The sequence below is a fragment of the Bidens hawaiensis genome, unplaced genomic scaffold, assembly GCF_021521415.1.
Source record: "Bidens hawaiensis isolate Kalapana, Puna unplaced genomic scaffold, B.hawaiensis_p1.1 tig00030794_1, whole genome shotgun sequence".
NCBI classification, from domain to species: domain Eukaryota; kingdom Viridiplantae; phylum Streptophyta; class Magnoliopsida; order Asterales; family Asteraceae; genus Bidens; species Bidens hawaiensis.
Genome location: NW_027495149.1, coordinates 77041 through 148091, shown reverse-complemented (window position 1 = coordinate 148091; position 71051 = coordinate 77041). Strand labels below are relative to the sequence as shown.

The following is a 71051-nucleotide window of genomic DNA, read 5'->3' as shown; positions in this document are numbered from 1 at the left end:
GGGATATTCCTTAAAATATGAGTTAATTTTCTTTGTGTCCTCAGTTTCTCCTTCCAATATCCCACTGTAAATTTTTATTGAAAAATGTAGTTATATTCGAGATCAAGTATATTTCTTAGTGTCGTAATTATATACCGACTCGAATCGACTTTTAGAACCAACCAAACAACATAGGTAACAATGTCATTATTATCAGGCCCGGTATTTATTTTTATGATTTTTGATTGATGTAAAAACACGTGTTAATATTCTTAGTGTCACATTTATTTTCTTTTTATTAACTTTTTAAATGTGAGGGGCAGAAGGGATGAAATATATTATCATTTCCATGGTTTATGATGGCCAAAAGAATAGAATAGGAAGATAGATAAAAGCCTAATATGACACTATGTGAAGAAAAGAAAAAAGAAAAAGAAAAATTTAAATATGGAAGGGAGGTGACTATATGAATCATAGTATTATATTTCTTACATATAGTATAACTAGAAAATTTACTCGCGCGCGTTGCGCGCATCAATACATCTATATATGACGTCATCTCTTCTTCTCTTAAATTCATCTCTTACTCCCTTAAATTCACAGTATCTTACTATATCCGGTTTACGGCCATTGTGGCAGGTTGTTTCAACATAAATGACCTTATAAGACCAAAAATAAATAAACAGATAAATGTAATCAGTGTATAAGAAACCATTAACAAACTTGTTAGAAGATTTACATCAATAACTTCCACCAATGATCAAGACCATGATATAAAAATCACAGAAAATAATCTAGAATCACAATATTTAATTAGACATTTAGACAGATTACTTTGTCATCTTTCAACTGCAAAAGCATTGCAAATTTGCAACTCTTCTCTCCTTAACTCACTATTTTAGTAATGTATAATGCCATCCACTTTTGAAATTATTGGTTGGAAACTTGCTGAAACTCATACATAGTTATAAACCCACTTCTATCTTTATCAGTATATCTAAAGGCTGCAAGCAAAACTTTTATCTCAAACTTGTTCATGCGCAAAGTTACTGCATTCAATAACCAAACAAGAACAAAACAGAGGTCAGCGGGTCAACGATAAAGTAAACAAAATAATAATAAACAAAGAACTATATTTAATCGAAAGTGCCATAAGAACTTAAATCAAGTATTGATCTTACTAAAGAATCAAAATGATGAATCACCCCTCAATTAATCAATTCAACACAGTAGTAGGGTGTGGCTGAATTAAGCCTCCATCTTGTTGATTTCAACACCTTCATATCCATCGTTTGAATCAATTTGGCTTCAAAACAGTATTCTTAAATCAAAATCCGAGTTAATTTTTCAAATCAATGTTTATGTCTTTTAACATTGTAAAAGGAAAACCTTGATCATCTTTCTTAGCTTTGCAACTCCATCCCATAATCATTCGGGTTCCATGGTTCTAGCTTGTGTAGATGTTCAACTTCATCAAATACGGTTATAGTAATATCAATTCTAGATAATAGCAAGCATATTTTTTGTGTCCGAAATGTCGATGTCAACAACGGGTTCTACGAATACGTCCTCCATCCAGCCTCCTACAATAGAATTTACTTAATCAAAATCAATATAATCCAAGTTAGGTTTATGAATTATGAACAAAAAATGAAGAAAGATCAATGCCATAAGATCTTTTTTTGTTATGTTGTTTCTAGTGACATAGGCATAGTTTAATCCTCCTCGTCTTCAAATATCTCAAAACTCTCATCTTAGTTGATTGCTTAAACTCCAAAACATCCTTATTTTAATTAAATGTTTCAAACCTCCCTCTAATTATCCATAAAGTTATGGAAAGTTTTCTTTATACCTTTGAAATCCACTAAACAGAGGAAACTAATCATCAAGGCTTAGGAGAACAATGGATTGATAACCTAATTTCCACATGTTTAATCGTATATGATGTGTGAATCTACTGTTGGCGCATATATTCAATTTCTAGGGTTTCGCATCAATCGATCATGATTACAACAGTCGGCTTCAGAATCGAACAATCATATAAAGAGTAAACTTACTTTTGTTGTTAATCTTCACACTTCAACCTCTGGCGTACTCGATTTAGGTGAAAGAAGAAGAATTAAGGAAAACATGAGAGGTTGGTCGATAGAGGCGGTGGCTGTTGGAAAGTGACAAACATGAGTTATGACGTGTAACAAACCAGAAGCATTAAGAGCTTGTATGCCAACCTCAAAAAGTTGCACATCAAATGAATAGTGGCCTAATGTGAGTAAACGGCCGGTTATCTTTTAATATATATATATATATAATGATACTACCGTTCAACCGGTTAATTTATAACATAAATTAAAAGGTTTTATATAATATAAATAAATAAACGTGTTAGTTAGTAAGTGTGTTGATATATATTTATTTTTATAAGTCAACTGAAATTACAAATAGAGTTAAAACTTGTTACGCTTTTTTAGCTGACGTTACTGCAGGTTGTGCCAATGGATTGCAATATGAAGTACACGTGTAAGTCACTAATTGGTCAGAATCACGTGGAATGACACTTTAATCCCCACAAAATCCTGTACATAATTATTATTATCCCCCACGACGTACGAGGTTCAAACAAACAGACAGACAACAATACGATGTTGAAGCTAGTCTTGTCAGCTATGGATGTGGTCGCATGGAGAATACACTATGTTCATACTACACTTTGTCTTTGCTTGTCAACTCCTTCTCGTTTCTGCCCAAGGTACGTCATGACCGTTTCTGCCCAAGGTACGTCATGACCGATTGAAACTTATTAGGTTAATGTAGTAAGTATTATGGGGAACGATAATTTGATTTCTAGATTTGCTGATTTTAACACTTTACCCAATGAAATTCAGTTTTCGCGTTCGGTAAGGAATTGAGCTTGTTCATGTCCGTTCATTAATTTTGTGACGGACACAAAAGAATGTAACCGGACACTAACGAACACAAATGAACATGTATTAATTTGTAAATAATAATCACTAAATCAACCAAAAATCCGGAAGTAGCACATCATAATAAACAAAAAAGCTTAACATTATTATATCAAAATAGTAATAGTAAAATAAATAAATAAATAAAAATAGTAATAGTAAAATTCTAATAGATAAACATGTATGTGTAAACAAACGTAACCAGACGGACGTAAACGAACACATTACCGGACGTTCACGAACACAGCGATCTATGTTCGTGTTCGCTCATTAAGCTTACCGAACAAAATTCTTTGTTCATGTTCGTTCATTTATTAAGCAGACGAACATAAACGAACTTCCCGCCGAACAGTTACGTTCTGTTTGTTTATAGCCCTAAGTGTAATAGAATGCATTTCAGCCGATTAAAGGTTTAAATCACGTTTATGAAGTAAAACTACCGACGCAATCAGGGCGGTCCTAGCCCCTTTAATTTTTATTATTTAAAAAACATTTCTTCATTGGAGGCGGTTAGGTTTTAGGTGTTTTTCTAGTATTATACGTATTATACGTATGTAAAAATCCCGATCACACCATGAAAAAAAATCATGGGTTCGCCACTGGAGGCGGTTAAGTTTTAGGTGTTTTTCTAGTCTTAACTTGAGTTAACAACTTAATATTGAAAAATTATTATTTAGCTTTTGTCTGAAACTGCATTCTTTTGTATGTTTATGGTCATACAGATGGAAAATCCAGTGATACTGCTGAATTGTTTGAAAGAGTATCACATAGTATAAAGGTTAAACGTTATAGCGAAGCAATCAATGATCTAAATGCCGCCATAGAAGCCGACCCCTCACTTTCAGAAGCACATTGGCGCCGTGCTTCTGTTCTTCGCGAGCTGTGCAGGTTCTGTTTTAACTTTTCAGTTAGTTATTTAGTAGTTCAGATAGTTCCTGATTAGAAACTTATATGATTCAGGCGGTTTTTGGCTAATGTAGATATGAGGAAGCTGAGAGTAGTTACAAAAAGTTTCTTGAATTGAAACCGGGAAACTCGGTTGTTGAAAACGAGCTTTCTCAATTGCATCAAGCACAAAGTGGTTTAGATACAGCTAGCAGCCTCTTTGATTCGGGCGATTATATAAAAGCTTTGGATTATATAGATAAAGTGGTTCTTGTTTTTTCTCCTGCATGCTCACAGGTACCATATGTCACATTATAACTATTTATATTTTGTATGTTTCTAACTATTTATATGTTGTATGCTATGTTTGACTTGCAGGCTAAGATACTAAAAGTGAGGTTATTAATAGCTGCTAAGGATTATGCGGAGGCGACATCAGAAGCGGGATTCATAATTAAAGAAGATGAGGATAATTTAGATGCATTGCTGCTTCGCGGGCGTGCTTATTATTATTATTTAGCTGAGCATGATGTTGCTACTAGGCATTACCAGAAAGGGCTTCGCCTCGATCCAGAACACGGTGAATTGAAGAAAGCATATTTTGCATTGAAGAATTAACTCAAAAAGACAAAACTTGTAAACCCAACTACCGATTGAATTTTGTATGTCTCCTAGTCTTTGACTTTTTTGTCTAGAAGTTAAACTTTGACTTTTGTTGCAGGCGGAAGATAATGCAAAGAAGGGGAAACTGCGTGTTGCAGTGGAAGATTACAAGTCTGCACTTGCTTTAGACCCCGGTCACGTGGCACATAATATGTATCTTCATCTTGGGTTATGTAAGCTTTTGGTTAAGCTTGGTCGAGGAAAAGATGCTATAAATACTTGCACAGAAGTTCTCACCATCGATGAAGAACATACCGAAGCTTTAGTTCAGGTTTGTTAATGTCACACACATAATCATAATATTAAAAAGTTAAGTTTGAATGTTTATTTAACTTATTTGAATCCATTATTCTCAGAGAGGTGAGGCCAAATTATTGACTGAAGATTGGGAAGGAGCAGTTGCAGATATTAAATCAGCTGCAGAAAAATCTCCTCGGGTTTGTTTAAAGTTTAAACTCGGTTATATCATTAATGGCAGTTGTATATATATGTGTTTGTAATTACTGAAATGACAATTTTTAAAGGATATGAGCATTCGGGAGTCACTTATGAAGGTGGAGAAAGCTTTGAAAATAAGTCAACGGAAAGATTGGTATAAGATTTTAGGTGTGTCGAAGACTTCAACGATATCTGAGATAAAACGAGCTTATAAAAAGCTAGCTTTGCAATGGCACCCGGATAAAAATGTGGATAACAGAGAAGAAGCAGAAAATAAATTCAGAGAGATAGCTGCTGCATATGAGGTTCTTTTTTTACCCTTTTGACTTTTAAGTCAAACTGATGATATTTGTTGACCGTTGACCCGATTACTGTTGATTGCAGATTCTTGGAGACGATGACAAGCGTGTACGATATGATCATGGTGAAGACATTGAAGGGGGCATGAATATGGGTGGTGGTGGATTTAACCCTTTTGGCGCAGGTGGTTTTGGTGGTGGTGGTGGTTTTACATTTCATTTTGAAGATGGTTTTCCGGGCGGTGGATTTGGCAGTTTTCCAGGCGGCGGATTTGGTGGTTTTCACATGTAAATTATGCGCTCTATACCACACATTGATCAGGAAATTAAACTTTCGATTACTTAAGTTAAAGTCATGATATGATTCCTTGTTTCATTTCATAAAACATGTGAAATTCACAAGGCATTTTTGTTGACAGTATACAAAATCATGTGGCTTGAATCAGATGAATCATATTAAATTAGAATATGTTATCTAATGTGTTATGGGAGTCCATGAATATGATCTTTAACATTCAAGAAAAGACCAAATTGCCCTCCTCTCGGTGCAAAATAACAAACTCCATTGGACCAAAACTCAAGATTTCATTAGCATAAACCATTAACAGGATTCTATACAATCTTAGTTTTGGTTGTAACTCGTAACTAAGCAACCATGGCTACAAGAGTTTTAACAAATAAACCACACAAAGCCCATTATGGTCTGGATTGTTGACTCGGCTCTTGAGTTTGACCTCCTTGCAGGTCAGATTCACCTTGGGGTCTATGACCGGTTTCTGTAAGTTGATGTGGCTGAACTACCTCTATTGAACCACCTTGTTGTCGAGCCTCTGTGGACTCTTGCCGTTCCATTTCTGGGGTCCCACCATGTCGGTTTCGCCAATTGTCCCTCAATTTCAAAATTTCGTAAATAATCGAAGTGAAGCACATTGCACCACCGAAGCCAGCAAATGTAGCAAGCAAAACTGATAGCACCCCAGTCACATTAAGCTGTAAAATTTTCACGCAGACTCTCGGTTTTCAGTGAGTTTGACTTCAAAAGTCAAACGTGGACTATTACACACACCATTTGACATATTTCAAGATAAAATTCACATCAAATTTTTAATCGTTTACCTTTGAATTGAAAATATGCGCGAACCCAACCACTAGAGCGAACTGAACGGTTGCATAAATCCATGCATATCGTCTCTTCACTGAACATAAAATTGAAGAAAAATGGTCAAATCTATAATTGGTAGAATAAATCAATAATAACGCTATCAAAATTGGGATGAAAAGATACCCATCGTTGTTGATGTCATTGATGCAAGAAGACCCAATATGCAAGAAAAAGGCAAAGATATTGCAATTGCACCAGAACCCATTTTACCCACCTGTCACACACATACAAACAACATAAGTGATGTTGCAAAACTTTAAAAAGATTTAAAGTTTTAACATTCTTGACATACCAAAAGTTGCTCCAAGAAACAAAAGTATGCGAGCATGCTAACGATCACAAGAACGGGTACATCCTGCCATACCCTGATCACGAAAACAACCATAATAAATAATATCAAGTCTGCAAGAATAAAATGTGTTTCCTGTTAAACATGTTACCTGTATCTCGGACCGTCTAAATGATGCATAGCTCCATTTCTTCGGCTTTGAGACCTCTGAATTCTTAAAAGAGTAACCGGCAAATTCTTGACTTCTTGCTTGCAAACCTCACAAGTTTTGTTACCTTTAACGCTAAACCACTTTATAGCACATTCTTGGTGGGCCAGGGCTAACTCTCCTTTACAATCACACTCCAATTTAAGTGCATCATCAGCACCTTCCCTTAGTTCAACCATACATATTCTGCACACAGCTTCTTCTTCTGCAATATCCTCACCTTCTTTATGATCATTTCCGTCGGTTTCGGTTGTGTTAAAAACGTTAATTGTGGGAAGACTTCCTTGTGCAACTTTTGGAGTAGTTGGAATTATCCTAAACATACCACCTAACGTCTCTATTTGATTCATGTTTACGTCTTTAATCAAATCAGGAACGGAATGTGAACGATACATGGGCCGTTGGATCCAACCTTTCTGTAACAAATTAATATTATTAAAACTTAAAACATGTAACTAACTTATTATTAGCTAAGAAAAGTTGAAGAAAGTGATGTACTTACTTCAATGGTGTTTCTTCCATGCACCGACTCGGGATTCGAATGAGCGATAGGAGTAACCGGTAACGATGATGTTCTTTTTGATTTGGATGAAAATAGCTTTGTAAAAGATAATGTCCTAGACATTTTTGCATTCCTTTTAATATCAGATGGTGAGCCACCAAGTGCCAAGATTGCAGCCTTTTCGATCTCTGCATTTCGGTTTTTAAACTTGAAACTTAATCTAGGAATTAGGCTTTTGATGGATGGTTTGCCTCTGGTCGATAAGGGACTTGATGATGATTCATTAAATTTGGGATAAACATATGTCGGGCTAGGTAAAGGCGAAAAATTTACTCGTTTCGGAGTCTGTTGTGGTGTTAACGGCGTGTTTAGCCTATCAAACGTTCTTTCTGGTATCTCTAACACCAGGTGTTGTGGCTTTGAGTGTTGACTGGTTGTGTTGACTTCGGTTATTTCGGCTGTTGTGGTAACTTCGCTTATTTCACTCGTTTCTCCATCCTGAATATATATCAATAATCAGATGAATGTGGAATATGAAAACCGAAAAGTATTGTGTTTGACTGTCAAAAGTCAACTGCATAAGCTTGTTTCTTGACAAAAAATTCTTGACTTTTAACTATTAAAATTATGATCTTTTTGGTGTTTCCAGAAAAAAACAAGTAAATTTCTTATCACAAAACTTATAATCAAAAGTTTTGTACTCAAATTCATGATTATAAGTTTTGTACTCAAATTCATATGCCTAATTTATCATGTAACATGATCAAGAACACAAAGTAGGTATATTTGTTTAGCATGACTCTAGAAATGAAGAATAAAGTTCAATAACAAAAAGATGCTGCCTTTAAAGATTACCTTTTGATAAATCCTAAAACAACAAAAACCCAAATTTCAAGAAACATAAAACTTGCAACAACACAAATTTTCTTGATCATAAACCAATCTTTTTTCTAAAAAATAAAATCTTTATCATATACAACCCAAAAATTAAAATCAATCACATATTATATTCCATTTCTAGGGTAATTCTGAAAAAAGTTAAGAAAAAAAAATCTCAGATCATACAATTCAATCATTAACCTGTTTTCACTCCATAATTTACATATAAAGGTACAATCTTTTTGAGTCAAAATTATAAATTTCAGAAGAAAACAAGATTGTATCAATTATCATAATTCATAATTACTCTGTGTGTGTGTGTGTGTGTGTGTGTTTTAATATTAAAAGATACCTTGTAAACCAGGGAAGCTGGAAGATCCACAGAGATGTTATCAACAGCTTCTTTATCAGTATTGGCTTTCTCCATGGATGATGAATATTATTAAGAGCTTCAATATGTAAATGTTATATATAATATGTATATGTATAACAGTAATAATAATAATACATGAAATGGAAACCCTGTTAAACCCCCCACAATAATATTAATTAAGAAATAGAGAGAGATGACAGTGACAATGAGAGTGGTGGTTGGATGGATAATACAGTAATACACCACACCACCTTAAAATTACTCTTTTAACAGTTTTGTTTTTGCTTTTATTGTGTTTGTTTTATACATCAAGACCACTTCTCATTTTATTATTTTAACTTTTTTTTAAATATTGTTTTGTTGCATATATGTTAAATACAACCTTTTATTAAGTTGACTTTATATGTTTTATACTTTAACTTGTTCTTTGGCGAAAGGCAAAAGATAATAAATTGTAGGTGGGAAAAAGGGGTAGCATATTTGTATGCCTTTTGGTTTAAAATAACATACAAGTATTAATCATTAATTAAACAATGTTTAATTAGCAAAGTAATATTATTCCTACAACTGAAAATAGACAGTTATTATAAAAGAAAATTGTATCTAAATTGAAGTAACATGCTATAAAAGTCTCAAGTGGAGAAACGTGTTGTGTGACGGGTTTGTCATGTAGCCTATCATTTTCTTGAATTTAATGTTTGTAAATAGTTTTATTGTTATTATTACAAATATTAGAAAAAAGGGACAAATATGCACACAGTCCTCACATGTGCATAAAGAGATTGTGACTTGTGACACATAAATACATACACTATTAAACACATGTAAACTCGACACACACAACACTTCATACACTCACTCCACCAACCACTTTACCCCATCATTACTATTGTTGACACACTTCTTTATTTTTGTTACGTTTCTGTTTTTAATTTGAGATTTTTTTCTAGTTATAAATTGTTTATACGTCTTTGTTGGACTTCTTTACAAATTTAAGTTGTGTGTGATTCAATATGTATGAATTTACGGGTGTGTGCGGTTTGATTTATAGGTTTGTGTGATTGTTAGGTTTTCTACTGAGGTATATTATATGTGTTTTCTATACAGATATGTATGTTTTTCAATGACACTTAAATTTTGTTGGTGTTATTTTATAGTGGTGGTATCACTGCTGCAATGGTAGAACATTTTATGGCTGTTATTGATGATCACTTAAATATCATTGCACTTGTTGCAATCATTTTACGTGATCAAAATACTTTCGTGAGTCGTGGGGTAATCGTCTGCAACTTTAATATGGACCTTCCAGGGTTTGAGATGATCTTAAAGTAAGAATACAAATCATATGAATAATACATTAACTTAAAAAATGGACCACTTTCGATTTTAATCATATAATCATGTTATCGATGTTAGTGATTTGTGTTTTTATCATTGAACTTGTGGACTCCAATGTTTCGGACAATGATATGCTTTTAATAAGTGCAATTTGACATAAGAATTTTAGTGCACCACTTACATTAACATAACTAACCAATATATTTAAAAAAAACTATTCAAATATATTCTACATATACGTTACGCTTTACGGGGTATTTACTGAATACATATAAATAAACTTGCAGCCAACAGAAAGCTAATATAAAATGAGTAGTTTACTTATTAAATCAAAACCATAATTGACTTTTTACTAAATTAACTATTTAAGCATCACTTATTCAATTTGTGTGTTTATTATTATTTTAATGAAAAAAAAATAAGTTTGTGTGGTATTCGACTATTCGTATTAGTGACGCCAAGTTATCTGTTTTATTAGGCGACTTATCTACATTAAGAAAATACTAAATGTAAATATAACACATTAAAGTATCTCCAACAATAACGTCCTCAGTTGGCCAAAATATTTGTTTAGGAAATTAATTTAAGTGTGTAAAATAATAATTGAAGATAAATTAATGAAATCGTGTAGAAAGTGATTTAAAGACTTCTACTTATTTCACTTTTATATTTGTTTTTGAAGAAACGTGGATCTACTCACTGGTAGCAGATCTACTTTCCTCGGGTGTGATTATACTATTTCACCGATGGTTCTTCTGGATCAGTGTTCTTCCACCTACAAAATGAACAGCGCCGTTACTTACCCCTCAGAAAGGGACAGAGGGGTCCTCTTTGGGGTAACCCTCCGGCGTGAGAATAAGTATGGTGCAGGAGAAGATAATAATGTGTGAGTAAGGGAATTGGGAGAGTATTGCTTAATAGCTGAATACTGTATGTTACTCTGTATGATTGTGTGATTGAATATGCTTCAATGTGAATCAATGTGTCTGTAACTGTCAATGATTGAGTATCAATGTGTCCATCAAAGTGGAGTTGATGCTGTATTTATAGTGCTAGGGTTTCCACTGATTAGGCTCAACCTCGTTGGCCTCCTCCAATCGCACTGCGCCACGTGTCCTCTGGGACACCTGGCGCTTTCTCGTTGGTTGTAATCACGTGGTAGCACATGTGTCATGCTGAGTTGTCGACCTTTCATTTGGCAGCTGTCAACATCAGCATATTCTTATTCCTTAAAAAGATGCCTTCTGGAAGGTTGTCTGACGTGCACAATCAAGGTTGCCCTAATCCTGATTTGGATAAGGACGAGGTCGATTATGTGCATGTGTGATATGCGCCCATCCTGAGGATGCGCGAGGTCTTCTCTTTATTCTCACGCGCAGATATTTCATGCGCAGATGTGATATGCACGAGCATGTGATATGCGCCGCGCGCTGGTGCGCCGCGCGCATATGTGATGCGCGAGCATATGTGTGCCTGGGCAGATGTGATATGCACGAGCATGTGATATGCGCCGCGCGCATATGTGATGCGCGAGCATATGTGTGCCTGGGCATATGATGCCTGAGCATGTTTTGTATGCGCCATGCGCATAGGTTTTGGCTTTGTGCCTTCATAATGTGTTTATCTTGTGGGTTGACCCGCCTTGCTCGGTGTTGAGGCGGGTACATACCTCTTCAAGCCCCCCCAGTCTAATGTGTGTCTTATCTCGCGCGAGCGCGGTAAGATAGATATTAGACTTACTGATTTGGTCTTTTAAAGGGGTTTTGTCGTTTTCTTGGTTGTTTTCATGGTTGCGCGAAGTTCTATCCATTTGGTTGAAACGAATCGTCCATGTACGTGACGGTTGCTGACGTGGGTCAGTGATGGAGACGTGTCAGACATTTCGTGTGCTCGAGGTGCTACAGTTGCCTTTCGTGTCCCCTCACAAGCTGTCAGGGACACGTGTCGCGCTCGTGTTGGCCAAGACCTGCGAGTGGGGGCGCGTGAAGTCTGGCACCCGCCGTAATTTTCTTTTCGTGTCCTCTCACACAGTTGTCAGGGACACGTGTCGCGCTCGCGTTGGCTATTACCTGCAAGTGGGGGCGCGTGAAGTCCGTTCAGCACCCAAATTTCTCTCTCCTCGGCCTATAAAAGCCAGCCCTTGGAGTTCTTTATCCTTCATCTTCTTGTTTTCTCTTCTGATTTTTTCTTTCTTTGTCTTCTGAAATATCTGTTGTTCAGAAGTTTCCGTTGTTAGATTTGACAGTTGTATGTCTGATAGCTCGGACTCGTCGAACCTGTCGATCACTTCAATCGTCTCCCGAAAACGCCGCGTTAAATCCGTAGTGATGTCGACGTTGAAGAAGAAAGGCAAGGGGAAGAAGGTTGCTGAGGGCTCATCGGAGGAGGTAAGGAGGACCAAGGTGGTGAGGAGGTGGAATGAAATCCCCTGCAAATTGAGGCAGGCTGATCTTGACAGCCTTATCGCCTCTCAGGGCTTTCCCACCCTGTTTGGCTGGATGTTGCCTGAGGCCGGGCAATCGGCGGCGGACCCGCCTGCCGGTTATATATCCTTATATAGCCATTTTTTCACCCACTGCAACCTTCGTCTCCCGATTACAAGGTTTGTGGGTGCACTGCTGCAGTTCTATGGGATTCATATATCCCAAGTCCATCCTTTTGGACTCGTGCGCATGACTCACTTTGAGTTCATGTGCAAATCCCAGCGCGAGGAGCCTACCCCTCGGCGCTTTCAGTATTTTTATAAGGCCAAGATCCAAGACAATTGGTTCTCTTTTATTCCTCGCAGTCAGAAGGTGAAGTGCTCCACTGTTTCATTCAAGAGCCTTCATGACTGGTCTGAGAGGTTCTTCTACATTAGGGCCGGTGTAATCCCCATCCGCATGACGATGCGCGCAATCGATTCTGCGCCCGCGGATGCGGATGTTATTAAGAACCCAACTGGCGCCTGGGTTAAGAAGCTGACCGATGAACCATCCCCCGCGAAGAAAATTTGCGAGGAGGCGCTGGTGGGGGTCGGCATGAGTAAGCTATGGGCCGACAGCGCGCTTGAGCCCGTTATCCAAGTCGACGGGTTGTGTAAGTTTATTTCATTGCTTTATTTGTTTTTCTGCGCGAACATAATTCTTTTTCTGATATCAGTTGACTTGTTTTTGCGCAGTCACCAAGGATTATATCCACGCCGCTTATGATGATCAAGTGGAGGGTGGCTCCGTCGCGCTTGGCGCTGGGGAGGTTGGTTTCCCAGATCGCTTCGATGACATGTTCATCCCAGTGGATCTGGAATTTGACTTTGATGGCGACGCGCCTGGTAAGCCTTCACACTTATGTTTATTCCTTGAGAATACCAAATTTTGCTAACACTTGTGTTGCATGTATTGTAGATGCGATGGAGAACTACGAGCTGGAGCTCGCGGAGGAGGATGAGGAAGAGGAGGCGCCCCTACTAAAGCGCAAAGCTAAGGGGAAATCAGGCGCAGGGGGCAGTAAAAGACAAAAGAAAGATGACACCCCTGTCGCTCATCCCCATGCTCAAAAGAAGGGACCTAAGGAAACCCAGGTGTTTACCACCATGGGTTCTTTAGCTTCCCTGCCTGTGAAAGTGGGCAGACCTCCTGTCCACTTGAGGTATGGTAGCGTCACCTCCTCCGTTCGCGCGGCTGAAGAGAGAAGCAGTGCCGCGCCTGCGACAGGTATACTTTGTTTATCTTCATCTGATTGAATTATTATTAAACCTTTGCTCCTTTGAATGTTTGCAGGACCGGCGACGGTTGCAGATCAGCCGCAGGCGCCACAAGGTGCTGAGGCTGCGTCGGGGTCTGCTTCGAAGTCCCCCGTTCTACCCTCTGAGAAGGGTAGAATGAACTTTATGGCGATGTTCGCCGCGCGAACAGAATTGCGCCAAGGTATGTTTTGCACATTTGTCTTCTGAATTTTTTCTTTTGGATCCAGTCATAAACCAATTTTCCTTGTTGATTTGTTCATAGGAGTTGTAGCTGGCGTACAAGTTGCCGGTGACACTCCTGGCGCCATTGGCGGCGCCGCTGGTTCTGGTCCTGCTCCTGCTAGTGCTGATTCTCCCCTTATTGGGGTTACAAAGGAGCAGGAAGCCGTATTGCGCGCCGAACTTGGGGCGTCGAGACCTCCCTCGCCTCCTCCTACGCGCAGCCCTCTCCGCGAGGCTGGTTTGGAGCCCCCCAGGTCGCAGGAGAAGAGGCCTATTGAAGAAGATGAGGAGGATGAGGGGGCTCAAGCTGAGGGCTCCTTGGGAGGCCGCACCAGCCCTGCGATGCCACAAGTCTTCGCAGTGCATACTTCTGGTGGGGCTGGCGCTGACTTTTCTGCTTCATCCCCGCAGGTATGTTTTAATTTGTTGCTCCGCTGGGCGTACCTCCATATAAGTATGTTTATGACTTAGAACATTTCTTGTGTTTTGCAGGAAGGTGACCACGTTTACCGCCCGAGATGGAATATTAATGAAGACAGTTCCTTCCAATCCATGGGCGTATGCGAGGACTTCTGGGCTCATGCCGTGCCTCCTACTGAAAGGAGGTATCAGGAGGAGCGCACCCGCGCTGACTTGCTTAATGATCACATTTTCGCTGGGTCAGCTTTCTTTGCTGCCTCCCAAGAGGTTCATCGTGATTATATTAAAGTACGCGATGCTCTTGTGGAAGCCCAGCGAGAGGCTAAGGTGGCCGCCTGGAACCTTTCTGATGCTCGCGCACGAGCTGAGAAACTCCAGGCGGAGCTCAGCGAAAACCGAGCAAGTGCCAACACCGCCTTTACTAAGCGCGGGCATGAGCTCCAAGCTGCTAGGGAGAAGCAGCAGGTTGCAGAGGCCGAAGTTGCCAAGTACGCGCGGAGAGTGCGTGTCTTGGAACAGCAGGCGGAGGCGCGTGACCAAGCTATCGTCCAGAGTATCACTGAGAAATCATCACTGGAGAGCGAGGTTGCGCGCCTGAAGAAGTATTTGGCGACTGCGCAGGCCGATAGAGATGAGGCCCTGGCGACGGCAGCGTCTAGCCAGGAAGCACTTGATGCTGCGCAGGCGGAAAAAGAAGAAATTTTGGCGGCAGCAGCGTCTGATAGAGAGGAGCTAAAAAAGACCAAGGAAACTGTGGAGTTATTAAACTCCCAAGTTCCTGCCCTCGAGACGTCTGTTGCTGGCCTCGCGCAGGATCGCCAATGGCTAGTGTCACAGGGCATGACTCGTTGCGCTTTGGCGATGAAATATTCTGCCGAGTTTCAGGCCCTTGTGATGGACTGCAATGCTGCCGCGCGCTTGGTGGGTCGAGCTGAAGGGTTTACGGATGGGTACGAATATGGTATGTTGAAGAAGAACCCATCCGAGTACCCTTACAAGAGCGAGGCGGCCTGCGCGGACATGGCCGCGGTGGGGGAGAAGTATATGAATACTCCCATCCCCATCCTTATGCAGGTACTTTGACCTTAATGAGTTTTACTTGATTAATTTTCCAAGTGTTTTGTACTCAGTACTTTTCTATTGATTTGCAGATAGCTGCGCTTGCTGACCAGCCCGACCTCGGCGCGCTAAAGAAGTTGCTTGATGATTGCGAGAGGGCTGGTGGCGATGATGGTGGCGCGGGGGATGTTGCCCCTGCCAGCGCTTCTGGCGCGGCGAATGAATCTGCTCCTGACACCGTCGTGATAGAAGACTCCAATGAGGAGGAAGAACTTGACTATGGTCAGTTAGGAGATGAAGAGGAGCAGGCTGCGCCAGATGCCGAGGGCGATGATGAGGATGATGAAGAGGCTAGTGTCAACGTGGAGACTTGAGAAGCCCTTCATGTTTTTATTTTTATTTGTAATTTGTAACTCATCATACTTGTAAATTTCAACGCTATGGAATAAAATTTGTTTTCCCTTTTTCACATCTTGCGCATTTCCCTTCATCTCTTCATGTTTGCTTGTATAGATATAAGATATGCTTGCACGTTAAAATAAGAACAAGGTTGTAAGGAAATTATTCACTTAACCATAGTCCTATTTTGTAAGTGGTTTCGCAGTATCTTGTTTATGCTGACACGCGCGATGACTTTTCACTATTCCCTTTTTTGCGCCTCGTTGTCGCGCGTTTTTATATGGAAGTATGAGTTTTAGCCATTACATGTCAGCATGTGTTACTCAGATATCCACTATGATTCCGCGCGCGACCTCGACCTGAGACCTTAACAACTATGATAGGGCATGTGCTTTGCCTTAGTTGTGTTTAAGGATTTTTATGATCAGGCTGCGCGGGATGTAAGATGGATGTTTGTGAGTGTTTTGAGCTAAGGCTCTCTGTTTTGGGCTAAGGCCCTGACGTTTTAGAGTTGAGACTCGTTAACGCGTTTGAGCTAAGGCTCGCGCATGTATGTTTTACTTCGTTTTATTTTGTTTTGAAGTCAATATAGTGTTGTCATATTGCTCCAAATTAATAAAGGAAGTGTGAAACATGTATGCAAAGGTAATAGAACAAATATTGAAAGATAGCGCGAATCATCATTCATGATGGCTTAAAAGCCTTGATTACATATTTGCACTTTTACATGAAGCATTTTCTAAGTTGTGCCGCGTTCCACGCGCGCGGTATCTTTTTTCCATTCAAATCTTTTAAAGTGTACGCGCCTTTCCCCAAATCTTCTGAAATTTGATAAGGTCCCTCCCAATTGGGGAACATTTTTCCTGGGGGTATTGCGCGGCTAGCTTCATTGTTTCGAAGGACAAAATCATTTTTCTTGAAGTGGCACTTTTTAACGCGCTGATTATAATATTTTTCCATCTTTTTCTTGTATCTGGCTTCATTGATGATAGCCGTTTCTCTGCGCCCTTCAAGCAAGTTGAGGTCCAATCTTCTTTCGCGCTCGTTATCAGTCTTGCTCATCATGAGTACCCTATGGGATGGGCATCCAATTTCTGCTGGGATCATAGCCTCTGTCCCATAGGTTAGGCTGAACGGGGATTCGCCATTGCTAGTTTTGCTTAATGTCCTGTGCGCCCACAGGACATTAGGTAACTCTTCGACCCAAGAATGGGATTCTCCCTCCAACCTTTTCTTCAGCCCATTTAACAAACTTTGATTTGCGCGTTCCACTTGTCCATTCCCCTGAGGGTGATAGACTGAAGTGAAAATTTGGTTAATGCGCAATTCTTTGAGCCAGCTGGAAATCTTCTTGTCAGTGAATTGCTTGCCATTATCGCTAACAATTTCCATGGGCAAGCCAAAACGGCATATGATGTGGCTCCAGATAAACTGCTTCATTGACTCGGCTGTTATTTTCGCTAGTGGCTTGGCTTCAACCCATTTTGTAAAATAGTCTACTGCCACAACCAAAAATTTTACTCGCCCAGGCGCCTGCGGTAGGGGACCCACAATGTCGATTGCCCATTTGTGGAAAGGCCATGCTGAGGTTACCGGAATCAAGTTGTTCTTTGGCCGCATGGTGTTTGGCGCATAGCTCTGACATGCTTTGCACTTTTGGATCTCTTTTAAAGCGTCCAAGTACATGCCTGGCCAATAGTAGCCTGCGCTCATTGCCTTGGCAACCACCATGCGCGGGCCAGCATGAATTCCACAGATTCCTTCGTGTATCTCTCTGATCACATAGTTCGCTTCCTCAGCATCCAAGCATTTCATGAGCGGCCCAAGATAAGAAACGTGGATCTACTCACTGGTAGCAGATCTACTTTCCTCGGGTGTGATTATACTATTTCACCGATGGTTCTTCTGGATCAGTGTTCTTCCACCTACAAAATGAACAGCGCCGTTACTTACCCCTCAGAAAGGGACAGAGGGGTCCTCTTTGGGGTAACCCTCCGGCGTGAGAATAAGTATGGTGCAGGAGAAGATAATAATGTGTGAGTAAGGGAATTGGGAGAGTATTGCTTAATAGCTGAATACTGTATGTTACTCTGTATGATTGTGTGATTGAATATGCTTCAATGTGAATCAATGTGTCTGTAACTGTCAATGATTGAGTATCAATGTGTCCATCAAAGTGGAGTTGATGCTGTATTTATAGTGCTAGGGTTTCCACTGATTAGGCTCAACCTCGTTGGCCTCCTCCAATCGCACTGCGCCACGTGTCCTCTGGGACACCTGGCGCTTTCTCGTTGGTTGTAATCACGTGGTAGCACATGTGTCATGCTGAGTTGTCGACCTTTCATTTGGCAGCTGTCAACATCAGCATATTCTTATTCCTTAAAAAGATGCCTTCTGGAAGGTTGTCTGACGTGCACAATCAAGGTTGCCCTAATCCTGATTTGGATAAGGACGAGGTCGATTATGTGCATGTGTGATATGCGCCCATCCTGAGGATGCGCGAGGTCTTCTCTTTATTCTCACGCGCAGATATTTCATGCGCAGATGTGATATGCACGAGCATGTGATATGCGTCGCGCGCTGGTGCGCCGCGCGCATATGTGATGCGCGAGCATATGTGTGCCTGGGCAGATGTGATATGCACGAGCATGTGATATGCGCCGCGCGCATATGTGATGCGCGAGCATATGTGTGCCTGGGCATATGATGCCTGAGCATGTTTTGTATGCGCCATGCGCATAGGTTTTGGCTTTGTGCCTTCATAATGTGTTTATCTTGTGGGTTGACCCGCCTTGCTCGGTGTTGAGGCGGGTACATACCTCTTCAGTTTTTGAGTTCTTTATTTGCCTTATCTGTTTAAAATCGTTGGTACCTTTCCGTCACCAAGCCAGCAACAAATCGTTTTAAAGTAATTTTGTAAAATTGATGAACTAAAATATTAGAACCTTTACAAAAAACAAATGTTTGGTTTGATTAATTCTTTGTTAATTTGACTTGATATTAATACCCTTGATTTGCATGTAAGTTGTTTTCCAAACTAGGCTTGTTAAGAAATAATTTGTATCTTTTTTCTTCTGAAACATAACTAAATTAACGAAGCTAAAAAGGTAGAATGATAGTTATGGGTTTCTAGTTTCTACACATCAAAATCAAATCTTCTTTTTGTTGATTTATGTTGCAATAAACAAATGATTGTTTTACTCCATTTCCATAGTGTAAAGCAATGAGTTATTGATGACATGATGAAATAACAAGTGGATGCCAATAATTCAACCATTAGTTCATTTATGTTGGAACTTGTTTACTTCATTTAAATTATTCTCAAAGTTATCTTGATTTTTTTTACTACTTCATTTTTAGTCACGCATCTTTCAATTTAGATAAATTGGATTTTATGAATCATATATATGATTTTTCCCACAATGACGATTATAAACAAAATAGAGAAATGTACAAATGAAACCAAATATAAACCACATGTACATCTATGATGATTATGCTATTGGGATTGCCCTCGGCAACGAAAGTGAATATTCGAAGTGTTATTGATCTAATTACCAGTGTGAGTTATTATTAGCCAATAGATCAACATTTGAATTGTTAAGATCCAATTTACCCTTTATATCACTATCTCTTATCACGATAGTTCTAACCATCACTCATTTCAATCAACTAGTCCCAACAATGAATTTACTCACCGGGTCCAAATTTTAAACTACTATTAAATTGTGTTGATAAACTACATATTTTTATAATATAATGCAAATAATTATTGTAATATAATAAATATCATAAGTTCATTATGAAATAATAAATTGTAAATATGTTGGAAATTAAGGAACTATGATGTTTTATATTATTAAACAAATATAATGAACTATATTCCATACCATTTCATAAAACAGAATAACACTTTAAAATATTATTTAGTTTTAAAATTAAAATATATAATATAAAAATATTTTGCTATTTTTTTTTTTTGACTAAATGGTGTAGTAGACCCAACCCACATGATTTCTTCTACAAATAATGCCATATATTTTTGTGAAGGATGTAACATGATGACATTGTTGACTGTTGAGCATCCTTCAAAATGGTCAAAATATACTTTTGATGTATGTATAGATAGCAAGTTAGCAACTACCTTTCATTACCTTTGGAAATAGAAAACCCAGTCCAAAACCATATCTTGCTAGCAACTAAATGGATTTACATTTTTTATTAGGCAATCCTAAAGGCAGCCCATGTCTTGCAAGCCCACATATTAAAGGTGCAAAAAATACTCGGTTCCAGACCCGACATGGTATACCCGACCCGAAACAAGTTCCTACCCGTACCTGACTCGCAGGTATGACCTGGTATAGAATTTCTCCCTAAAACCAAAAATACCCGGTCAAAACCCGACCCTACCCTACCCAAAACCCAAAAAAAGCCTAATCAAATACTTGAAACCGGTTCCTACCTGACCCAGTTTTGACTTTCGACCATTTTACCAATTACCTAATAAAAAAGAGAAATTTTACTTATCAAAACTTCTGTCTCAACAAAATGCAACCCAAAATGCAACCCAAAATCAATCAGTATAGTATATTGGCTTTACTATGCAAATTATATGACAAACTTAAAAACACCAATCATCTCACTTGAATTCACAAACTTGTTTCAGAATAAAAACAACATTACAATATGATACGTTCATGATTTATGACAAATATCACTCCTCTTCACCTCCATTACTCACCTTAATTTCCAAAAGCCTCTCCACAGGCTGCCTGCATATAGGACACCGGTTCGTCTGAAACCTCAACACTTTAGCACAACCACTGCACATACACTGAAACCAAACCAACTAGCTTCATCAGGACCTCATACATCGCAAAACAAGTTCAGCTATATAACATTAAAATTCAGATAAAAGCATTACCATGTGACGACACGGAAGGACTGTAGTGTCCCGGGGTTCAGATAAACAAATAACGCATTCTTTACCGGGATCATTTCCATCAAAATCACCACCATCTACCGAATTACCAATTCCATAAATCTCCTGTAATTCATATCTCATCCCATTAACCCACAAGATCTGTTTGGCCACTCTAACTTGATATTCACCTTTATCTTTCTCAAACACCGCTTGTGTTATTTGGGAGTTAGTAGATTTAGCATTTGCTGTCCCGTCTTCTGATACATAAGTTGCTTCCGCCTTTATTGCTAGAGGATACACCCCTGTTTCACTCACTTTAACCAGTTCTGATTCCTCAAATGCTGAGAAGTCTATACCAGTCCCAGATTCTTGTCGGAATTTTTGTCCCAAACCTTGTTGAAAGCTCACTGTGATCGGTGGAAGCACGTCTTCTTTTGTCGGACTCATGTTACACTCGTCCCCTTCTTTCGCAAAGAAATACAGGGTAATACTGCCAATAGAAAAAAAATAACATAAAAAACAAGACAAAATGTGTCAATTATATCCCACCTTCAGTCATTCATATTTACTTTAATATTTTTAATATATTAGGCTGCAGTATAGTGGGGAGGAGGTGCCAACCGCAGTCTACATCACATTACTACACTAGCATACAGGGGCGTCAAGACCACCACGCGGCTACCCACCAGGGTCGCCAACCCTCCATCCACCAAAGCTTTAAAGGGAGCTAAGGGAAGCAGGTTGTGGGGCCAACTCAAAACCAACCAATCACACAATTTATTAACTTTTTTTATTTTTCTTTAATTTAATATTTGGTTAAAAGTTAAAACCACTACACCCTTGTGAAAGAGTGGTTAAGTCAAAGTCCAACTACCTACGTGGCAATGACGTGGCACTTTAACATACCCTTTAGTTAAAACCACTGCACACAGTCTTATTCAAAAAGAAAAGTTCTTGCCATGTAAAGCAGTTGTCACTATAAAAAAACATGCTCAAACAAACCAACACGCACGCCCACAACAAAATCCATATTAGAGACCAAATTCTGGTAAAAAGAACAGTCTCGCACTTGATAAACCGAGCTCATACAAGCCTTAGTGCACACTGGTCACAAAACTCTTATCGGAAACCAATTTTCCGGTAAAAAGAATGGTCTCATTACTCGTGCTCATAACTACCAAGCTACAACTTAAGTTTAATAACAACTTAAGTTTAAAAATAACACATTATTTTCTTCTACCGGTCCCCTATATCTATCTATATGTATCTATTCATGTCAACAAAGCACAAACAAGTAATGGAATTTAATCAACTTATCATCTTTACGTAAACGTTGACCAAAAGTCATCAGTCAACAAGTCAAGGTATGAATTCTGGTACAACTTAGAGTCAATTCAAAGTTTCATACCCATAAGAGTAAAACTAAATACCACAACTTTCATATTATTAATTTTTATACCTGCCAGCAACAGTAGCATCATAAGTAAAGACAACCAGATATTTCCCAGGGTTTTGCTCATCAGCTTCAATCTTCAAACTCTCCTTCTTCAAATTAACATCATTCCTAATAGTAACCGCCTTCTGATGATCAACATACGGCGTCCGGTTATGCATCACGGGACCACACGGGTACCTGCCGCCGACCATCGCCTGACCAGCGGGGTCCACCGGCACACGGTGATGGTGGTCGTACGGCGCCGGTAAGGATGACGACGGAGGCGGTGGTGGGTAGTATGATCCGGGTGGGTATGGGTAGTATGGAGGATGTGGTTGTAGTTGTGGTTGATTAGGGTTAGGGTTAGGGTTTGGGTACGGTGTGGCTGCGGCGAATACGTAGCGATTGGCGTTGATTTCTGGTTGTGGGGTTTGTGGTGGTGGTGGTTGTGGGTGGTTTTGAGTGGTGCCGCGGCGGCCGTGACGTCGACGGCCGTTGGAGCTGTTGCTTCCGACGTTACCCATTATTATTAGACCGGAATTGAATCTCGATCAGGTTAATAATAATAATAATAATATTTGATGGAATGAGAAATGAATGAATTAATCAATCATGATGTGTTGAGAGATGAAGATATGTGGGTGGGTTGTATAAAGAGTGAATTGGGTGGGTGGGGTGGTCACGTAAAGAAGCTCTCCACTCTAAACACCACCTACACCATTATTATTTCTCTGTGTGCTGATTAAATTCTAACCAATCTTTTTTAGTCATCGACGAATAAAGCCCGGTTACTCAGATCAAGCGATAAAAGGTGTCTCTATACTATATGCGTCCGTGATTACAGACAGCGATGGGTAGCGCAAGCCCACCATCTCTTGTTTCTAAGAAAAAACCCGCAGCTCAAATGCACACTGCGATAAAACTTGGTTGAGATCGAATTCGAATTTGACAACTTGTAGCCTCATCTTCAATTATCATCCAATGTCAGTTGATCTAAAGCCACTGGCTTGGATAAATTAAAAAAAAATAATAATAAAATTTGTGTAGTGTTTTGATTAAAGATAATAATGAAAAGATAATGTATGTTGCTCGCTATAGTGGTGTATAAAAATATCTGAATTCAAATGTACTTTCAAATTATTTGAAAATTTGAATACAAGTTCCAATTTTTTGATAATTTTCGAGATCGGTAGGGTCCGGTACTAAGCTAATCCCTACTACTCAGTCAATGTTTCCCGTTCAAGGTTATTTTAGCGTTGCATCATCGTCTCATGATCTCACCCACTCTTCACTTTCCAAGTTTCCATTCCTTTAATCAAACCCAACCAATACTATATATCGACCAGATATGATGTGTTCAATTTCCAAGTAAAATGTAGGAAGGTTACATAAAAAATTTGACTAATCACAAACAAAATATTTAAGAAAGTAAAAGGTGGATCAGTGGATCTCCACGGGCGGTGCTGCGGTGCATGTTTGACCATCGCTTGTCTGGTTCATGACCCATATTTGTCTCTTTAACTCAGTAGAATACAACTAACGTCGTTAATTATTTGAATTAAAAAAACAAGAAAATGAAATTACAGTGCATTTGGAGGTAAAGTGAAAGATTTTGGATGAAAATGATGAAAGTAAGCAAACCATGAGGACAAACATGACATTTTCAAATAAAAAAAACGTTTTGAAACTTTATTGTTAATATGTGATGTAATCAATTAGAAAAGTACATGATAACATTCAACGAACAACCGTATTTACTGCACCACTCACGACAGTTGTACCACACCAAAAGCTAAAATATCTAGTTTTATGCTTGTCGATTAAAGTTGTCAACCAAAAGGTTTCTAACCTAATTTCATAAAGATGTGTACTTCCCTTTCTAAATTGTTGAGGGTTAACATCCCTTAATCTCACATGAATAAAAGTGTATTTTTAGGAGTAGAAGAATAGTGAATGTATGAGTTAGTCACTCTAAAGATGCTGTTAAAAAGACAATTAAAGTTGTCATTTCTATAAACAACTCTATCCCATTATTAAAAAACTCAAACTCCCAAAGTATGCTGACCAAAATGACACCCAACAAGAGCCACCATTTGTGAACAAACAAGGGGTCAAATAAACCAACATAGGATTACGAGGGGTCAAATAAACCTCTCCAACTGAAAACAACACATATATATGAGGAAACAAAGCATCAAACACATGTATGTTTAGCATTAAAACCAAACAAACATTCACTACAAACAACAACAACAATTTCATATAGCGAGAGAGAAAGTTAGCCGATTGTATAATTACATAACTGTGTTATTTATCATAGTTTGAACAATATATAGACATGCATTTACATGTTTATCATAATTTTATACTAAACTTGTATACAACGTGCTACATGTAGGGGTATGGTACTAAAACCCGGTTCTACGACCCTAAATCTATTATGTTTGGCTTATTTTATTACATGGACTAATACAATGTTATTGGGCTGAGGGGGTTTTGTGGAGGTAACCCTAATTGGGCTAGGCCCATTAGGGTACCATGATGGTGGCCATGAGACTCTCTATATAAGGAGGTCTCCACCTCCTTATTAGGGGTCATGCTCAATAAGAGCCACCACCACTTTTTGTGTCTGTGAACAAGAAATCCTCAGGATATCTTAACAGTCACCTCCACACCCCCGAAACCATTGCAGGTCTCAACATTGCAGGTCACAGGCGCAGCCGCAGAAGAAGAAGATCAAGACGTGGTTCGTTCATCTCAAAAATCCGTGGAAACATCGTCATGGATCAGGTAAGATTCATTTCGTGCTTCGACATTGGCGCCATCCGTGGGACGGCAACGAACTGCCCTTCGATCTTCATCTCGGCTGTCAGATCTCTCCCAAGAAAAATACAGATCTGGAAGTTTACAGAAAAAGGCTTCAAAGCTTGTTCTATTAAATCTCAAAAAGATCCATAGATCTAAAAAGAGGCTTCCAGATCTGGGCAAGAAGAAACGGCCTGATTCGAATGATCAGGTCTCCGGATCTGTGATGGTTTTAAATCTGCTCCGGGCTTCAGATCTGTCCAGATCTGATTTACAGATCTAGGTCTAGATTACAGACCTGGATTTTAGGTCTAAAGTTGCAGATCTGACTCTAAAATTGCAGATCCAGAAATTACCAGACTTCCGCCGCCATGTACGCACGCCCGTGGATTCTCACTCTGCAGCCGTGCATGTGCCGCCGCGGAAACCACCATCTGGGTTTTGCGCAAGAGACCTCCGCCATGCACGCGCACTCACGAGTCACCACTCTATCGCCGTGCATGCGCGCATCAGGCTACGCGCCAAACTTCAAGGTTGGGAATCTTCCTAATATCCCATATGGCTACGCACCAAGGTTGGGAACCCTAATATCCCATATGGCTACGCGCCAAACTTCAAGGTTGGGAATCCTCCTAATATCCCATATGGCTACGCTCCAAACTTCAAGGTTGGGAATCCTCCTAATATCCCATATGGCTACGCGCCAAGGTTGGGAATCCTCCTAATATCCCATATGGCCACGCGCCAAACTTCAAGGTTGGGAATCCTCATAATATCCCATATGGCTACGCGCCAAACTTCAAGGTTGGGAATCCTCATAATATCCCATATGGCTACGCGCCAAGGTTGGGAATCCTCATAATATCCCATATGGCTACGCGCCAAGGATGGGAATCCTCATAATATCCCATATGGCTACGCGCCAAACTTCAAGGTTGGGAATCCTCATAATATCCCATATGGCTACGCGCCAAACTTAAGGGTTGGGAATCCTCATACCATATGCTCACGCATCACATATGCTCACGCATATTACACATGCTTACGCATCACATGCTCACACATGTCACAGTCTACACGCACGCGCACGCGCACGCAACATCTGCGCGTGTCGCATAACACAAAACCAAAGTCTACGCGCACGCGCAGGCAACATCTGCACGTGGCGCGTGACATAAAGTAGCTCGTAAACCGCCTCACGCGCAAGCTCCACTATTATTACAGCTCATAAGACGCCTCGCGCGCAAGCCGTTATTATTCTTACAGCCCGTAAGTCGCCTCACGCGCAGGCTTTATTATTCACACAGCTCATAAGACGCCTCGCGCGCAAGCTGTTATTATTCTTACAGCCCGTAAGTCGCCTCACGCGCAGGCTTTATTATTCACACAGCTCATAAGACGCCTCGCGCGCAAGCTGTTATTATTCTTATAGCTCGTAAGACGCCTCACGCGCAAGCTTTTATACTCACAGCTCGTAAGCCGCCTCACGCGCCAGCTCAATTATTACTCTCAAAGCTCATAAGACGCCTCTCGCGCGCAAGCTTTATTACTTTCACAGCTCGTAAGTCGCCTCACGCGCCAGCTCAATTATTATTCTCAAAGCTCATAAGACGCCTCTCGCGCGCAGGCTTTATTATTCTTAGCTCGTAAGACGCCTCACGCGCAGGCTTTATTATGCTACAGCTCGTAAGACGCCCCTCGCGCGCAGGCTTTATTATTCTCAGCTCGTAAGTCGCCCCGCGCGCCAGCTTAATTATTATTCTCAAAGCTCATAAGACGCCTCTCGCGCGCAAGCTTCTATTCTCATAGCTCGTAAGGCGCCTCACGCGCAGGCTATATCTTTCTCAGCTCGTAAGACGCCTCTCGCGCGCAGGCTTTATTATTCTTAGCTCGTAAGACGCCTCACGCGCAGGCTTTATTATGCTACAGCTCGTAAGACGCCCCTCGCGCGCAGGCTTTATTATTCTCAGCTCGTAAGTCGCCCCGCGCGCCAGCTTAATTATTATTCTCAAAGCTCATAAGACGCCTCTCGCGCGCAGGCTTTACTATTCTCATAGCTCGTAAGGCGCCTCACGCGCAGGCTATATCATTCTCAGCTCGTAAGACGGCTCTCGCGCGCAGGCTTTATTATTCTTAGCTCGTAAGTCGCCTCTCGCGCGCAGGCATTATTATTCTCATAGCTCGCAAGTCGCCTCTCGCGCATGCTCTATTATTATAGCTCGTAAGCCGCCTCACGCACAGGCTTCATTATTTTTACAGCTTGTCACCATCATGGGGAAAACCTCCCAAAACTCAGACAATAAAGACAAGGCCAAAGAAAAGGGAAAAAACCGCCTCACACCTTATAAAGTCCAGCGCTCCACCTAGACGCTTGCGCGCCCAGGAGCAACACTGGACTTGGGGGGCTTGTAGGGGTATGGTACTAAAACCCGGTTCTACGACCCTAAATCTATTATGTTTGGCTTATTTTATTACATGGACTAATACAATGTTATTGGGCTGAGGGGGTTTTGTGGAGGTAACCCTAATTGGGCTAGGCCCATTAGGGTACCATGATGGTGGCCATGAGACTCTCTATATAAGGAGGTCTCCACCTCCTTATTAGGGGTCATGCTCAATAAGAGCCACCACCACTTTTTGTGTCTGTGAACAAGAAATCCTCAGGATATCTTAGCAGTCACCTCCACACCCCCGAAACCATTGCAGGTCTCAACATTGCAGGTCACAGGCGCAGCCGCAGAAGAAGAAGATCAAGACGTGGTTCGTTCATCTCGAAAATCCGTGAAAACATCGTCATGGATCAGGTAAGATTCATTTCGTGCTTCGACACTACATATAAGTATTAGTGGAGATGGTATTCTTTTAATAAAACCCAGATCAAGTTAAAAGATGGTTTAAACAAATAAGAATCTAGTTAAGTAGGAAACAGACAAAGGCAAATTCTTTCTTGTAGGTTATAAAGTAGTTAGCAAAATTTAGGAGTGGTGTTAGAAAGTATTTTATTAATTGTTTATAAACTTAGACTACCCTAAGTTAACATAAGTTATGCAACAATCATGAGAAAACTATGTAAAATATGCCCAAGATACACAATTCATGATAAGAGTTAATAATGCTACTACTCATAACTATAAACCTACTATTATCTCAAAAAACACATTGATTGATTGCATCAAATTCTTTTAAATTCATAATCCAAGCATCAAAATTAAATTAAAACTTAATTGACAACCCTACAATAAAATAGTTAACAAAAGTAGGACAATTGTTCGGAGAAACATGTACCATTGAAGTTGCTAGAAAAGATTTTTTTCCAATTTAGTTTACATTATCTAACAAAGTAAAGTGGTTTCCACTACCCAAAATGATTTGGGCCCCTTGGATGAGATAAACGAAATCTTGGTGTTGCAAACTAGGAACATTTATGGAAAAGAGAATATTTCAATCCAAAACCGTACGCAAATTATAAAATTGGTTGGACCAAATTGTTGCCCACGAATGACTTTATTCTATATAAACTAAAGTGGTCATATATGATATAATAACATTTATGAAATGACCTTTTTAATATATGTTCGTAACCGTTCTTTTATTCAAAATATGTTTTATACTTAGAAATGTTTTATATGCTACAGGAAAGGCTTCCTAGGTTATGCATGTATATAAGTTATTATGTTTATCATGTAGATTATGCATGTTTGTCCGGACATACATGGACTACGTGGATAAAAAGTATAATGATGCTTCAATAATAATATTAATAAAATATAGTTTAACTGATTTAGGGGTTGTTTAAAAAACCTAAGGCTCGGGCTTAACAAATAAATGAGCTTCTACTGAGGTTCGGGCTCGACAGATAGATAAATGATACAAGGTGAAACTTATTAGTCTATAAAAACTAGACCAAGTCTAAAACAACCTTCATTTATAAAAAGCTACTGATTCGACATTTTAAAAGGGAATATGATCTTCACACACCACATTTCTCATATACAGCTTGTATTGGGCAATACGATCGTATATGACCTGAAAAAGTTGTATTTTGTGTCATTTCAGTACACTTGTCAGTCATGCGTTGTCTACTACCCGTATAACCATATACATCCCTTTTAGGAGTGAAACATAACAAACAAGAACCAACTCCAGCCTCTCTCCACCAATAGACGTGCAAAAAAAACTCGAAACCGGAACCGGACCCGAAATAAAAACCCGGAACCGGTTGTTTATTATCCGGGTTTTTAATACCCGAACCCGTACCCAACCCTACCCTTAGGGTACGGATAGGGTATTCATTTTGGCACAAAAACCCGAACCCGAACCGGACCCGATTTGTACCCGGTAATACCCGAAAACTCAAACCGGTTCTATACCCGGAATCGGGTTTTTCCAATACCCGAAACCAGGTATTTCAAATACCCGATGTATACTCGAAGAATACCTTAAAAATACCCAAAAAATACCCCTAAAAAGTGCAAACTTTTAAAAAATTCAATCTATACCCGAAAAATATCCGGAAAAAACCCCGAGAAAACCCGTAAATAGGGTTTTTTTCAATACCCGATAATAGAGTATTCAAATACCCGGGTTTAGAATACCCGGTTCTATACTCGACCCGGACCTGACCCGATTATTTCCAATACTCGGTCATACCCGAACCCGGGGATTTAAAAAACCCGAATTGTGTACCTTTATCCACCAACACTCAAATGGGCTGTGTGCTCATTTTGTTTCTCAAAGGTTACACTGGGCCGGTCTTATATCTTTTTTTAACATTTGTATTGGGCTACCACTTCACACACCCACAAATAATAAGTTTTTATTAATCAGACCGACGTTTGTTTTTCAATCTCCGATTGCAACCGCCGCGCTTCACTCAGCTCCGCCGTGTTCACCAACCACAAGGTAACTTTCACATTTCAATTCTTGTATAATTAATCCACGCTTTATCCCCAATAAACTCATTCAAATTATCACTTCAATAGAATTAGGTTTAATTTCTTTTATGCCTTCAAATTGTCAAATTTTATCATTTTTGTTGTTGTTGTTGTTGCATTTAAGATGTTGTTTGATGAAATTAGTGTCTACTGTAAGGTTATGCTCAAGTGTGGTGATTGCATTTGTTCAAATATCGCGAATTTGGGTTTAAATTATATTTTAGGGTTTTTAGGTTGACATTTTGTTTAGCTTAGCGGCTAATTGAGGTGTTTTTTTATAATGAATGAACGGTGTTGATTCGGCTTGATTCGTTGTTATTATTATTATTATTTAAAGCATATATTTGTGTCTTCCAATTTCATAACCTGTTAACTTCATTTAGGTCAAACTAGATTTACACATTTGCTCGTTTATTAAACTGAATTCAGCTCGATGCGTTTCTTTTTTCCAGATAAGGCGCAATGGCTTTGCTGTTTAAGGTATCATCACTTTCTCTATTTTTTCATTGATGCTAAATTAGGATTTTTCGTATTATACAATTGCTTTATATAATTCATTCATATGGATAATATGTGTATTTTATATGTCAGGATCCGAACAAGATATCTGCATACCGCGACAGAAGGTATCCAGGAACACAAGAGGAATATGAGCATGCTCTCCAAACTTCAACCACTGTCTACATTGGTAACATGTCTTTCTACACTACTGAAGAACAACTTTATGAGCTGTTTTCTCGAGCTGGAGAAATCAAAAAGATTGTTATGGGTTTGGATAAGAACACCAAAACACCTTGTGGCTTCTGCTTTGTCATGTAAGTCAAAACCATAGTTGTCAATAGCGGTGATAGCGGGCGCTATAGCGCGCTACGTTGCGATGCGGCTGTAGGCCGCTATATACTAAATATCGGTCATTTTTTCGTGATTAAGCAGTGTTTAGGGTTTTTTTTATTTTTATATATATTTTTTAATATAAAAAATTGTAGAAACTTATTTTTAGGCTTGTTATTCAACCAAACAGCTGCACCTTCCACACGTTCCACCGTAAAAGCTTATTTTGTGAATATAAACACTAATTATTTGCTTAAAAATTTTCTATTCCTTTATCTCTAGATATGAAATAGTGCTCACTATTTACCGCTATTCGCTACGTAGCATATAGGTGACCCGTCGCCATTTACCGCTATTAGCTATTGTTGTACAATTATGGTCAAAATCTCAAAATCTGTTAAACTTATTTAAATTCTAATCATAGTCAAATAATGTTATTTTTTGGTGTTTATGGTTTTGCAGGTACTACTCTAGGGAAGATACTGAAGATGCTGTGAAATACATAAGTGGGACCATTCTTGATGATCGTCCTATTCGTGTAGATTTTGATTGGGGATTCCAAGATGGAAGGCAATGGGGTCGTGGACGAAGTGGTGGACAGGTGTCACCTGAAACTCATGCTATAATTTTTTTTCTTCATTGTTAAGGTTTTTCACATTTTTGATCCATTTTGATTTATGATTTTGAGCAGGTGAGGGATGAATACCGCACGGATTATGATCCTGATATCCTTTTAAAAGTTTAAATTTTTTATAACTATATAGTGTAGTGTTACATTTTATGATCTTTTTGTTATGAAATAACATGTGACCTCTGTAATATTAGAGATCGATTCCTTGACTAGTCAAACATAGAGGCGGTTATGGGAAATTGGTGCAGAAAGAGTTAGAAGAACAAAGGCAGGTGGTGGATTATGGTGTCGGGTCATTGGGATCTTTTCAGCCGCCTCAGATGAGTCACAACTGTAAGTTCATAACTTTGCTTGTTCAGTTATTTAAATTCATCTTTCATTATATGCATTTGCTGAGTTTCATGTCTTGCAGATGGAAGACATGGAGGTGGTGGTGGTCATGGTGGGTCCCACCGATATGGTAGAGGAGGTGGAGGTGATACATGCATTTCCAGTTTTCATGCCTATATTATCCTTTGCTATTTAAATGCCTTTTAAAGAAAAGATAAGCTGTGTTTTAATCAAGTTTTTTCACAAACATTAGATTACCCTCGGAAGAGATACCGTGAAGATGACCGCCGGGGCCCAGATATCCCCAAGAGGAATTCTGAAAATGAACCTAGAAGAAACTCTGATAATGACTCCAGACAGGTAATTATTAATAATGTTTTGTGCTTTCTTAGGCTATGTGTAGTGGGGCTACAAATGGGGGGCAACGGGAGCAAGAACAACCCCCCCCCCCAATCTGTGGCGATAAGTGGAGTGACAAGGGGGTGGGGGCATGTATTTGTCGCCGGGCTTGTGTATGAGGCTGATGACATGGCGATCAAAGATTGGGGGTGGGGCGATTTTTGGGCTACAACACCGCTACCCCGGGCTACATATCGGGCCTCTTGCCACGTGTCTAAAACCCCCCCTATTTTGTAGCCGCTCCACTACACAGCCTTAGTTTTGTGATTGCCCTTTCAAAGAAGATTTAATTTGTTCTTGATAAAAACAGACTTTTTCTTAATAATAAGAATTATATTGTCGTATTTTCAGGAGAGAAATCCACGTTTTCGTGAGCGCGGTGACTCGGATGACGAGGAAGATGACCGGAAACGACATAAGTAAAAGGAATCTGTTCGTTGGTTACTGTCATTCTAGGTTAAGCTGTTGAAACATTTCATGTATGTACAATATCGTTGAGATCTATTTCTCATATCAATAGTTTGAAATTTCTAGGGAGAGAATGAATTCTTTTTATTTTGTTGCAATCTATGCTTCTACTCTAGTCTTGGGTTGGGTTCATGGGTTCATATACTTGATTGGAGGTGTCATGGGCTCATTTTCTATTTTGGTGGATTGATCGATTTATATAACTATTTGCATATGGTTTTTAAGTTGGTTAACCATAGTGTTCGAAGGTTGCCAATCGTGTCAAGTTGGTGGGCTTTGGGTTCACGAGTCGAATTGTTTAACCGAACGCAACCCATATTTTTTATCCGCTTATCTAAATTTGTCAAACGAGTTGATGGGTTGGACATGTTTAATTAAATGGTTGAGCTAGTCAATCAAAAAACATGTTTAGTACTTGCTTGGTTGAGTCAGAATTTGTCACGCTTACGTCCTATGTCTGATCCACATGTTTGTCCAGGTTTTGGGGAATAATTAGGACTTAAATGTCTTGATATAGTTAATTTTAAGTTTAAACAAACAAATCTAAGATGGGGTAAGCATTTTCATCACTCTTGGTTTGACTTTAACCAAAACAGTCCACCTTTCTAAGAAAAACAACTTGGTCAAATAACTCTCTTGAAGCTAGAGTTAACATAACAATATGACAATGCCAACCTGTAATGTTGCTTTGGTGTTTGCATGAGAAAACAAACTTAATATGCATCAAAGGATAAATATTGTCGTATCATGACATTTTCTACACACCTTGTCACATGGTTCAAGCTGAACCCTTCAAAGGTTTAATAATATCTTATATTTTGGTCAATCATCCCAGGAGTTTCAATAAAATGTAAGCGTGACAAGTATGTATGAAATGGTCTAAGGTTTGGCTCGTTGTTTTGGTCAAAACTAATATCATAGAAGTTGTGTCATGCATAATTATTAGCTCTTTTTTTTAAGCAACATGGAGTAAATTATCATGTCTTAAATCTCATTGTTAGGTGTTGTATATTATATAATATTTCTTACTAGCATATATCTAATACTTTGTTTAATCAAAGACTTTTCAATTTCAAACAAAGCGCCAGTCTAACGGATTGAAACACTTTTTTTAGAGCATTTTCCGTCAGGATCTATATCTCTATAATTACACTAAAAAGTGAAAGTCACTACATTTTCTCTCTTCTGTTTAATTAAATAATAACTTTTTTATACTTTTATCATTATATTTTATTTACTACTTTCACTCACTAATTACTTTTAAATAACATTAAAAAGTTATAGATGATGAACAATGTTTCTTCAAATTTACTCATCAACAAAAGTTTCTTTATTTCCTCAACTCACGATCACTTACAACTACTTTATATAATATAGAGAATCTACTCATAAAACTATAAAGGATATGCTGAGAAGTTGAAAATGATGATAAGTTATTAATTTTATGACATATTATAATTTCTTTTCTATCTACCTCGTATATTTTTTTACTAAAACAAACAAAAGAAAAGGTCGAAGGATGAATTATGGCAAACGACGTGGGCTTTCTAGCGTAATCAAACAATATGAATGACATATTTTATGTCTGATTTTTACCATTTCCATGAAGAAGTTTTCTATGCATAATGTTCTTTTATTTGTTACGCGCCAAATTCTGAAAAGAAAGAAAAAACAAATGTAACTGTTCCGCGTAACTATAGGATGCATGGCAATGATGACATTTAAAATATTAATATTAAAATAATATAGACTATATTAACTTTGACGTTTACGTAGGCATCTGGTGATGCTTGGGTTTAGTCACGGGGTGATCGAAGTCACGGACTCAAAAATTTCCAGGACGATGATTCGGTTCGTGTTGGTGATTCGGGCTGGGTCGGTGATTCGGGTCCGGTCAGATCAAACAATATGACATATATATATCTAATTTTTCTTCATTTATTCAAACAATTGTTCTTACAATAAAAAAAACAAAAACAAATTAGTTTTTTAACCAACAAAGACCTAAAATATTCATGATGATACGAGAGGAAGGGTGAGTAGAGATAAAAAAATTTGGTATTGATACCGGTAGCTGTACCGAAATTGGTACAGATTTGGTACCGTCGGTACCGAATAGATACCAAAGTTTTGAATTTTGGTACCGGTATATCTCAAATTTTACTTTCAATACTTGTATCGAACTGAATATTTTGGTATAGGTACCGTCACCGGTACCGTAGTGATCTCATCCCTAAGGGTGAATACCTAGAAGAAGAATTGCTAAGACCTAAAATATTTATAAAAACAAATCTTTTACTATTTGACTACTATTTTGTAACTTTTATTTATGAATATTGCGAGGTTTAAGAAAAAAAAACAAACGATGGGGGTATTATATTTAAAAAAAATCAATAGTGACCGGCCTGTAGTATTTTGGAATTAGAGAAAAATCGTGAAATTTACTCTACTGACGGAGAAAACGGCAGTGGCCGGGGCCACCCCCGGTCCTCACATAGCTTCGCCCCTGGGCATCCCATACTGTAAACGTATGCCACCAAAGGATATTCATTATTTCATTAAACTGAATTGAGTTACAAGTTCGGTGTTAAGTTGAAATTTTAAATCGGTTTTCATTTTCATAAAATCTAAATTTTGTTCCAACTGACTAAACTGAATAAAAAACAACGTGTATTTTTAAGTTTTGTCACCAATAAATATACAATTTTAGTTTAATCTTATATAGTCTAACATGATACCTATACAAATAATAATAAAAAAAAACATTATTATTTGGTTTATTTGGGTGAAACCATATCGAAAACTGAATTGAAATTCGGTTTCAAACTGCATCTCTATGAAGAATACTCGAAACTCCAGGGAGGTTCCGAGAGGAACTATGAAACGATATAAATGTAATTAAACTACAAGGAGCCTTAAGTTGGATCATTGTACAAATACTCAATGCTCCTTCATGCCAAGTGCCCATGTCCAAAACCATAACATAAGAAAAGGCCTAGAAGCATACATATTATTGCTACAACAACTAGACTTACGTATCAAAGTCATCACATGATAACAATAATACATGAAGACATGAAGTCTTTCAAAGTTGACCGACTAAAAAAAGAAATGCAAACACATTTACTCGATGAGAAAGAATAACAAACTCCCAAAATGAACATAAATCATGCCGAAATGTACATCACATATGACTAATATGAGTAAGGAACCACAACTTTCGTATTTTGTATCATTGCAACATAGGTAGGTGTCGACAAAAATATTTTTCTCGAGTTTTGCCCGTCACTCCTGGTCTCTTTTAGACATGGCACCACATGATATCAACAATACATAAGTCTTTCATAGGTGACCGACTAAAAAAAGAAACATAAACACATTTATACGATGAGAAAGAATAACAAACTCCCAGTGAACACAAACCATGCCGAAATGAACAAGTCACGTATGACTAATATGAGTAAGGAACCACAACTTTCGTATTTTGTATCCTTGCAAGTTGCACCATAGGTAGGTGTTAAAGGGGTATTATCGGCTCAGTTTAATGAGTTGTCGACAAACATATTTGTGTTGAGTTTTACCCATCACTCCTTGCCTCTTTTAGACAAGACACCAATTGTTTAGTGTCGGTTGTTGTTCATTGGCGTTGGGAATTTCATGCCCATGATCGTAAGTAGTCATTGACTATGCTTTTAGTGATCATGATTTCAATTGACCACATACATATAAGTGTCTAAGTTAGCATCAATAATTGGTGCGTTGTCATAAAAATATCTGTCATGAATGATTTTTTTAAGAATATCCACAACAACAAAATTCAACAAACGGACATATAAACGTTGTATTATAATATTTCAAATTTTTTCTTAAAAACCCACACTTTTTCAACAACAAGCCTTCACGTACCATATTAAATATATTATAATTATATATGTAAATAAAAGATCTAATACAATAATCTGTTATCGTACATTACGTACACAACATCCTTATCCCTTGATTTCAAAGACAAGCTAACCCTAAAATCACAACAACGCGATTTGTTCGATGTCCGCCGCCTCTGCCGTCCCGTGAAAGTCCACCATCCACCGTCGCAACCATTATCTACCTTCGTGAGCCTCGTCCTCTTCTACCGCGACCATCGATGACTCTCTTATCGTTGTTCACAAGTTTGTATATTTTAGCAATTGATCAATTAACCAACTAAAATTGAAATTGCTGAAGCCAATTGATCAATTAACATAGAAACTGATCCAATTAATCATCAATTTATCCAAACAAACAAATATGGATCTTCAATCGAATCAATTTTTGACTTGAGCATAATAAAGTTTTAACCTTGAAAGTATTAGGTTTTAAGCTTGAACGTTTTAAGTTTTAACCTTGAAAATATAAGGCTTGAACGTTTTAAGTTTTAACCTTGAAAATATCAGGTTCTAAGCTTGAACAATTTAGGTTTTAACCTTGAATGTTTTAGATTTTAACCTTGAACGTTTTAGGTTTTGGAAATTGACTTGAACGTTTTTGCTTTTTTAACCCTTAACTTGTTTGCGTACGTAATGTACGTTAAATCACCCCTATATATTTGTTCTTCCTTCTTACTTCAATTTTAATTTGTGTTGCTCCAAACTTTTTTAAACGAATCTACTTCGTAGACAATCTTTTTAATTTTACTCACACTTACCTTTTTTTTTAACGAACAACTAACTAACGCTGGGTACTTTGTACGCGGCCCCATTGGCTAAAGTTAGCCCAAGCCGGCACGAGTCCGGACGTACGGAGCCCCTAACGGTCCACCATTGAAGGATTCTACGGATAAAACCCGACCCCCACGCCCGCTAAACAACACGACAACAAGGAGCCGGTAAAACCGGGTGAGATCAGAACTCGAACCCAGGCAAGCCAGGGCCATTCCTCATATCTCCCATATAAATTGATGATAGTAAGATTTAAACCCCCTACCTCTCACTATTAAAGTGAGTACTCTAACATTGAACCACATCCAATTTATAACACTCACACTTACCTACTTACCGTGTATCTTACTACTCTACTAAATAACTACTACTACATGCCACTTGTCACACTCTCATTAATTCTCATATTTTTTTAACCCATTATCTAAAATATGGATCTTACATGGGTCATTACCCACCTAGTTTATTGTTATTCAATCTTACTATCTTTTATTCTTATATAACCCTAAATACCAAAATTCTCCCAACTCCATCACTATTACCGCCCTTCTCCATGGCCTCCACCATCACCCTTGCCGGCAACGAAATAGCCCCTATCCACGGCGCCACCACCACCACCACCACTACTATCGCCCCTCTCCACGGCCACCACCACGACCACATCCTCTATATATGGATTATAGATTGTTAACATATGTTCCTTTTCGTATCCAAACGTGACGATTCTAATACGAAGCTTATCGTTTTCTTTTCGGTCTTTCTGATTTGATTAGACTAGGTAATGATATGATGATGGATAATAATCATAATATGATTATGTATTTATTATTAGTTTTAATTATTGCTCTATATATTAGTACCTGGTCTAATCCATATCTAGAGGATGATATGATCCGGTAGTTTAGGTTGGCAGTTTCCCATACTGTCATTTGATGTCTCTTTAAGCTTTTTAAAGGTTTATATATTTATGCTTCTAATTAAAAAGTAATCTGATATCATATATGTATATACAATTTGTATTGTGCTGTATTTGTTTCTTTTTTAAGAAAATGTTAACCATAACTTAGTTGTCTTACATATTCATTTATATGTATGTATATAATTTATTTTCAAAGGTTTTTATTATTTCATAGCTTTACACATTCTGGTTTGTTTTTCATATGTTTATTAGTTTGAATTTTTTGACATAATGTGTTTAATTGTTACTTGGCAAATAAATTATATTATTTGAACATGGTGTATTAATAATGACTTTCTATCATGATGCAGCTTGCACCATTGACCCAACGAAAAAGAAGAAAAACAAGGTGGTTATTCAAGATCCTCGAGAAGATTCTGTTGAACAGTTGTATGAGAAAACCGATAGCTTCTCTGGTAAGTGAAACAATCTTACCAATTTTCTTTTCATAATTCTTTTGAAGTTATGCCATATGTTTTACCTTTTGATAATCCAAATTTGGCATGGAGTCTCTTAAACTCTTGAGCCTACATTTACTGGTTTGAAAAAGAAAAAGAAGAAACATGTTAGTTATAAATTTATACAGTTATACATTCACTCCACAGTCCACATTGTACCCTTTACTACATGAAGAGGTATGTACCCGCCTCAACACCGAGCAAGGCGGGTCAACCCACAAGATATAGACAAGAGGCTTGAAATCAAGACATTACGAAGGCACAAAGCCAAAACCTATGCGCATGGCGCATATCACATATGCTCATGCATCACATGCTCAGGCATCATATGCCCAGGCACCACACATGCTCAGGCATCATATGCCCAGGCACCACAGATGCCCAGGCATCATATATGCTCACGCATCACATATGCTCACGCATATCACATATGCGCGTGGCGCATCAGCGCGCGGCGCATATCACATGCTCGTGCATATCACATCTGCGCATGAAACATCTGCGCGTGAGAATAAAGAGAAGACCTCGCGCATCCTCAGGATTGGCGCATATCACACATGCACATAATCAACCTCGTCCTTATCCAAATCAGGATTAGGGCAACCTTGATTGTGCACGTCAGACAACCTTCTAGAAGGTATCTTTTTAAGGAATAAGAATATGCTGATGTCGACAGCTGCCAATGAAAGGTGGACAACTCAGCATAAACCATGTGCTTCCACGTGATTATAACCAATGAAAAAGCACCAGGTGTCCCCAAGGACACGTGGCGCAAAGCAATTGGAGGAGGCCAGCAAGGCCCTGATTAGGTCTAAGCCCAATCAGTGGAAACCCTAGCACTATAAATACCACATCAACTCCACAAGGAGGGATCATCCAATATCATCTGATAACATCCAATTACAGAGTATTCAGCTATTAAGCAATACACTCCAAATTCCTTACTCTCACATATTATTATCTTCTCCCACAAATACTTATTCTCACACCGGAGGGTTACCCCAAAGAGGACCCCTCTGTCCCTTTCTGAGGGGTAAGTTTACGGTGCTGTTCATTTTGTAGGTGGAAGAACCCAGATCCAAGAGAAACCATCGGTGAAATAGCATAATCACACCCGAGGAAAGTAGATCGTCTACCAGTGAGTCGATCCACGTTTCTTCATTGGCGCCATCCGTGGGAACCAGTGAGTCGATCCACGTTTCAATCAACAGGTTCCTAGCGAACCATGCAAGTAAATCTACCCCGTTTGTCAACACATTGAGGAATTGCTTAAAGAAAAGCCAATTCAAATGGACTCCTGAGGCCGAGCAAGCTTTCAGTGAGATAAAAGAATGTTTGATAAATCTGCCCGCGCTCACAGCTCCACTACCTGGTGAAACTTTGACATTGTACTTATCAGCAGGAGAGCGCGCCATCGGCGCAGTATTGTTGGTGGATCGCAAGGGAATCCAAACGCCAATATACTATGTGAGTCGGGTGCTGACAGATCCTGAGACGCGCTACTCCATCATGGAAAAGTTAGTTTTGTCACTAACACACGCGTCGCGCAAGCTTCATAGATATTTCAATGGTCATCCCATTGAAGTTCTAACTGGTTACAACATCCAGCAAGTCTTGCGGCGTCCCGCGCTCTCAGGAAGGCTGACAAAGTGGGCGCTGGAATTAGGTGAGCACACGATCGCCTATAAGCCCCGTCCAGCAATAAAGGGACAAGTCTTGGCTGATTTCGTTGCCGAACTCCCCGAAGGAAAAATTGAAGAGGCTCAGCGCGAGGTAGACCCTCCGCGAGCCAATGATGAAGAAAATGTGTGGAGATTATTCACCGACGGAGCTTCAAACAACGAAGGATCCGGCGCAGGCCTCAAGCTGGTGGATCCAGAGAATCAGGAATATACTTACGCCATCAGGTTGGACTTCAAGAGCACCAACAATGAGGCTGAGTATGAAGCCCTGCTGGCTGGCCTGCACATCGCGCACAAATTCGGAGTTAAAAAGCTGGAGGCTCATGTTGATTCATACTTGGTAGCAGCACAGGTCAATGGCCTTTATGATGCCAAGGAGAACACCATGCCTCTGTATCTAGAGCAGGCGAAAAAGCTCATCGAGCAATTTGACTGCTTCAGAATCATTCATATCCCGCGCAGCGAAAACAAGTCTACTGACGCGCTGAGCAAGATGGCATCGACCAGCTTCGATCACTTTGGCAAAGATGTCAGGGTGGAAGTAATGAGCAACCCGTCGGTGGGAGCGAAGTCTGTCCTTGTAACTCATACAACCCCTTCGTCATGGATAACTCCAATAATGGAATTCTTGAAGGAGGGAACAGTACCAGACGATCGCGCACAGGCAAGGAAGATAAGACACAAGTCGCAAAACTATGAACTGCTTGATGGTACATTATATCGACGCTCTTATCTTGGACCGCTCATGAAATGCCTAGATGCTGAGGAAGCAAGCTATGTGATCAGAGAGATACACGAAGGAATCTGTGGAATACATGCTGGCCCGCGCATGGTGGTTGCCAAGGCAATGAACGCAGGTTACTATTGGCCAGGCATGTATTTGGACGCTTTAAAAGTGATCCAAAAATGCAAAGCATGTCAGAGCTATGCGCCAAACACCATGCGGCCAAAGAACAACTTGATTCCGGTGACCTCTGCATGGCCTTTCCACAAATGGGCAATCGATATTGTGGGTCCCCTACCGCAAGCGCAAGGACGAGTAAAATTTTTGGTAGTGGCGGTAGACTATTTCACGAAATGGGTCGAAGCCAAGCCACTAGCAAAAATCACAGCCGAGGCGATGAAGCAGTTTATCTGGAGCCACATCATATGCCGTTTTGGCTTGCCCATGGAAATTGTGAGCGATAATGGCAAACAATTCACTGACAGGAAGATATCAAACTGGCTCAAGGAATTGCGCATCAACCAAATCTTCACTTCGGTATACCACCCTCAGGGGAATGGCCAAGTGGAGCGCGCGAATCAAAGCTTGTTAAATGGGCTGAAGAAAAGGTTGGAGGGAGAATCCCATTCTTGGGTCGAAGAGCTACCTAATGTCCTGTGGGCACACAGGACATTAAGCAAAACCAGCAATGGTGAATCCCCGTTCAGCCTAACCTATGGAACGGAGGCAATGATTCCAGCAGAAATTGGATGCCCATCCCATAGAGTGCTCATGATGAGCAAGATTGATAACGAGCGCGAAAGAAGGTTGGATCTCAACTTACTTGAAGGGCGCAGAGAGGCGGCTATCATCAGTGAAGCCAAATACAAGAAAAAACTGGAAAAATATTACAACCAGCGTGTGAAAGAATGCCACTTCAAGAAAAATGATTTTGTCCTTCGAAACAATGAAGCTAGCCGCGCAATACCCCCGGGAAAAATGTCCCCCAATTGGGAGGGACCTTATCAAGTCTCGGAAGAATTGGGAAAAGGCGCATACGCTTTAAAAGATTTGAATGGAAAGAAGATCCCGCGCGCATGGAACGCGGCACAGCTTAGAAAATGTTTCATGTAAAAAATGTCAAGTTTGTAATCAAGGCTTTTTAAGCCATTATGAATAATGATACGCGCTATCTTCTCTTAATGTGGATTCTATTACCTTTTGCATACATGTTTCACACTTCCCTTTATTAATTTTGAGCAATATGACAACATTGTATTGACATCAAAATGAAATAAAACGAAGTAAAACATACATGCGCGAGCTTCAAGCTCAAACGCGTTAACGAGTCTTAACTCTAAAACGTCAGGGCCTTAGCCCAATTCTATTATCTTTTGCATACATGTTTCACACTTCCCTTTATTAATTTTGAGCAATATGACAACATTGTATTGACATCAAAACGAAATAAAAACGAAGTAAAACATACATGCGCGAGCTTCAAGCTCAAACGCGTTAACGAGTCTTAACTCTAAAACGTCAGGGCCTTAGCCCAATTCTATTACCTTTTGCATACATATTTCACACTTCCCTTTATTAATTTTGAGCAATATGACAACATTGTATTGACATCAAAACGAAATAAAAACGAAGTAAAACATACATGCGCGAGCTTCAAGCTCAAACGCGTTAACGAGTCTTAACTTTAAAACGTCAGGGCCTTAGCCCAATAATGTGAGCCTTAGCTCAAATCACTCACAACATCCATCCTACATACTGCGCAGCCTGACCATAAAAATACCTAAGCACAACTAAGGCAAAGCAAATGCCAAAACATAGTTGTTAAGGTCTCAGGTCGAGGTCGCGCATGAAATTGTAATGGATATCTGAGTAACACATATTGACACGTAAAGGCTAAAAAACTCATAATTCCATGCGCGATAACGTCGCGCAAAAGAGGAATAATGAAAACGCCAAGGCGCGTGTCAACATAATCAAGATATGGCAAAATCACTTACAATATGACAAGGATTAAGTATAATAATTTCCTTACAACCTTGTTCTTATTTCAACGTGTAAGCATATCTTATATTCAACATGCAATATAAAGAGATGAATGGGGAATGCGCAAGATGCGAAGAAGGGAAAAACAAAATTTCATTCCAAAGCATTGAAATTTACAAGTATACAAGATGAAAAGATACAAACTACAAATAAAAATAAAAAACATGAAGGGCTTCTCAAGTCTCCACGTCGACGTCAGCCTCTTCATAGTCATCATCATCGCCCTCAGCATCTGGCGCAGCCCGCTCCTCATCTCCAAACTGACCATAGTCAAGTTCTTCGTCTTGAATAGATTCTTCTATCACAATAGTGTCAGGAGCGGATCCTTTGGCCACGCCAGAGCCGCTAGCAACGCCAGCATTCCCCGCGCCATCATCGCCGCCGCCAGCCCCCTCGCACTCGTCAAGTAATTTCTTTAGCGCGCCGAGATCGGGCTGGTCAGCAAGCGCGGATATCTGCAAATCATAAGGAAAAATATGAGTATAAAAGGACTTGGAAAATAAGTCAAGTTTATCTCGTTAAGGTTAAAATACCTGTGCAAGGATGGGAATGGGAGTATTCAAATACTTCTCCCCCATCGCGGCCATGTCCGCGCAGGCAGCGTCGCTCTGATAAGGGTACTCGGATGGGTTCTTCTTCAACATGCCATATTCATAGCCATCCGTAAACCCTTCAGCTCGACCAACCAAGCGCGCGGCAGCGTTGCAGTCCATCACAAGGGCCTGAAACTCGTCTGAGTATTTCATCGCGTAAGCGCAACGAGTCATGCCCTGTGAGATTAGCCATTGGCGATCCTGCGCGAGGGAAGCAACAGACGTCTCGAGGGCAGGAACCTGAGAGTTTAATAACTCAATAGTTTCCTTAGTCTGTTTCAGCTCCTCTTTGTCGGACGCTGCTGCCGCCAAGGTCTCTTCCTTCTCCGCCCGCGCAGCATCAAGTGCTTCCTGGCTAGACGCTGCCGTCGCCAAGGCTTCATCTTTATCGGCCTGCGCGCCCGCCAGCTCCTTCTTCAGGCGGGCAACCTCACTCTCCAGCGATGATTTGTCAGTTATAGACTGGACAAGAGCTTGGTCACGCGCCTCCGCGTCCAGCTCCAAGTCGTGCACTTGGCGTGCGTACTTGGCCGCGTCCGCCTCGGCTGCCTGCAGCTTCTCCCGCGCAGCCTAGAGCTCATGCCCGCGCTTCACAAACGCGGTGTTGGCACTTGCCCTGTTCTCACTGAGCTCTGCTTGGAGCTTCTCAGCTCTCTCTCGAGCATCAGAAAGATGCCAAGCAGATACTTTAGCCTCTTGCTTGGCTTCCGCAAGAGCATCACGTACCTTCACGTAATCATAGCGTAGCTCTTGGGAAGCAGCAAAGAAAGCCGACCCAGCAAACAGATGGTCTTTCAGCAAGTCATCGCGAGCGCGGGCCTCCTGAAACCTCCTTTCAGCTGGAGGCACAGAATGAGCCCAGAAGTCCTCACACACACCCATGGATTGAAATTAGCTGTCCTCAGTAATATTCCATCTCGGGCGGTAAATGTGATCGGCTTCCTGCAAACACAAAAAAATTATCTAAGTCATCAAAACACTAAGATGGAAGTCCGCGCAGCGGAGCAAAAACGAACCTATACCTGCGGGGATGAAGCAAAAAAGTCAGCGCCAGGCCCACGAGAAGACTCCGCCACAAAACCTCGTGGCGCGACAGGGCTGGCGCGCCCACTGTCGGGGCCTTCACCTTCAAACTCCTCATCCTCCTCTGAAACAGGCCTCTTCTCCTGCGACCTAGAACCAAAATCAGTCTCGAGAGGAGGGCTGTGCGCAGGAGGAGGTGAGGGAGGTCTCGACGCCGCCAGGTCGGCGCGTAAAACGGCCTCCTGCTCCTTTGTAATCCCGATAAGGGGAGATTCAGCGCTTGCAGGAGCAGGAGCAGAGCCAACGGCGCTGGCACCAGCGCCAGGAGTGCCGCCAGCAGCTTGTGCGCCAGCTACGACTCCTATGAAAAAATCAACAAAAAGAAATGGTTCATGACTTGATCTAAAATAAAAAAGTCAGAAAATACAAGCACAATACGTACCTTGGCGCAACTCCGTTCGCGAGGCAAACATCGCCATGAAGTCCATTCTACCCTTTTTCGAGGGTAAAACAGGGGACTTCGAAGCGACCTCCGGCGCAGCCTCGGCATCTTGTTGCGCTGTCGCCGGCTCTACAAGCATTTGAGTGAGCAAAGATCCATTAGTAATTCTATCAGAATCGCGCTCATAGAACCATGAAGGATAAGCAAGGTAAACCTGTCGAAGGCGCAACGCCGCTCCCCTTTTCCACCGCGCGAAGGGAGGAGGTAGTAGCACCATACCTCGTGTGGACAGGAGGTCTGCCCACTTTTTGAGGCAGGGAAGACAAGGAAAACTTGGTGGTAAACACCTGGGTTTTCTCAAGTCCCTTCGCCTGAGTAGAAGGATCCTGAGCAACAGGGGCAACATCTTTTTTCTGTTTCTTACTGGCCCCTGCGCCAGTTTTCCCCTTAGCTTTACGCTTTAGTTGGGGCGCCTCCTCCTCCTCCTCCTCTTCCGCGAGCTCCAGCTCGTAGTTTTCAAGCGCATCTACAATACGTGCAACAGAAATGTTAGCCAAATTTGGTATTATAAAAAAAAAAAAAATGCATAAGTACAAAGGCTTACCAGGCGCATCGCTGTCAAAGACAAATCCCAGATCAACAGGGATGAACATGTCATCAAAGCGATCGGGGAAGCCAACCTCCCCAGCGCCCAGCGCGACGGAGCCACCCTCCATATGTTCATCATAGGCGGCGTGGACATACTCCTTGCTGACTGCACAAAACAAATCAAATGATATCAGCAAAAAGATAAGTATTCGCGCAGAAGTAATGCAATGAGATCAACTTACACAAGCCGTCAACTTGGATCACGGGCTCAGTCGCGCTGTCAGCCCACCTCCTGCTCATACCCACCCCCACCAGCGCCTCCTCACAAATTTTCTTGGCGGGGGATGGTTCGGCGGTCAACTTTTTAACCCAGGCGCCAGTTGGGTTCTTGAAGACACCCACATCCGCAGGCGCAGAAGAGATCGCGCGCATGGTCATGCGGATGGGGATCACACCAGCCCTGATGTAAAAAAACCTCTCAGACCAGTCATGAAGGCTCTTGAATGAAACAGTTGAGCACTTCACCTTCTGACTGCGAGGAATAAAAGAGAACCAAGAGTCTTGGATCTTGGGCTTGTAAAAAAACTGAAAGCGCCGAGGGGTGGGCTCCTCGCGCTGAGATTTGCACATGAACTCAAAATGAGTCATGCGCACAAGTCCAAACGGATGGACTTGGGATATATGAATCCCATAGAACCTAAGCAGCGCACCCACAAACCTTGTCATCGGGAGACGAAGGTTGCAGTGGGTGAAAAAATGGCAGTAAAGGGATATATAGCCGGTAGGCGGGTCCGCCGCCGTTTGCCCGGCCCCAGGCAACATGCAGCCAAACACAGGGAGAAAACCCTGAGAGGCGATAAGGCTGTCAAGATCAGCCTGCCTCAGTTTGCAGGGGATTTCATTCCACCTCTTCACGGCCTTGGTCCTCCCTACCTCCTCCGATGAGGCCTCAGCAGCCTTCTTCCCCTTGCCGGTCTTCTTCAATGTAGACATTACTAACGATTTTCTACGGCAATGGATGGGGGAGATTGTGTTGTCTGAGCTATCAGACATACAACTGTGACAACGAACAAAGGACTATCTGAAGAACAGAGACCTGGAAGCAGAAGACAGCTAATCGGAATAGAAAGAAAGAAAGAAAAGAGCTCAGAATAATAAACAAGAAGATGAAGGATAAAAAACTCTAAGGGCTGGCTTTTATAGGCCCAGGAGAGAGAAATATTGGTGCTGATCGGACTTCACGCGCCCCCACTCGCAGGTGTAAGCCAACGCGAGCGCGACACGTGTCCCTGACACTGTGTGAGGGGACACGAAAAGAAACTCTACAGCTGTTGCCAGAATTCACGCGCCACCACTCGCAGGAACGGACCAACGCGAGCGCGACACGTGTCCCTGACAGCATGTGAGGGGACACGAAAGGCAACTGTAGCACCTCGAGCACACGAAAGGTCTGACACGTCTCCATCACTGGCCCACATCAGCAACAACCAACCACGTACAGGGACGATTCGTTTGCAACCAAAAGGATAGAATTTCGCGCAACGATGAATAATAAGAAGAAAAAGACAAACCCCTACTAAAAGAACAAACTGTTAAGTCTAATATCTATCTTGCCTCGCTCGCGCGAGACAAGACACACATTAGACTGGGGGGGCTTGAAGAGGTATGTACCCGCCTCAACACCGAGCAAGGCGGGTCAACCCACAAGATATAGACAAGAGGCTTGAAATCAAGACATTCCGAAGGCACAAAGCCAAAACCTATGCGCATGGCGCATATCACATACGCTCATGCATCACATGCTCAGGCATCATATGCCCAGGCACCACACATGCTCAGGCATCATATGCCCAGGCACCACAGATGCCCAGGCATCACATATGCTCACGCATCACATATGCTCACGCATATCACATATGCGCGTGGCGCATCAGCGCGCGGCGCATATCACATGCTCGTGCATATCACATCTGCGCATGAAACATCTGCGCGTGAGAATAAAGAGAAGACCCCGCGCATCCTCAGGATTGGCGCATATCACACATGCACATAATCAACCTCGTCCTTATCCAAATCAGGATTAGGGCAACCTTGATTGTGCACGTCAGACAACCTTCCAGAAGGTATCTTTTTAAGGAATAAGAATATGCTGATGTCGACAGCTGCCAATGAAAGGTGGACAACTCAGCATAAACCATGTGCTACCACGTGATTATAACCAATGAAAAAGCACCAGGTGTCCCCAAGGACACGTGGCGCAAAGCAATTGGAGGAGGCCAGCAAGGCCCTGATTAGGTCTAAGCCCAATCAGTGGAAACCCTAGCACTATAAATACCACATCAACTCCACAAGGAGGGATCATCCAATATCATCTGATAACATCCAATTACAGAGTATTCAGCTATTAAGCAATACACTCCAAATTCCTTACTCTCACATATTATTATCTTCTCCCACAAATACTTATTCTCACACCGGAGGGTTACCCCAAAGAGGACCCCTCTGTCCCTTTCTGAGGGGTAAGTTTACGGTGCTGTTCATTTTGTAGGTGGAAGAACCCAGATCCAAGAGAAACCATCGGTGAAATAGCATAATCACACCCGAGGAAAGTAGATCGTCTACCAGTGAGTCGATCCACGTTTCTTCACTACACATCTACAAATGCCTGAATGTGAGCTTTTTTGTGTTCATTTTAGGTTCAGACCGATCTCTTGAATGATGATAATAAAAATGCTGATGAAGATCTATATTTTAATACAGTCGTTTGTTGATTAATTTATTGTTCCCCATAATGTTTTTCTTTTTAATTTTCTTTGAATAACGATTATAGTTTTCGGTTGTTTAGATCCCATTGGAGATGAGTAGGATCGAGAAGGAATTGACTTGCAGTCACAAAAACTTCCATGGGAAGGAATGACCGTGATTACACGTATTAGTTACACAATCTTGTGTTTCAAGAATTTGATGACATGGCTTTTTATAGTTCAACTGCAATATATATTTTTCAGCTTCTGGATCGAGTCTTTCATATCCTTCGTGAAAATAATCTGGAGCTTATTGGAGACAGAAGGAGAATTATCATGAGATCACCGCAAGTTCATGAAGGAAAAAAAACCCATCTTTGTGAACTTTATGGATCTTTGCAAATCATATTTGATCAAGTTGTTACTTTTTCCACTTTAAAATTATCCAGTTAAAAGTAGAAGTGGCAAATGGGCGAGTGTTGCAGATTAGTTATCGAGTAAAAAAAGTAGGTCTAATCGGATCCAGGGACATCCGGTTGATCTAAACACACATTTTTTCGGTTATAACTTAATTGTTTGTTTACCATATATTACTTGCTTGTGGCATGAAAGCAAGGAAACATGGTTTTCTATTGTAATAAGAATCATATATATAATGTTTTCTTTATTTAACAATGTTGGTTATTGCTGACTTTTGTTTGTTTTTTGGGTTCATACTTAAATATCAGCAGCGTTAGCCCTACAGGGAAAACTTCCAGCATTAATACTACTAGCATGTACAAACTAAAACCCAATGAAAACAAAACCAAAAATTTTAAAACCGAACCAAAACCTAAAACTAAAAAAAAAACGAAACCAGTAACCAAAAACTGAAATGAAACCAACCAATATAAGCGAACCTAAAGAAAGTACGAAACCAAAATTTAAACAAAAACTAAAATACAGTGAAATTAAAAATTATCATTACCTCAAAAATTAACACGAAGAGTTAGATTTTCAAAATAATATTAAAAAGAAAACCCAAATAAACTCGCGTAACACGCGGGCTAAAAGCTAGTAAAGTATAAACTATACCTCTCATATTCAAATTAAATTACTACAATTAACACGAGGGGAAGTTTCCTTTGACACATTCAAATTAAATTATATTTTTCTAAATCCTAATGAGCATTTTTAAAACGATTTTAACTAAAAAAAATAACTACCCTCACAACATAGTTTAAGAAATATATTAATTTCTTTATATTGTTATTTTAAAAAATATATAAATTTGTAAAATCATCATTGTGCAATTAAACAAATAGAATCTCCATCATATCGTTATTAACTTATTATTCCACTTGCACATACATGTACAAACAATTTTAAACTAAGATTCCAGTAACAACAAAAAGTCAAGTGAACTTGTTTCGTGGGAGTTGCCGATTAAACGTAAATAAAACCAAACCCATATCACCTTAACTTCTTAACACACTTTCATTGAATATTATTATTATTATTATCAAATCGAAGTTTTATATAATTTACTATAAAACGATTACAATAAAGTGGCAGGCAAACGGGCAACAAGCTGCGCCGCAACCCCCTTTTAAACAGCAAAGCCAATCCTGCTAAAAACGAAGCTTTGGGACCTAGAAGCTGAAGAGGTTCCGTGTACGACGCGCTGAACCCTACTCAAAAATTTCACAGCCTCTGGAGCCAGAAAACCAAATGTATCAAAGGCAAATGGTAGAAAGACATGTTGATTATCTAAACAAGCTTTCTCGTGTTTAACAACTTTGCCCGATTCAGCCTTCAACGCAGCCTGACCCACAACAAACCCACGGTCCCTGAGCCCAACAAGAGGAGACACTCCTGTAAGATCCACACAGGCGTGTTTCCCCCCTGCCCACCCGAACACAAGAATATCAGCTGGTCGTAAAGTAGACCTCCCTTCAATAGGATCCGTGAGAAAGTTAACAGGGGCCTCCTTTTTAGCAGAAATCCCTGCCCGTTTAAGAACATCACACAGAACATCCCTAACCAGATCATGTCTGTATTTAAAGCCAGGCAATTCTTTGCAATGCACCGCATGGTCACCAAAAGAATCCAAACAGACCTTACGACAAATTGGGCAAGGTTCATCCGTCGGGAACATAGGGATCATTAACCGGTACTTAAGGATAGCCCGATACTCCAAACCCGACATACGTTGGCCTAATCCTTCAATGGGGATGGTTTTATTTACGTTCAAAAGAATCCAAACGTACCATGTGGAACCAAGATCAGTTCAAAGGCTAATGGTCCAAAGTCATCTCAGGAGGTCAAACATTATTCTTTGATTCCGTCTATATATCATCTTCATTAATCATTTTTCAATCCCCATTTCTTTATCTTCCATACCCAATTCCCATTAAGATCCACTTACAATAATATTTAAATTTTGTGAAGTTATAAGTTTAAAGTCTAGACAATTATGAAGATTTGTTTCCCATGTTTACAATGCTTCTGTTCAACTTCAGAGGACAAGGTGGTCCATAAGATTGAAAAAGGTTATTACAAGTTTGAAAAAAATGGATTTTTTTTTAAGAATTTGATATGAATATCATGGGTTATTGTTTTCTTGATTTTTAAGGTGTTTTTCAAGAATTTGATAAAAAATGTGAAATACAGGTGGAGAGAGTGGTACAAAATTTAGGTTATTTTCTTACAATGAGCTAAAAGTTGCTAGTGATGGTTTTAGTTCCAAGAATAAAGTTGGAGAGGGAGGATTTGGTGCTGTTTATAAGGTGATTTTTGTAAAAAAAATAAAAAGTATTATTTTTTTATCTGAAATTATAAGAAGAAGTAGAAATTTTGGAAGAATTCTCTGTTTTTTTTTACATTAATGTGCATTGAACAGGGCCAACTAAGAGACGGGACTACCGTGGCGATAAAGGTGTTATCGGTTGAACTCGAGTCAATGAGAGGAGAACGCGAATTCATATCCGAAATTGCTGCATTATGCGATGTACAACACGAGAATCTTGTAAATCTTCATGGGTGTTGTGTTGAAGGAGCTACAAGATGTTTGGTTTATGATTATATGGAAAACAATAGCCTTGCATATCAATTTCTAGGTATTTTTTTCTTTTATTATTTTCATAAAGAAAAATAAGTTTAGTCATGTGGTGATTGTTACTAACTGTCCATTTTTTTTATGTATAGGTGGTGAGCAAACCAGGTACAATTTTGATTGGACAAAGAGAAAAAATGTTATACTTGGAGTTGCTAAAGCATTAGCATATCTTCATGAAGAAAAGAACCCTCATATAGTTCATAGAGATATCAAAGCAAGCAATGTACTATTAGATCACAATTTTAATCCAAAAGTTGCGGATTTCGGTCTTGCAAGATTATTTCAAGAAGACACGTCTCACATTAGTACTCGTGTTGCGGGTACATTGTAAGTCCTAAATAAACATGCTCCTTTTGTCTTGGTTTCTAAAATTCTAATGCAATGTCACTAACATTTTAACACATTAATTCTAGAGGATACATGTCCCCCGAGTATGCAGTTAGCGGACGTTTGACTCGAAAATCTGATGTTTATAGCTTTGGTGTGCTACTTATTGTGATAATAAGCGGACGGTCCGTCGTTGATTTTAATATGGAACATGGAGAGCAATTCTTGGTTGACAAGGTAAGTTCAAACTTAAAACGGTAAAACCTATACAAGAGTGTTCTTGATATGTTTGTATTTTGTAATTTATGCAAATGTGTGAACCCTTGGGTGGGCAAAAGTAAAATTGCACTAATTTTGACGTTATTTTACTAATCACGTGAAAATAACGTTAAAAGTGGCGGAAGGTTAATCAGGCATCATGTGGTGGCGTTGATAGTCGAAAGACAAGGGCACATGCACCAATCAGCCGGTGTCCCGATGATTGAGTGTTATGTGTCTTATGTCCAAGGCTTGATTCAAAACTACTATCGAGCCGGGGGTCTCACCGGAAGCAGCCTCTCTATCCCTATGGGATAGAGGTAAGGCTGTCTACATCTTACCCTCCTCAGACCCTACCATAGCATTGCTATTGGTGGGATATACTGAGTACGATGATGATGATGATGATGATGATGAATTTATGCAAATGTGTTTGTATAGGCATGGGGTATGTATAACTGCAACCAACTAGTAGAGCTTGTGGACCCTTTGTTGTTGAAAGGGGATCATGATGACGATAGGTCAAGAGCCGAAGCCGTGCAGTTCATGAAAGTTGGATTATTATGTGTTCAAGAGGTCACGAAACTTAGACCCCGAATGTCAAGCGTCATCAAAATGTTGACCGGTCACACGAGTGTTGAAGGAGTTAATATTTCACAGCCTGGGTTCTTGGCTGATCTCATGGATGTTAAAATCGATAAGAAAAAGTCGAGTCAAACTTTTTAATGTCTAGATTTGAAACTAACATGTACAAGTTTGTTTATTGATTGATATCTGACAAATTTTCAACAATGATATAGGTTTATTGATGTGTCAAAATAATGTTCATGTCCCAAAAATTATGACAGTAAATGCTGCTGCATAAACAAAGTTATTCATTCCAAAAACAAGAATTGTAAATTAAACCTTGACAGTGGTGACTTGGGTCATAAGCAACTTGACGACTTCTGCTGAAACTTTTGAAGCTTGTTGTTTCAAGTGATTGATCTTTTGAGTCGTCTCTTCATCGAGCCGCTTAACATTCACTCCAGAAAAACCAGTTGACTGTTTATAAATCAATGTACAAAAAATTTTAAATATTAAAAACACCTCATTATCATGGATTTTATCTGAATAACGAACGAGTGTTTATTTAGTTTTATCTTTACCTCTGAGACTGTTTTCTGGTATTCTTTCTCCATTTGGGTGCGATATTTGGCTACTTCTTCATCAGCTTCTCTCTGTGCTTGTTTAAGCCTGTTTGTTTTTGCTGAAAATAAAACAAAGAATGTAAATTGGTGGGGTGTGAATGAGACCGAAAAAAACAAACCATCATAATCGATTCGAAACAAAACCGCCGGTTTGGTTTTATGTTTTTGTATAAACTGAAATTTTGGTTCGGATTCGGTTGTGTACGTAATTGAAACCGAAAAAACCAAACCGAACTCATAGATTTCTAATTCTCATTTTGATATTTAAATAATTTATAATAATTTAATACACAGTTTAACCCAAATATATCAACCTAAATGTATAATAATCAAACAAATTATTAACTAACAAAACAAATTAGGCCTAAGATCATTATTTTCAGCCTAACTTCTTTTTTCGGCCCAAATGGCAAAACCGAACCAAACCCAACTAAAACCGAAAAATACGAAGCTGAATTGTTTTTAAGGATTCTAAAACTGAAATTTCGGTTTTCTGATAGGTTTTAGCCAAAAACCAAACTGACCTGACCCATGTACACCCCTAGAGAATACATGAAAATATGAAAACTATACCAGCTCTTGCAGTATTGACAATTTGTCGAGCTTCTTGTTCTGCAACTAGCAATTGCTGAATTCCACCTTGTCGTCTGTAATCTTCCATACCTGCAAACTGCAAATTGTTTTAAACTCTTTTAGCCCATTCATTTATATTTAGTTGCTATCTACAAACAACAAACGGGTCATGCAACGTAGTTTTGCTATCCAAAAAGGGCCACTGGCCCGACTTGTTGCATTTTGATGTAATGTTTATTTTGCTAATATGAAACAAATTTATAGGTTATAAACATTAATCAAGTTTCAATGATGACATGATTAATGATACAAATCAACAATTTACAAACAAATTTAAATTATGTATATTAAGAGATATCAAATTTGAATCTTACGATTTGAAAATCACTCTGTATATATATCCTTAATTAAAATGGACATCCTCATTAGAATACAATGATGGCAGATTGAATCGATTTCATAGATCAAATTAATAGAAATAAATTGTTAAATGGAAATAATTTATTTAGATTAAAAGTAATAATGAAAACCGTACCTGTTGCTATAGATTGTATAATATAAGAGAGTGATGATGCGATCAAGAGGTGATGGAGAGAGATTAAGATTAAGATTAAGATTAAGATTAAGATTAAGATTAAGATTAAGAGAGGAGGGCTTGGTAATAGGTATGGCCGTTAATATCGTTAACTCTTTCTAGTATATTTACGGTAACACCCCTAAACAATAAACATAATTTACAAGGACATATGATCAAATTTTGTAACAAAGTTTTGCATAATAAATCATTCAATTACAGAAACAAACCATCGCATCCACTATTGGACGTTTTTTGTCGTCTATGTAAAACGTGACACAGATGTGAAGGAGAGAAGTGAGAGAGTATGAAGGGAAGGCGACTTACCTAGCTCAAATTTTAAGCGAGGGGGAGGAGAGTGGTTAAACTTAATTGTGTTATGTATGGGGTGCAAACGAGCCGAGCTAATAGCGAGCTACTTGAGATTGGCTCGTTAAAAAGCTCGATAGTCTAAAAATAAGCTCGTTTAATTAACGAGCACGAGCTTCATTTATTGAGCTCGAGCCAGCTCGCAAGCCTAAACGAGCCTGTCATTTATATATTTTTCAAGCCATTTTTGTGGTAGGAGTGATATATTTTCAGGATTTTTAAACCAACATGTCTATTTTAAATGAATTTAAGCATTATATTTATTTTTGTGCTACTCAATCTCATATGCCGACCTTAAATCTTACAAAATCAAGCGGGGATCCCATAACTTGTCGAGCTATCAAGGCAAATTTGATCTTAGCTTAAATCCTCAAACCGTTAGTTTTACCCGGTCTCTTACTTACAACCCTAGAACCTAGAGGTACATAGAAACCCGGAACCGGACCCGGAAAAGTGTTATACCCGGTTTTTAATACCTGAACCCGTACCCGACCCTGCCCATATGGTACAAACATAGTATGCATTTCAGTACCAAAACCGGTACACGAAATAAGACCCGATTTATACCCGGAAACCAGAATCGGGTTATTCCAATACCCGGAATCGGGTTTTTCAAATACCTTATCTATGCCCGAAATTACCTGTAAAATATCATAAAAATACTTGAAAAATACCCAAAAAAGTGTAGCCCTTAAAAACCCAAACTATACCCGAAAATACATGAAAAAACCCAAAAATAGGATATTTAAATACACGGTTCTATACATGACCCGGATACAGTGCATAGAGTATGGTTTTTAGAGATAATACCCGACCCAAGTATATATGACCAATACCCGATCATACCCGAAACCGGGTATTCTTCTAACCCGATTTGTGCACCTCTACTAGACCCTAGTCTTATTTTAAATTTCAACTTTAAACTTAATTTTGAATTATGTACATCTATTTTTCACAGAATTTGCCCTTGTTTTAACTTTTTATTTTACTAACTCAATAATATTTGGATGCACGCCCTGCTTGCGGTGCACGCATATAATGTATATATGTGTGAACCCTCAGGTGGGCAAAAGCGAAATTGCACTAATTTTGACGTTATTTTACCAATATCGTGAAAATAACGTTAAAAGTGGCGGAAGGTTAATCAGGCATCATGTGGTGGCGTTGATAGCCGAAAGACAAGGGTACATGCACCAATCGGTCGGTGTCCCGATGGTTGAGTGTTATGTGTCTTATGTCCAAGGCTTGATGCAAAACTACTATCGAGCCGAGGGTCTCACCGGAAGCAGCCTCTCTATCCCTATGGGGTAGAGGTAAGGCTGTCTACATCTTACCCTCCTCAGACCCTACTATAGCTTTGCTATTGGTGGGATATACTGAGTACGATGATGATGATGATGATGAATAATATTTGGATGGTATAATGATTTTTACATTTAGGGGGAGGTACAAGAAAAGGTATCACACCTTCCTAGTGAAATATTTAAATGTAGTTCCATTATACACGTGAAAATGTAACATACTTTTAGAAAGGTCTAGCAAGTGTGACAAGTAACATGATACATTGATTGATACCCTCCTCCTACGTACCCTATAATTTAGTCGGAATAAGTCTTAAAAGTTTGATTAAAGCATAAAAGATGCATAATATAAACCAAGAAGAGACTCAGACGGAAGATTATGATGAAACGGAGAGCGAAAATAGACAACGGAATTAGGAGTCGCCTAAATATAACCTAACTTCAGTTGTTTAGAGTTTAGACAGATTGGAAAACAATTTCTATGGTTGTAATGCAAGTTGTATTCATGGCTATATTTAAAAGTTACAAAATTTTAATCTATACTTTTTAAACTATGTTTTCAATAAAGTATACCTCCAATTAAACGGCCTGACGTGTTTAAAACCTTGTTTTGAATGTTATAAACCATTTAGATTATTTTGTCTCTATAAAATATACCTCAATATCATTTTGTAATAAAGGACACGGTTGTAAAATATTATAACCTCTTAGTACACTAAGAGGACATTTGATTTACAATTTGTTTCAAAATAAATTCCGTTAAAAGGATTTATAATCTTAAGAGAAAAAAAAGTGTTACATTTGAAGTTAAATTTGTTTAAGGAATTAGAGTTTCCTAGTGGAATAATTTATTTATTTATTTATTTTATTAATTTAGTTTATAATCATGGTTGATTTGTTAAAAGTGATAAAGATGTTAGAATATGTTGATGATGGAGACATTATTGGTGGTGGCGACGATGACAACCGTGATAAGGGTAGCAAAGGAGTGGAAGATATCCTTCATAATTTGAAGCTAAATTCAAATGATAACCAAGTATGAGAAATGATCCGAACCGTTAGGAATGATGCTTAATTTATTAAGCACTTGGTTCTATTTATTCATAAATGAACATGTCAAATGTATTTAAATATTATCCAAATTTCATCAATTCAAAGTTCAAACACTCATTTAGTCTAAAAAAACCGCATCTTTCACTGAGCCGGCGGTTATTTTTTCTGCGCATTCCGCAGCGGCGACCACGGTTGTGAGTTCACCTCCGTTGGTTTCTACCGCGGCGGCCTCCATGCCTCCGACGTCGGCAGCTACAGCCGATCCTTCAGGTATGCTTGGGGCTTATCGCCAACCTCTGCCTCCTTCCCATCTGCCTGACCTCTTGGATGGATTTCCCTTGGGTTCAGGTGATGGGTTTGGCGGCTATCGGCCTGTTGTTGACCCTACAGGTGCGTAGGGTTCTTTTGGCCTTTTTTTTGTTTTTTTATCATCTTTTCCTAACTGCTTTTTGTTTTTTGCAGTGTCGGATTCCAATGAAGTGTATGTTCCACGATGGAACATCCGCCGAGGAACAACCCTTCGCACACCTGTGGAGTGCGTGGAGTGGGCTCGTCACGCAGCTCCCAGTGGTGCGTTGGGGGAAGCCATGGCTAGCTACCAGGAGGGTAGGCTAACCAATGAGCTTCGGGTTCTCCTGGCCCGGATGCAGCCGCTCGTCGAGCTGCTTTGTCGTGAAAACGACAAGTTAAAAGCAGCTCGCCTTCAAGAAGTAGCTCGGGCGCGGGCTGTCCGGGAGGAGAACGTAAGGCTTACCGCAGTGGCTGCGGAAAAGGAGAAGGCCTTCAAGGCCCTCGAGGTTGAAGTTCAGGCCCGGCTCGAGGCCCGTTCCAAGGCTGCCCAAGTTGTTAACGAACAGCTTCGGCTGGCTAAGGAAACTGCACGGAACGCAACCGAGAGGGCTACCAAGGCTGAAGCTGTTGCTGAGCCTCTACGCGTGGAGAATGAGGAGCTTAAAGCCAAATTAGAGGCTCTCCAGCAGGCTCATGATGCCTTGGCGATGGAAGACGCCAAAAAGCTCCAAGAGATCTTGGACCAGAGGGGGGTGCTTGACCACACTGAGCGGAAGCTAAAGGGCGTCGAAGAGGCTGCGGCTAAAGAAGTGTTGCTTGCCAACCTCAACAAAAGTGAAGCCGAACGCGCCCGTAACGAAGCTCAAGCTGCCCTCCAGGAGGCTCTGGTTGCCAAGGAATGGCTTCTTCGAGAAGCGTTGTCTCAGGTATGTTTAGCTTCATGTCTTCACGCTTTTCTTTGTAAATAGAAAAGGTTTTGATACTTGTATATTTTCTTTTAGGTTGTGCATCGGGTCTTCGCGGATACGTCTTATGACGATGCTATGAGCGCAGCCCTCAACGCTTCTCATGAGGATGGGGAAAAGGCCGGCTTCCTGCTTGGTCTAAGGTTCGTTGAGAAAGGCATCCCGCCTTCCAACTTCCCTTTATTTGATGTGGATACTGAAGCTGTATACGACCAAGCAGTGAATCAGTATGCCGCCTTCCCGCATCCGGTGGTGGAGAAGGTGAACGAAGTTGCTGCTGCTGATGATGGGCTAGCTATCCTTAAAGCTTTCCTTGAACCGCCACGCTCTACTGATGGTGCTGGTCCAAGTGGAAGTGGCCCTGAAGCTTGATCCTGAAGATCCCTTCCCACTGCTAGGATAGGTTTAGCTTGTATAGATTTATATTCTTGTAGGCGGGTAGTTACCCGGCCATTCTTGTAATGAATATTATGAAATATAAATCTTTGTGCGGGTAAGACCGCTATTTTCACTGGATTCCTTGCTTTATAAACGTTATATGACTTGCATACTTTAGTTTAAATTAGCAATTTTCCAAGTGTTTAGAATAAGTTAACCTTTGAACGTGGTAGATAATAGGTTGAAGTTTTGCTTCCTCTTTCGTGATTGTGCGGGTAGGACCGTCACTTGCACTTAGTAGGATGGCTAAACTTTACCTACATCTGACCTGCGTGGAGGTTTTCCTCATCTTTTTTGAAATTTCTAAGTGTTTAGGATAAGTTAACCTTTGAACGTGGTAGATAATAGGTTGAAGTTTTGCTTCCTCTTTCGTGATTGTGCGGGTAGGACCGTCACTTGCACTTAGTAGGATGGCTAAACTTTACCTACATCTGACCTGCGTGGAGGTTTTCCTCATCTTTTTTGAAATTTCTAAGTGTTTAGGATAAGTTAACCTTTGAACGTGGTAGATAATAGGTTGAAGTTTTGCTTCCTCTTTCGTGATTGTGCGGGTAGGACCGTCACTTGCACTTAGTAGGATGGCTAAACTTTACCTACATCTGACCTGCGTGGAGGTTTTCCTCATCCTTCTGTTAGAAATTTTCTAAAGTATTTTGAATAAGTTAACCGTTCGACGCGCGGTTGTCAATAGGTTCGGTTTCCTCTCATGATTTGTGCGGTTAGGACCGGCACTTTCATTTAGTTGGATGACCAAAGTTTACCTATGACTGACCTGCGTGAAGGTTTGCCGTTTTTTGGGTTTATGCGGGTTTTGCCGCCTTCCCCACGCAACGACTTTCACACTTATGTATGCGGTGAAAACCGGCATCAGTGTTGAATAAATTAACCGTTCGACGCGCGGTTGTTAATAGGTTAGTGTTCAGTTTCCTCTATCATGATTCATGCGGATAGACCGGCACTTTCATTTAGTGGGATGACTGAACTTTACCTTTAACTGACCTGCGTGAAGGTTTGCCGTTTTTTGGGTTTATGCGGGTTTTGCCGCCTTCCCCACGCAACGACTTTCCACGTAATTATGCGGTGAAAACCGGCATATCCGTGTTGAATAAATTAACCGTTCGACGCGCGGTTGTTAATAGGTTAGTGTTCAGTTTCCTCTATCATGATTCATGCGGATAGACCGGCACTTTCATTTAGTGGGATGACTGAACTTTACCCTTCAACTGACCTGCGTGAAGGTTTGCCGTTTTTTGGGTTTATGCGGGTTTTGCCGCCTTCCCCACACAACGACTTTCACACTTATGTATGCGGTGAAAACCGGAATCAGTGTTGAAAGTTCGTAAGTATAAATGTAAAATCATCAGCGTCGATGTTCTAAGGAGAATCATTTCCATTAGAAGTGGCTCTGGGCCTTTTCTTTACAAATTTGGAATTGATCTACATGCAAACTGTGTAATTGAGCTCCCTTCCATGTTGTTGGGATGGGAGTGCCATCGAGCCGATATGCACCTGGTTCGGGATCTCGTTCTTTACCCAGCATGTAGTCTCCACATTGAAGCTGCAATTTTATTCGTGTTTTCCCCAGCTGGGGTTCTACACGCATCAGCCTGCTCAGCGTTCATTGCGCCACGAGGTGCGCGAGCGTCCCATCTCTGACAAATGCTTCGACCATGTCCTTTACGTCTGTGCATTCTTCAGTGTTGTGGCCTTTTGTCCTGTGAAAGTCACAGTATTTGCTCCGATCAGCATTGTGACGATGTCGGATTATTGGAGCCTTTGGCCATGGGAGCTCCTCAGTGGCGAATATCTCGGTGACGCTTTTGGTGAGTGGCGTCCATCTGGAGTTCTGGTTCGACTGTACGTTATCCCTTCCGCCTAACCGATGTTGCAAGCCGGATGAGGTGTCAAAGTTTACCCTTGACTGCCAAATGCCTAGCTTCCGCTTTTTGTTTAGTCGGGCGGTAAGGACGTTGTCTTCTCTTGTTTTCTGGGTGTAGAGGTTTGTGCTCTTGGGGAGATCTCTACCCAGTTGCTTCTCCGTTTCCGCAAAGCGTTTTGCTGCTGTCATGATGGCATCCCATGTGGATGGCATGCCATCTTTACCCGTTAAGGTGCGGATGAGCTCTGGGTCGTTCGCGCCCTGGATGAAAGCAGCGCGAACAAGATCTTCGCTGATATTACCCAGACTTAGCTTCTTTGAGTTGAAGCGAGTGATGAAGTCTAGCAAAGATTCATCTTCCTCTCGAATGCATTTGAGGATTGTCCATTACTCCTCGGTATACTTTCTTTGTTGGCTGAAGTGTTGGCTAAACTTTTGCTGGAAGTCTTCCCAACCGTAGATGTGGTGGACCGGTAGACGATCAAACCACGCTCTAGCTGGCCCAACAAGCGTCATTTCGAACATGTAACACCACGTAGGTTCCGTCCAACTACTGACGGTTGCCCCCGCTATGAACCTGTTCAAATGATCGTCTGGATCAGATATACCATCGTAAGTGCCGATGTTGGACATCTGTTTGGCACTTTTCGGGACGATTGCTTCCGCAATGTCCTTTGCAAATTTGGACGTTCCCGCCTTTGCAGCATTTGGTGTAAATGCTTTCGAGAAGTCACGTGGATTTCCACCTGTGTTTTTTGGTTTGAAGGTTTCTTCAAAACGCCTTCTCGGTTCGGAGTCCGTTTCCTTACGCTTCCCTTTCGCCCTATGACGAGGGTTTGCGTCACCATCGGATTCCTCCGAATCATCGTCAAAGTATACAAATTCATCAGCCTGTTGGAGTAAACGTAAGCGTTCATCCAACTCAGCTTGGAATTCTTTTTGACGTGCTTCCGCCCACGCTTTAATTTCATCGAGTGTTTGGTGGGGGAGCCTCGTTCGTTCTCTCTCTAACCGGGTATCGGTGAATCCCAGTGAGCGATTATTTACTGCACTTGCCCCAGCTTGGGTAACTGGGGTAGTGTTTGTAAAATTTACTGCACTTGCCCCGGCTTGGGTAACCGGGGTAGTGTTCGTTAAAACTGTGTAGTCGCCGGTATTCCCCCAGTAGCTGGGGTTGTGGTTACCGGAGTTTCTTTAACCATCTTTCCAGAAGTTTGAAAAACTGAAGAAATGAAGTTCTAGCTTTTATGCACGGATGGCGCCAATGAAGAAACACTAACCGACCCCGGGCAGATTACGGATAACCTGGGGGTTAGATAGGTGTTTCCCACGAGGGGTTAGACCCGGCAAAGATGGTTCTTCTGATAACCTGCAAAACAGACACCGTGAGCTCGTCACTGAGAAGGGGGGGGGGGGGTTCCTCCTTGTGACCACCCTCCGGCGTGAGAATCAGACTAGATTGCTCTTGAATATAAATGTATATTAAGAGATTGCTAGAGCAGATATCAGGTATAATATGTAATGTGACAATCGTCAATTTCAGGTTAACCTCGTTAACTCAACTCCGTAAATTCGAACTTTAAGATCGTTGAATCTATAACGCACACTTCATTACATTTAAACTAGGGTTTAAATGACGCTTAACACTTACTACATGTGTAGTCTTTCGGGATTTGCACCGAAACGCAAACGAGTTGACGCAAGCGATTGATAAATAAACGACAAACGTCAAAACACTAATTATGTGATTACTATGTGTTAGGATTATGTGTTATATCATTGTCATGATTATGTGTTATATTATTGTCATGATTATGTGCAAGTTAGGATAGAATGTTCTAGAAAAACAACACTTGAAAGATTAGGGACTAGAATGTAACTTGATTATCTATAAATATAACCTTAACACTAAACCCTAACTTATTATTATAAACCTACAACTCTAATCGGCCCTCCCCTTGCTCTTCTTGGCTGCCGTCCACTTTCACACACATATACACCATCAATTCAAGCCTTTGATTGAAGAACTAAGTGCTAGGAAGGTATATTTGATCATCCTTTACCTTCTTGTTGTTTGATTTTGATGTTTAATGGGTTAATTAAAAACCCTAGGCAGCCGATTTTCATGAGTATGTATGAGTTAACATGATGGTTGTTAAATTCATGATGATTGATAACTAGTATTGATGTTGTTGCTTGATTGATTGTTGTCCTTGATTTGAATTAGAACACAAACCCTAATCTTGTATGTATGGTGTGATTGATATGCATGGATAGTAGTTATAGTGTCTAGAGGGTTATATGGATGCATGATAGTTCATAGATTGTTATTATGTTGAGTTTTGATGTGAACAGATTCTGGACAGAATATATATACGATGTTTAACTGACTGTAACGAAGTGTAAACGTGAAAATTGATTGAGATTGTGGGTACTGCAGTAAACTAGGTTGAGTCTAGTTTCTATAAAGTATAAATTCGTAATTTTTGGATAAGTGGAAGTATACTTTTATGATTTTACAAAAATGTGATGCAAAGCTGAGCTGTTAGACCTGCTGTTAGGTTATGTTGTAAATATTATATCTCATGAACTACGAGACCAATTGGGTTGGTTCCACTTCTGGAGGTTGACTCACTGAGTTAGGAACCAAACCCAAGTGGTCTTGCATTTATTGGATTTTTCGTTTAACGGGAATTGCAAATAACATTCTGATGTGCATGAATCTGACTGATATAAGTTAGCTGTAATGTTTTGATCATTATGAACAATCTATATGGAATAAAAATAAGATAAAAGATGTTCTGGAAACCTAAGATATGTATGCTCCTGTGGTAATTTTTGGTGAATTAATTGAGACGTTATAATCGGTGAACTAGTGCAATCTTTCAAGTAGAAATTCTGTCATAACGAAACTAGCTGCTGAGTTGTATAGGAATGCATGAAATATGATAGTTTTTATATAGTTGTTGTATTTTGACCAAAATTGCCCTTATGGGGAATAATTTCTAATAAGTATGTTATTAATACATGATACGAAAGTAATTGCTCACCCACGTATCGTATCACAATTGTACTTGTTTAAGTCACACACGATTCACAAACGAAACACGAAATCTGTTACGTGCATAGGTATTATGTGCCGAGTCTAGAGACTCGTTAAACGTTCCGATACTTAGAAAATCTCTTTGTTATTTTAGAACGCTAGAGAGTTTTCTACGACGCGCATCACTTGGTGATCTAGATCGGATATTCTTCGCAAACAGTGAGTTCACTTACCCCGCTCTTTGAACTGTTTTCAAACGTTTTTCACTTGGGGGAGATAACATACTCCGATAAACGCATTTTTGAGATAAACACATATTTAAGATTTTGTTATAAATTATATATATCACTTGTAGAGGCTAAGCGGCACGTAACCCTTGAAGTCCCACGCATCGAACCGGTTAATATTTGGAATAGCGAGTCACTGTTGAGTAGTACTACTGGGTTTGACAAACCCCACCCGACGCTAAGCTCAACTGGAGGTTGAGTGGGTGTAATTTTGGCTAACACTTACCATGGTCTGGGTTGACCTGGTGACGGGCACTTGATAAACAGTCAGCTTCGGTCTCGAACCACTTAGTAATACTTGTTGTATAGATTAGCTACCTATCGATATATAATTTGACATAACATTATCTGGTAACACTTAAACGCTGTAACGTGGTTACACACTTAAACGCCGTAACGTGGTTACGCAAAACACTTAAACGCTGTAACGTGGTTACACACTTAAACGCCGTAACGTGGTTACGCAAAACACTTAAACGCTGTAACGTGGTTACACCCTTAAACGCCGTAACGTGGTTACGCAAAACTTTTAAACGCCGTAACGTGGTTACGCAAAACACTTAACGAAAACGCTGAACTCAAACGCTAAACGATTTATCTTATATAACTTGTGAACTCACCAACCTCGTGTTGACCCCTTTTAGTATGTTATTCTCAGGTAGCCGAGGCGGGCGCGCGGTTTAGGAGCATGCATTAATTGTTAAACATCTTACTCTTAACATTTACATTTGGTTTTAAGTCGTCCTGCGTGACGCAACTTTTGAATTAAGGTTTTACGCTTCCGCACTTATTTTTCATTTAAACGTTTTCTTTGGTTTGGTTATAACTAATGATTCCGATCCTGCCAGTTCACACCCTCTGACGGTAAAACTCCGTTAGTGGATTTTGAGGGTGTGACAGATTGGTATCAGAGCCATTGGTTATAGCGAACTAGAAACTGCATGCATACTAGACTATAACCGCGACGACCCATTAGTTATAATAATACGCACTGCATAGGTTTGTGTAGTCTTGTAATCTTATCTCTTACCTCTTTCGCTCATACGCGCGCGCATACACGGCTTACCTGTAGGAATGTCGACGCCACCCTCATCATCATCCGATTCGATGACGCATGCTCACGGGAAGGAACCTCAGTTACCTACCGCCTCGCCACCCCGCGTAGTCCCGGAACTCGCAGCTCCCGCACCGAAGAGGTACCGCCTATCCGGAAGCCTTTACGAAAACAACGTTAGCTGGGATTGGTACCCTAACATGATCAGACGTATGGTCTACCGTGAACAAGTTCCCCCGTTGCCACACCCGAACCACCCTGCTTATCCCAACACCCTACCACCCATAACCGAACCTGTAGAGAGAGTTCTCGCAGCCGTTGTTTCATGTTTGGAGCGTGATGTGGGTTACATGCGCTACACGAGAGAGAACGTTTCCAGATTGTTAAAAGACGAAACCGAGAATAAGGAGGAGGTTGCCCGCATGGCGGCGGCAATGAAGGATATGCAAGGGGCTAGTGATCAACAAACGAAGGTTATGATGAAGATGCAAGCCGAAATGATAGACTTGAAAGAGCAACTCCAAGAAGCAAGGACCCGAACCGAAATAGCGTTAGAGCGTTGCGATATCCTACAAATGCAACTTGCCCAGAACGTAGCAGAACCTGAGGCAGAGCCCGAGGCAGAGCCTGATATAGAACCTGAAGAAGATCCCGAAGAGGAGCCTGAGGAGGATCCCGAGGAAGATCCCGAGGAGGATCCCGAGGAAGATCCCGAGGAAGAACCCGAAGAAGAACCGGAGGAAGAACCGGCTGAGGAAGAGGCACACTCGGATGTGTCCTCAGGCGACGACATCTCGGGATGATAATACCTAGATGGCTGGAAGAAACGCTGGACACGGACGTGGTAACATCAGCATGACTGCAGCTGAACTCCAAACTCTGCTGAATGACCATGTGGCGGCCGCTTTAGCCGCACACGTTCAAAATCAAACTGGGGGTCCAAATGGAACATGTACCTTCAAGAACTACTTAGACTGCAAACCCAGTACGTTTAAGGGCACTGAGGGAGCTATAGGCTTCCTGTGTTGGGCTGAGAAGGCCGAGTCGGCTTTTGAGATGTGTAACTGTCCCCCCTGCCAGTAGGGTCAAATTCGCTGCTGGGACACTTGAGGATTCCGCCCTCACTTGGTGGAATTCGAACGTCCAGATCCTTGGATTGGAACTGGCTAACGCGATGAACTGGGAGGAGTTCAAAAACATGATGCGAGAGGAGTACTGTCCGAGGGAAGAAATTTCGAAGTTAGAGTCGGAGTTTTGGTCGTTGAAAATGGTGGGTTCAGAGATTGAAGCCTACACTACTCGTTCGCACGAGTTGGCAGTGATGTGTCCGCGGATGGTGGATCCGCCGAGCAAGAGAATAGAGATGTACATTGATGGGTTAGCACCACAGATTCAGGGTATGGTGACGTCTTCCAGACCAGCCACGATCCAACAAGCGATCCGTTTGGCTCACAAACTGACGGATCAGGCTGTGACCCAGGGTGCGTTACCACCGAGGGGTTCGACTGTTAAAGCCCGTGACAACCCGAGTAATGACCACGTCAGCAACAGTAACAACAACAGCAACCCGAACAGCGGGAAGAGAAAGTTTGACAACACCAGATCTTCATCCTCAAACCTCCCACCGCAACACCACTACCGTAAGCCCGAATTTACTCGGAGTTTCAACACTCAGAATCACAACAACAACAACAACAACAACAACAACGGTAGCGGGCAGGTTTCGAGCGGATATGCTGGGAAATATCCAAAGTGCAACAGGTGCAACTTTCATCATGTTGGTCAGTGTGACCGTGTCAAGTGTCAAAGATGCGGAAAGATAGGTCACCAAGCGAAGGAATGTAGAGAAGACCTTGCGGCGAAGGGTGCTCCTAAGCCACCGATGACGACTAAGGGATGTTTTGAATGTGGACAGGAAGGCCATTTCCGGAAGGATTGCCCCAAGCTGAAACATAATGACAACAATGGGGGCAATGGAAGTGGCAGTAATGGTGGAGGAAATGGCAAAGGAAGAGCGTTTGTGATTGGATCAGGTCAAGCCCGCAGAGATCCGCATGTGGTGTCTGGTAAGTTCCCTGTAAACGATTGTTTTGCTTCTGTTTTGTTTGACACTGGAGCTGATAGGAGTTTTGTGTCAAAGGCCTTTAGCCAACTTTTAAACCTTACTCCAACCCCGTTAGACGCTAAGTTTCCTGTTGAATTAGCTAACGGTAAAACTGTAATAACAACTCATATACTTGCGGGATGTAAGTTGAAACTGTCAGGTCATGTCTTTGACATCGACCTTATTCCTTTTACGCTTAGTAGTTTCGATGTCGTTGTCGGCATGGACTGGTTATCCGAGAACCGAGCGGAGATTATATGCCATGATAAGATAGTCCATATTACCACCCCTTCCGGCGAGATCATTTCGGTCCGAGGCGAGAGAAGCGGCATGACCACCAGCGTCATTACCCTTATGAAGGCACAGAAGTATTTACGAAAGGGTCATCCGGCAATTTTGGCGCAGATTGTTGAGAAACCCGCGGAGGAGAAACGAATTGAAGACATACCGGTTGTGCGAGACTTCCCGGAAGTTTTCCCGGAGGATTTACCTGGACTTCCTCCTATTCGTCAAGTCGAATTTCAGATCGAGTTGACACCCGGTGCAGCACCCATAGCACGAGCCCCGTATCGGCTCGCACCGGCGGAACTTCAGGAGTTGTCCACCCAGTTGCAAGATTTGTTGGATAAAGGTTTTATCCGACCTAGCTCATCGCCATGGGGAGCCCCTGTCTGGTTTGTCCGAAAGAAAGACGGGACTTTCCGAATGTGCATCGACTACCGGGAGTTGAACAAGATGACGGTCAAGAACCGTTATCCTTTACCCCGAATTGATGATTTGTTTGACCAGCTTCAGGGATCGAGTTACTACTCGAAGATCGATCTACGATCCGGTTATCACCAGCTGAGAGTGCGCGAAGAAGATATTTCAAAAACGGCTTTCAGAACACGGTATGGTCACTACGAGTTTTCGGTTATGCCTTTTGGCCTAACCAACGCACCAGCCGTATTTATGGATCTCATGAATCGAGTATGCAAGGCGTACCTCGACAAGTTCGTGATTGTTTCCATCGATGATATTCTCGTCTATTCCAAGAACGAGACTGACCACGAAGAGCACTTAAGGATAATTCTGGAACTACTGAAGAAGGAACAACTGTATGCTAAACTCTCGAAATGTGAATTTTGGCTTCGCGAGGTTCACTTCTTAGGACATGTGATCAACGAGAATGGTATCCATGTCGATCCCGGTAAGGTAGAGGCCATCAAAAACTGGGAAGCACCTAAGACTCCGACTGAGGTGCGACAATTCCTAGGATTGGCCGGCTACTATCGGCGTTTCATCGAGGGATTTTCAAAGATTGCTCAACCCCTCACCGCTTTGACTCACAAGGGCACTAAGTACAACTGGGGTGACGCGCAAGAATCCGCTTTCCAACTGTTGAAAACCAAGCTTTGTAGCGCCCCTATTTTAGCCCTCCCCGAGGGAACAGAAAATTTTGAGGTACACTGTGACGCATCTATACAAGGTCTCGGTTGTGTGCTGATGCAACTCGAGAAGGTTATAGCCTACGCCTCTAGACAACTACGGGTTCACGAGAAGAACTACACGACCCACGATTTGGAACTCGGAGCTGTAGTGTTTGCTCTTAAGATATGGAGGCATTACTTGTACGGTACCAAGTTTACCATTTACACCGACCACAAGAGTCTCCAACATATCTACGATCAGAAGGAGCTGAACATGCGACAGCGTCGTTGGGTCGAGCTGCTTAAAGATTACGATTGTGCCATCAAGTACCACCCTGGCAAGGCCAATGTGGTGGCCGACGCCCTCAGCAGAAAAGAAACAGATAAACCCAGACGGGTGAGAGCATTGCAACTTACGATTCATGCCAGCTTACCCGATCAGATTCGCGATGCGCAACTGGAAGCGTTGAAAGATGATAATCTTCCATCGGAACTCATGCGGGGCATGAGCAAGCAACTTGAAACCAGATCGGACGGGGTCCGATATTTTGAGAACCGGATTTGGGTTCCACGATACGGAGAGTTGAGAACTCTAGTGATGGACGAAGCTCACAAGTCCCGATATTCTATCCACCCTGGCTCAGATAAAATGTATCATGATTTAAAGGAACTTTACTGGTGGCCGAACATGAAAGCCGACATTGCCACCTACGTGAGCAAATGCTTGACTTGTGCCAGAGTCAAGATAGAATACCAGAAACCATCTGGTCTACTGCAACAACCGGAACTCCCAATGTGGAAATGGGAACACATCTCAATGGACTTTATTACGGGTTTGCCTAAAACACCGACGGGATGCGATACCATCTGGGTGATCGTTGACCGGTTGACTAAATCGGCGCACTTCCTAGCGATTAAGGAAACAGACAAAATGGAAAAACTGACTCGTGTCTACATGAAGGAAGTAGTGTCGAGACACGGAGTGCCTGTCTCGATCATTTCCGATCGAGATTCTCGTTTTACCTCACACTTTTGGAAGTCGCTGCAAAGCGCACTGGGCACACGTCTCGATATGAGTACCGCATACCATCCTCAGAAGGATGGGCAAAGTGAACGGACTATTCAGACCCTGGAGGATATGTTGCGTGCATGCGTCTTAGATTTCGGAAAAAGTTGGGAACCCCACTTACCCTTGGTAGAGTTTTCGTATAATAACAGCTACCACGCAAGTATTAAGGTAGCGCCGTTTGAAGCGCTGTACGGACGGAAGTGTCGATCACCACTCTGCTGGGCAGAGGTGGGTGATAGCCAAATCACTGGTCCGGAACTGGTACTCGAAACCTCGGAAAAGATTGTTCAAATCCGAAATCGCATGGCAGCAGCACGAGATCGCCAAAAGAGTTACGCCGACAAGCGCCGAAAACCTCTCGAATTTCAAGTAAACGATCGAGTGTTACTCAAAGTCTCACCCTGGAAAGGTGTGGTTCGCTTTGGTAAGCGAAACACACTCAACCCACGATATGTTGGTCCGTACCGGATAACTGAGCGCATTGGTCCGGTGGCGTACCGACTGGACCTACCAACAGAACTCAGTGGCGTACACGATGTATTCCACGTATCAAATTTGAAGAAATGCCTATCTGATGAAACCCAAGTAGTCCCTTTGGAGGAACTACAAGTTGATGAACAGTTACGGTTCATTGAGGAACCAGTCGAGGTTTTGGATTGGGAAACCAAAACGCTCAAAAACAGCAAAATTCCAATTGTTAAGGTTCGTTGGAACTCGAGACGTGGACCGGAGTTCACATGGGAACGCGAGGATCACATGATGAAAAAGTATCCTCACCTTTTTGAAGGGCTAACCAAACACCGAAAACCGCGAAACCCGGCAAACCGTCAAACATCACCGGAGGTATGAACTAAATTTCGGGACGAAATTTCTTTCTACTAGGGGATGATATGACAAACTGAAAATTTGTCTTACTTTTTCAGACACTCATCACGACTTGACTCAAATTTTCGGGACGAAAATTCTTTAACATGGGAATGATGTGACAATCGTCAATTTCAGGTTAACCTCGTTAACTCAACTCCGTAAATTCGAACTTTAAGATCGTTGAATCTATAACGCACACTTCATTACATTTAAACTAGGGTTTAAATGACGCTTAACACTTACTACATGTGTAGTCTTTCGGGATTTGCACCGAAACGCAAACGAGTTGACGCAAGCGATTGATAAATAAACGACAAACGTCAAAACACTAATTATGTGATTACTATGTGTTAGGATTATGTGTTATATCATTGTCATGATTATGTGTTATATTA

General features: G+C 40.7%; 5 protein-coding genes and 2 pseudogenes across 6 annotated transcripts; 4 read left to right on the top strand and 3 right to left on the bottom strand.

Moving 5' to 3' along the window:
- Positions 1-3627: 3627 nt before the first annotated feature.
- LOC143581030 (dnaJ protein P58IPK homolog) lies at positions 3628-5586 on the top strand (annotated as a pseudogene). The gene is made up of 7 exons (XR_013143762.1): positions 3628-3827; positions 3920-4121; positions 4203-4460; positions 4546-4758; positions 4844-4924; positions 5012-5230; positions 5310-5586. The product of XR_013143762.1 is annotated as a dnaJ protein P58IPK homolog (transcript).
- A 114-nt stretch (positions 5587-5700) lies between these two features.
- Positions 5701-8862, bottom strand: LOC143581026 (uncharacterized). Its single transcript, XM_077063906.1, has 7 exons — positions 8617-8862; positions 7386-7883; positions 6827-7299; positions 6679-6751; positions 6510-6600; positions 6341-6420; positions 5701-6214 (listed from the first exon to the last, which is right to left on the bottom strand). Exons 1-7 carry the CDS (start codon positions 8689-8691, stop codon positions 5921-5923), a joined length of 1584 nt encoding a protein of 527 aa, XP_076920021.1. The 5' UTR covers positions 8692-8862; the 3' UTR covers positions 5701-5920.
- An 11498-nt stretch (positions 8863-20360) lies between these two features.
- LOC143581025 (putative E3 ubiquitin-protein ligase LUL2) lies at positions 20361-22778 on the bottom strand. Its single transcript, XM_077063905.1, has 3 exons — positions 22183-22778; positions 20724-21213; positions 20361-20633 (listed from the first exon to the last, which is right to left on the bottom strand). Exons 1-3 carry the CDS (start codon positions 22680-22682, stop codon positions 20514-20516), a joined length of 1110 nt encoding a protein of 369 aa, XP_076920020.1. The 5' UTR covers positions 22683-22778; the 3' UTR covers positions 20361-20513.
- A 7022-nt stretch (positions 22779-29800) lies between these two features.
- On the top strand, positions 29801-32797 carry LOC143581039 (nuclear cap-binding protein subunit 2-like). Its single transcript, XM_077063915.1, has 9 exons — positions 29801-29865; positions 30350-30377; positions 30489-30712; positions 31191-31329; positions 31420-31456; positions 31582-31692; positions 31772-31834; positions 31943-32049; positions 32440-32797. Exons 2-9 carry the CDS (start codon positions 30360-30362, stop codon positions 32509-32511), a joined length of 771 nt encoding a protein of 256 aa, XP_076920030.1. The 5' UTR covers positions 29801-29865; positions 30350-30359; the 3' UTR covers positions 32512-32797.
- A 5405-nt stretch (positions 32798-38202) lies between these two features.
- Positions 38203-49066, top strand: LOC143581038 (eukaryotic translation initiation factor 2 subunit beta-like; annotated as a pseudogene).
- Positions 49067-50963: 1897 nt separating this feature from the next.
- Positions 50964-53044, top strand: LOC143581035 (putative serine/threonine-protein kinase). The gene is made up of 6 exons (XM_077063913.1): positions 50964-51039; positions 51161-51276; positions 51390-51606; positions 51695-51932; positions 52019-52169; positions 52632-53044. The coding sequence occupies exons 1-6, from the start codon at positions 50964-50966 to the stop codon at positions 52914-52916; spliced, it is 1083 nt and encodes a 360-aa protein (XP_076920028.1). The 3' UTR covers positions 52917-53044.
- On the bottom strand, positions 52964-54047 carry LOC143581036 (V-type proton ATPase subunit G-like). The gene is made up of 3 exons (XM_077063914.1): positions 53954-54047; positions 53339-53439; positions 52964-53234 (listed from the first exon to the last, which is right to left on the bottom strand). The coding sequence occupies exons 1-3, from the start codon at positions 54039-54041 to the stop codon at positions 53091-53093; spliced, it is 333 nt and encodes a 110-aa protein (XP_076920029.1). The 5' UTR covers positions 54042-54047; the 3' UTR covers positions 52964-53090.
- Between the last annotated feature and the right edge of the window lie 17004 nt (positions 54048-71051).

What these genes read in the sequence shown, in the direction of transcription:
- LOC143581026 (XM_077063906.1), bottom strand. Translation starts at nt 8,691, where the DNA reads ATGGAGAAAGCCAATACTGATAAAGAAGCTGTTGATAACATCTCTGTG. An exon ending in CAGCTTCCCTGGTTTACAAG is followed by an intron (nt 7,884 to 8,616) that starts GTATCTTTTAAT and finishes ATATATATTCAG; the next exon opens with GATGGAGAAACGAGTGAAAT. An exon ending in AATGACATCAACAACGATGG is followed by an intron (nt 6,421 to 6,509) that starts GTATCTTTTCAT and finishes TTTTATGTTCAG; the next exon opens with TGAAGAGACGATATGCATGG.
- LOC143581039 (XM_077063915.1), top strand. An exon ending in TGTGGCTTCTGCTTTGTCAT is followed by an intron (nt 30,713 to 31,190) that starts GTAAGTCAAAAC and finishes ATGGTTTTGCAG; the next exon opens with GTACTACTCTAGGGAAGATA. An exon ending in GCCTCAGATGAGTCACAACT is followed by an intron (nt 31,693 to 31,771) that starts GTAAGTTCATAA and finishes CATGTCTTGCAG; the next exon opens with ATGGAAGACATGGAGGTGGT.
- LOC143581025 (XM_077063905.1), bottom strand. Translation starts at nt 22,682, where the DNA reads ATGGGTAACGTCGGAAGCAACAGCTCCAACGGCCGTCGACGTCACGGC. An exon ending in GATGCTACTGTTGCTGGCAG is followed by an intron (nt 21,214 to 22,182) that starts GTATAAAAATTA and finishes TTCTATTGGCAG; the next exon opens with TATTACCCTGTATTTCTTTG. An exon ending in TCCTTCCGTGTCGTCACATG is followed by an intron (nt 20,634 to 20,723) that starts GTAATGCTTTTA and finishes GTTTGGTTTCAG; the next exon opens with TGTATGTGCAGTGGTTGTGC.
- LOC143581035 (XM_077063913.1), top strand. Translation starts at nt 50,964, where the DNA reads ATGAAGATTTGTTTCCCATGTTTACAATGCTTCTGTTCAACTTCAGAG. An exon ending in GATTTGGTGCTGTTTATAAG is followed by an intron (nt 51,277 to 51,389) that starts GTGATTTTTGTA and finishes TGCATTGAACAG; the next exon opens with GGCCAACTAAGAGACGGGAC. An exon ending in ACTCGTGTTGCGGGTACATT is followed by an intron (nt 51,933 to 52,018) that starts GTAAGTCCTAAA and finishes CATTAATTCTAG; the next exon opens with AGGATACATGTCCCCCGAGT.
- LOC143581036 (XM_077063914.1), bottom strand. Translation starts at nt 54,041, where the DNA reads ATGGAAGATTACAGACGACAAGGTGGAATTCAGCAATTGCTAGTTGCA. An exon ending in TGTCAATACTGCAAGAGCTG is followed by an intron (nt 53,440 to 53,953) that starts GTATAGTTTTCA and finishes TTTTATTTTCAG; the next exon opens with CAAAAACAAACAGGCTTAAA. An exon ending in ACCAGAAAACAGTCTCAGAG is followed by an intron (nt 53,235 to 53,338) that starts GTAAAGATAAAA and finishes ATTTATAAACAG; the next exon opens with TCAACTGGTTTTTCTGGAGT.